The sequence below is a fragment of the Mustela nivalis genome, assembly GCF_964662115.1.
Source record: "Mustela nivalis genome assembly, chromosome: 7".
Lineage (NCBI taxonomy): Eukaryota > Metazoa > Chordata > Mammalia > Carnivora > Mustelidae > Mustela > Mustela nivalis.
The window spans coordinates 90,179,527-90,248,504 of NC_139026.1; the positions used below are offsets into that span (position 1 = coordinate 90,179,527).

The 68,978-nt window shown below is 48.4% G+C and overlaps 3 protein-coding genes and 1 long non-coding RNA gene across 4 annotated transcripts; 1 reads left to right on the plus strand and 3 right to left on the minus strand.

The window, feature by feature from the left end:
* Positions 1-15,922: 15,922 nt before the first annotated feature.
* Positions 15,923-21,490, minus strand: KRT1 (keratin 1). The gene is made up of 9 exons (XM_082741378.1): positions 20,860-21,490; positions 19,622-19,836; positions 19,257-19,317; positions 18,747-18,842; positions 18,412-18,576; positions 18,154-18,279; positions 17,400-17,620; positions 16,868-16,902; positions 15,923-16,776 (listed from the first exon to the last, which is right to left on the minus strand). The coding sequence occupies exons 1-9, from the start codon at positions 21,454-21,456 to the stop codon at positions 16,418-16,420; spliced, it is 1,875 nt and encodes a 624-aa protein (XP_082597504.1). The 5' UTR covers positions 21,457-21,490; the 3' UTR covers positions 15,923-16,417.
* A 9,208-nt stretch (positions 21,491-30,698) lies between these two features.
* Positions 30,699-42,142, minus strand: KRT77 (keratin 77). The gene is made up of 9 exons (XM_082741380.1): positions 41,549-42,142; positions 36,866-37,080; positions 35,702-35,762; positions 35,095-35,190; positions 33,990-34,154; positions 32,475-32,600; positions 32,135-32,355; positions 31,684-31,718; positions 30,699-31,094 (listed from the first exon to the last, which is right to left on the minus strand). Exons 1-9 carry the CDS (start codon positions 42,119-42,121, stop codon positions 30,781-30,783), a joined length of 1,806 nt encoding a protein of 601 aa, XP_082597506.1. The 5' UTR covers positions 42,122-42,142; the 3' UTR covers positions 30,699-30,780.
* On the plus strand, positions 32,310-36,958 carry LOC309869793. The gene is made up of 3 exons (XR_014314347.1): positions 32,310-32,394; positions 32,508-32,661; positions 36,878-36,958. It is a non-coding gene; the product is annotated as an uncharacterized lncRNA (long non-coding RNA).
* Positions 42,143-51,169: 9,027 nt separating the features above from the next.
* On the minus strand, positions 51,170-59,809 carry LOC309869764 (keratin, type II cytoskeletal 2 oral-like; the record flags this gene model as incomplete). The annotated part of the gene is made up of 9 exons (XM_082741385.1): positions 51,170-51,450; positions 51,762-51,796; positions 52,478-52,698; positions 53,312-53,437; positions 54,943-55,107; positions 55,345-55,440; positions 56,089-56,149; positions 57,199-57,419; positions 59,180-59,809. The coding sequence occupies 9 exons, from the start codon at positions 59,807-59,809 to the stop codon at positions 51,170-51,172; spliced, it is 1,836 nt and encodes a 611-aa protein (XP_082597511.1).
* Between the last annotated feature and the right edge of the window lie 9,169 nt (positions 59,810-68,978).

A 68,978-nucleotide genomic window follows, 5' to 3' on the forward strand; every position in this document is an offset into this window, starting at 1 on the left:
GCCCCAGGTGCTGATTTCAGGGTGCTCTAAGGACTAACAGCCAGGCAGAACCCAATAGTGTCAAAATGTTCAGAAAGCACACAAGCTGGAAATAAGGCATCCACAGGCCAGCTTACAGCAGAGATCTGTAAAGGCAGCAGATGTCCTATCCCATCCTCACACTGGTTGCTAAGTGGGGAGTACTCGTCACCAGAGGGTCTAGATGATGTTCCAAAGCCTGGTGGCTCTGGGACCAAAGGAATTTAGGACAGGAGGCTTGGAGGCTCCTAGCGGGAGCCACCCACTCAGTATCTCCTCGGGGACAAGTCATTGTCAATGATTATCTTAACTCTGCTCGCTCATTTCCCTAGTCCCAGGGTCATCCATTCAGCCTTAACTGCTCCTTTCCTATCTGATGTGTCCTTTTTGGTTGTTGTTGTTTTTTAATTTGACTCTTTTTTTTTGGCCATGAACCCCATGACTGTTGATTTGAAGGTTTGAAGGTGTCCCAGTCAAACTGATTGTAAGAATCCAGGCTTGTGGACAGCCAGGCTCCCACACCATGAAATGCCCAACACTCTACATTGTGGACCCATTTTGGAAAGCAACAGAAAGAGAAAGGATAAGGGCAGGGACACTGCCCAGGACACAGCAGGGCCTCACAGCATGCTGCTTGAACTCCAGCACTCCAACAATCACGAAATGAAACTTCCAGCCTAGTGCCTGGCACACAGTGGACACTCAACAATGTCACTTCCTTTCCCACTGCTGTGGCCATAGAGGTCACATGTAATTCTCATTTTCTATTTGGGAACTTCCTAATTCCCAGGAGACCTGCACCAGACAGTGGGAAGTTACCCCCTCCCTGCTCCATTCTCCACAGGGTCAGAGCCTGGGGCAGGGCACACGGTCAGTGCCCAGGGCAGTGCACGGGGGTCGGTGCCCAGCTGCATGAACTCAGTGCTGTTGTGGCCACCTACACCTCATGGGGGCCAGTGTCTGGATGCTTCCAAGCTGTCTGGTTAGTGATACCACTCTGGCACTTCTGCCTGTGTGTTCTCACCTGCAACATGTCTTCAATCACAACACAGAGAGCGGGAAAATGGGTCTTCATGGAAAGCTCTTGCTGTTCCCAGCCCCACCTCCCGTTCGGGACTGTTTCCCAGGCCACGTTTTCCTCCCACGCTGGCACCAATGCTCTTACTCTTGCCAGTTAACCATATAGCCACCCCAGTATGGAAGGACAGACAGCCATCAGATAGTCCATCCCACCCTGGTTGTGATTTCAGGAATGTGGGGGCGTCACAGATACACCACTCAGGCCTTCCTCACAGTCCAGAGTCCTCCAGGCTTCCCCAGACTTAATGCTGTCTCCCTCTTCCCTACCCTTCACTCTCTGGGTGCCTTCCCACTAATCTGGTATTACCCTGCTGCCATCCGCCCTCAGCGCCTCTACCTAGACATCTGCCAGTTCTTCAGCAGTGCCCTTGCACGGAGCTGTCAGCCCACACCTGTCCTCCCACCTCCAGCCCCCGCCTCACCCCTCCCCATTATTAAAGCTGCCCCCTCCCGCATGTGACCCCTTTTATTTCTTTCAAGGCTTCCCATGTTGGCCTGTCTGGGGATAATGGCAGGAGGAGGCAGGTGAAGAAATCCTCCTCCTCAAAAAATGAGAGAGAGAAATGCATGAAAACAAATGGAATTGTGGAAGACCAAACAAATCACCTCTTATTTCAAGAGATTCCTGCTCCTCAGTGTAGCAACAAAACTCTTCAAGATGCCTCAAACCTATGGCTCTGGGATGCCTCATTTGGAAGGAATGGCCAAAGGGCTTGCTTCTGGATGACCTTCTTGACACAGGAATTTTTATTAAGGAAAAAAAAAAAAAAGATAACTGTTCAAAATTCTTAGGCCACCTTTTTTTTTCCACAGCAGAAACCATGGGTCTTCCAAACTCTTCTTTAAGAACCTTTTCGGTTAAAGCCTCTGCCTTCAGCTCAGGTCAGGGTCCTGGGATCGAGCCCCACATCAGGGTCTCTGCTCAGCGGGGAGTGTGCCTCCTCCTCTCTCTCTCTATGCCTGCCTCTCTGCCTACTTGTGATCTCTGTCTGTCAAATAAATAAATAAAAATCTTTAAAAAAAAAAAAGAACCTTTTAAAACTTAAGAAAAGCAAGTGAAATCATTGCTAATTCAACTGTAAATGTCTAATAGGATGAATAAAGCCATTCTTTTATTTTAAGACTTTTACTTATTTATTTTTTTGAGAGAGAGAGCGAGCATGAAAAGGGGTGGCAGAGGGCAAGATAGGAAAGGGAGAAGCAGACTCTGCTGATCAGGGAGCCCGATACGGGGTTTGGACCCAGGATCCCAGGATCACGACCTGAACTGAAGGCAGATGCTTAACCAACCGAACCACCCAGGCGCCCTAATATAACCATTCTTTCTAGATGTGTTACACTCGTGACGCGAGCTATAGTTGTATGAGCCATGGGTGCTCTTCAAAGCCGGTCAGGTAGTCAAAGCAGTATATTTGTTTCTATTTAGCAGTACTTTTATGAGGGAAGCTTTGTGACAAACTGGAAAGAGCCTGTTGGGTTGTACATGTTAAGTTCCTCTGCCTAAAAGTGACTGTGACCATGGCATCTGACCCCTCTTGCCAGGCTTCCCCTTCCTCACCTGCAGACTGAGTGGTGGAAACCAAGAGGACTGGGAAGAACGTTGGAAGTGGAGCCAGAGGATCTGTATTCTCTTTGCAGTCCTGTGACCGACTGACTCTAGAACCTAGAGGCAGCCCTTGACTCTGTGAGCCTTGATCTTCTCATCTGCAAAATAGAGACATTGAAAAACAGACCTGGAAGGATCCTTTCAGTTCAGAAGTCAGCCCGTGCTTCAAATGGACATGGAGAGGTAAAGCCCTGTGAGTTGAGGCAAAACTCTGGGAGAACCTGGAGAACAAAATGTGCAGACCCAGACCTTTCATTGATCTTCTCACTGAAAATAGGGCAATGGCAGGAGGGGAGGAGGAGAGGGAAGCTGGAGAGGAAGGAGAAGGTCAAACAGGTATGGCTTCAGCTGGTGAAGGAGAGCTTTGTCAGCAGGCAGGAGCAGAGCTGCCCCTGTAGGCTTGGGGAGTTGGGATCTGAGAGATGCGATTTCGTTCTGTCTTGAGCATCACCCCTTCCCAGAAGCTCCTCCAGAGTTTATATCTCTGTTTTTCAAAGATGCCTAGAGATAGAGTTGCTAACAAATAGTTGTGTCTTTGAAGTAGCATTTCACCACCTCCAGATGCCGAGCACAGCAGCTAAAGCCTAGGTCTGCTGCTTCTCCTTCCATTCCCTGTCCTGGGCATCAGAGTTCACCAGCAGCCCCGGGAGCAGCAGAGAATTTAGCCTCTCCTTCCAGGACCCCCCATTAGCTAGTCACAAATAAGAGAAGTCCATCTGTCTGAGATTTGGAGCCCTTGGAATGTGAAAGCTCCAGGGTCTCTCTCCTCCCTTGGGTGGAAATACCTTTGCCGTTTCCAGCATTTGTCTAACTGCCGTCTGGGTTTGCAGGCTTCAGTGTTGTATCTCTTCCACACACAGCAAGAGCCAGAAATGGGAATGTCACAGGACCTGTCAACAAAGATGCCAGGGGGCAGAGGTGGCAGTGGAGAATCTATATGGACCCCACCTTCCTGGACACCAGGCCCCCAAATCAGCATTTCAGCTGCCCCCTAGACACCAGAGGGTAATACACTGACTGTTTCCCAGGCCCCGTCTTGCAGGGAAGCTCTCAGACAGCCATGCCCTCTGGTCAAGTCCTGTCCTCCAACGACCCATTACTCTGTTCATGGGTTTGGCTCACTGTCTATACAACTGAAGTCCCCATGGGGCCAGGATAATGCCCATACTTCTCTATGTGGGCTTAGCTCCATGCTGTTCACTATTAAGCAGAAGCAATGCTCTGGCAAGAATGAAAGATGAAAATGACATTGTGGTAGGGCTGTCTAGGTGAGCCTATGACACTTCCCGTTGCCATATGCCATGTGGGTGCTCACCAAGCACACATCCTCCCATCCGTAGACAGTAGAAAGGAGGGTAGGAGCCACCAGGAGAGGCTTCCTTGGGAGCAGGAGACACAGTAGCTGGAGGCACTGACCCTCGGAGGGGAAGGGGATGGGGTGTCTGCCTGGTTTGGCCTCTTGGCAGGACCTCAATGTCTGCCATCTGCACTTTGTTTGGGAGATGCTTTCTCATTCCTCACTCTATTCCCCAGGGTATAGTACCAGACAAGGAAACTGAGGCATGGAAGGGTTTGCTGTAAGGACACAGGCTTTGTGCCCAGAACACATGCTGTTGTTCATCACAGGGATTCCCAATGTCACTCCAGACACCATAGGGCCAATAGTCTGGAATGAACATCCTCCTGGCTCCTCTCCACCCATCCCACTTCCCCAAGGAAAGGCTGCTCTGAATCCCTCTTTGCTGGAAAGCTTTTCAGATTGACCCCAGGAGTGCCCCCCCACCCCCACAGCACTGCATTCCCATGCCCTGTTGCACCTGTGCCTTGTTCCCCTCACTTATTTATGGCACCCTTTCTCAAGTGGTAGCCTCTCTCAGCACAGACTCCCAAGCTGGGTTCTTAAGCATGGGTCTGTGGTGCTATCCATACAGAGACCATGACGGGGGTCTGGGCAGTTCTTACAAAGCTGTGTTCTTACAAGATGCTTGTATGGGGTTGTGCCGTTTCACTGAGGAGACAAGGTAAAGCTCTTCCTGAGTCTCTGCAGGGCCCATGACCCAAATATGTTGGCACACCACTGTCCTCAATTGATCTAACTTCTTGTGTCTCTGTGCCAGGCCTTGACTCCCAGAACTGGACTCGGCACCATGTTGTCTCAAATGTGCTGACTAACTCGTCTCTCTCAGACCACTGCTTCACAGTGGCACAGGGGAGGGGAGAGAAGAGGACTTTTCCAGGCTTTCTGTCCACACTCAAGGGGGTTGAGACAGTGGGCAGGGAGCAAGGAGGAGGATCGGATGTGCATGTGGGCCGAGGAGTTGGGGGGGGAGAGAAGACGTATGATAGATCATCAGACAGAGTGCGAGAAAGAGGAGTGGTCTCCTCCCTCCTCCCAGAGAATGGGTGAGTCACCAGCTAGAAGGGACAGGACAAATATTAGCCTCCTTCTCCTCCCTTCTCAAGAGTGTGAATTCAGCTCACAGCCCCTGTGGTGTGTTACTGCAGGGGACAGCAGGGAAGGGCCAAGGGTCTCGCTGAGAACAAGTTTCAGAGGCCCCTCGAGCTGCTGTCTTTGGGCACAGAGGTGCTGACAGAGCAGTGCTCCGGGGGCAGTGCTCCGGGGCGAGTGGGAAATAGGAGTAAATGAAGCACACAGGTGGGGAAGTTGCCACCTGTGCTGTATCGGGGCCACCAAACCCCCCAGAAGAATGGGTCTCAGCACTTGTGGGGAGGCTGGGAATTAGAGAGTGTCCTGAGGGCTGGAGGGCCATTTGGGGGCAGACAGTGGGGTGGCCGTGACTTCATGGGTGAGTCCCCCTGGGAGGAGTGGCAGGGCAGCAAAAAAACAGGCACTGAGGAGCCTGTCCTGCTGCTAATCTCAATGCTGTTGAAAGAAGTGCCTGGCTGTCTACACAGTATTTTAATAGCTCCCACACCCTTGGGGTTTGATGTCTTACTCACCAACTGTCCTCCTCCCGTATTTTCCACTTCTCTGCTTCCCTAGAGCAGCAGCTGGGAGATTGAGTTGAGCATGACCCCCAGAATACCCTGAATCTTCCTAACCCTTGCTCCTGAAGAAAGTTCCCTCAGCCCCAGTCCCCAAACAGACCCCAGCTTGGGTCCGGTGTCCTGGCTCTCCTAGGAGCAAACTGCTTCCCAGACAGCAACCTGGAGAACCTCACAGTCCAGCACTCAGGCTACTTAGATGGCCCTGGAAAAGCAGGCTTTCACTTTGCCTTAAAGTTCAGACAACCACCTGCCAGTGGGGAGCAGTCTCCATCAGCTTCTCCCAAGAGCCAGGGACAGGAGTAATGCTAGGCAGTGAAGGGGAGGGATTTAAGTTATACTACTGCTGAGGCTGGGAGGTGTCCTCACTGGGGTTTTAGCAACAGCACTTGGCTCTCTGCTTGACACTGGGGAAAGCAGCCTCCTCTGTGCCCAGGCAGACCAGGGGCCCTTCAAAGAGCATAAGGAACAATGCTCCTTTTCAACCACTGTGAGGCTCCTGGTAGGGAAACAGCATGAGAGGGAACTTCTGAGACTGGGTCCAAGGTCAAGCTGCCCTGTTCTAACTGGGTCATAGAAACTTAGGCTTCCAAAATGGGGCCTTTGGGAGCCCCTCCTATCCCTTCGGTCTTCTCCTCTCTCTCTGACTCCATGGAAAAAGTGACCACAGTCTCCGAACAAAAAAGATTCTGAGCAGGGTGCCTGGGTGGCTCAGTAAGTTAAGCGTCTGTCTTCAGCTTGGATCATGATCCTGGGGTCCTGGGATGGAGCACCATGTTGGGCTCCCTGCTCAGTGGGGAGTCTGCTTTTCTCCCTCCCCGTCTCCCCCTGCTTGTGCTCTCTGTCAAATAAATAAAAACCCTAAAAAAAAAAAAAAAAAAAAAAAAAGGAAGGAAGAAAGAAAGAGAGAGAGAGAGAGGAAGGAAGGAAGGAAAGAGGGAGGGAAAAGAAAGGATTCTGAGGGACTCTGTGTTCAGGGGGAGAAAAGCCATGGTGATAAGTGACCCCCATGGAGTGCTGTGTAACACATAAAGGCTACATCACATGCTGGTTATGGACATGGATGTGTGTCACACACCTTCAGTGAATCCCAGCCCCACCACTTATCAGCTCTGTGACTTTAAGAGGGTTACCTTCCCTTTAGTGGCCCCTATTTCCTCATCTGTAAAGAGGGCAAGATGGTGGTCTTTACTTCAGAGAGTTGACATGAAAATAAATGGAATAATGTATGTGGCACTTAGCACAATTTCCAGCAGGAAGCACATGTTTCTGCTTGCCCACAGCAGTTCACAGATGTCTAGAAATGTCAACACTGTGGTGAAATAAAATAAATAAAATAAAAGTAACATCACCACCCAACCCTGCTCTCAAGACCACCACCCAGTCCCCTGCTCCTTATGCTCCTGTCCCTTCTCCAGCTGGATCCCCACTGGCAGTCAGCTCAGCCCCACTCAGGTATTAACCAGCCACTCATTGCAGAGCTAGAGGTATCAGTCCTAGGAAATGAAACCACCCCGTGGATGAGTACTTCTTTTAAAGGAAGATTCTTGAATGCTCCAAGACCCATAAGAACAAAACCATAGGGAAGAATGAGAGACAAGACTACACCGTGGTCCCCAAGGAAGCAGCCTTCTCCAGGCACTCCAGGCTGCCCACTGGCCCCACTTCTCACTCAAGAGCTTTCTCCAGGACGAAGGACGGTAGTAGTGATGCGCCCTCCCTGTAGCAGATCAGATTGCCCTCACAGATGTCACTTCACTTTCATAATCTCCTGAAGTAAGCAGGGCAAGTACTGTTATGCCCACTTCACACGTAAGCAAACTGGGCCTTTAAGGTAGTAAGAGAGTTGCCTGCGGTCACCAGGTGAGTAATGTGGCAGACTTGGGACTTGTACCAAGTCCAAGCAGGCTCCACATCCCTCTGTGAGCCCCACATCTGCTCACTGCACCCTCTTCTGCCTAATGCCTGCTCCCCACACAGAGACTGGAGGAGAGTTCTCTGCCCCTCTGAAAGGCTCTCCACTCTGCTCCAGTATCTGGATTAACAGCTCAGAAACAGGTTAAAAACCACCCCAACTGATACCTTCATTTGTGAGAAGAAGCAAGCTCAGTGACTTGTCAAGGTCCCGTGACAGAGGAAGAACCCACCCCACAAGCCCTGCCTCAGACCCACCTACCCCTGACAGCACGGAATTTCCAGCCAGAAAACGCCTCAGGTAAACCAGCTGTGAGGGCTCAATAGATACCACAATCAATGCTCAATTACCCACAATGAAGGAAAATAGGAAGTAAATAGGAGTTTCATCCTTTCCAGGATGTTAAATCTTTCATGGTAACACTTCCCCCAGGCTGTTAAGGCATCAAACCACCTCCTCCTTCCTATCCACACCTCTATGGATGGCCCAGGACGAGGCTAATCGGTTGGGTCCAGGGGCAAGATCGTCCAACCCTCACTCCATCAGACATTCAATAAAAACAAGCTGGTGATCGTCCTGCCACAGGATGCACTGCATTTCTCGCCCTGGTCCTGCCAGGGACAGTCCTCCCTGTGGTAGCACGTGGTAGGTCACAAGTACCAATGAGGAGGCATGAGGCTCCTACTACAGAGCCTTGCCTCAAAGGCTGATGTCCTCACCATGGAAACCTTGTTTATGCATTATCAAGCCAAGAGAGAGGATTACAGAGGAGAAGGCAACCAAAACTTGGCACTTCCCCTGGAGCCCAGAGGAGTTTCTCCAATCCCAAGCACACCCCAGCAGTGAGCACACTGTGAGTGAAGACACTCAAATGTTAACCTGCTGGTGTTGATCAGGAATGCTTTCAACAGCAGGAATGTCTCGAGCTTTCTTCAGGGACACTGAGGGAGCACACTGTCTTCTGCTTGCCTAGAATGTTCTTCCAGTTCCACCAGGTATAGAACAAAAGGGAATCAACTGTGCTGACAACAGGAAAAATGTTAAGGTTGGTAATAAAAGGGACTAATCAACTACCCTGTTGCATACAGAGCAGGAATGAGGAGAGTAGAAATGCATAGGTTGTTGGTCCAGAAAGCTAAGCCAGAGACCCGCCCATCCCCACACCCCTTCTCGTCTTCCAAATAACTGAGGTTAATTAAGGACACCTGGATGTACCTAGAGGAAGGGCAAGATGGCCTCACTGCAGTCCTTACCTATGCACACCCCACCATGAACAACCCATGCCCAAGGATGGAATTCTGGCATTTTCTCAACTAAACAAACAAAAATATTCCCCAAATCACCTAACTGATCAGTTCAAACCAAGATCTCACTTTTATACTTTCTTAAATAACGAGTCAAAATATTCTGGAAGTTGAATCTGAGACTTGGGGAAAAGAAGAGAGGAAGAAGAATATGGAGGATTTGGGGAAATTATGGGGGAAGGAAGAAGGAGGTCTCAAGGTTAGAAGTGGTTCCATTCATAGCTGACTCTCTCTTGAAGTACCCCTGCCTCAGGAAAGGCCAGTCTACTCATGTATCTCTAGCAGAAATTAACTTGTCATCTCATCTTTCACAGGGTGTCACTGCCAAGTGAGAGCAGGCCTCAATCTCTCCCTTCAACAATGGCTTGGTCCATCTTCAGTGAAAGTGACCGTCATGCCCACCCTCGGTCATCTTTGATCTCCTTTCAAGTCCTTCCTTTGCCTCAGCTCTTGCCCCTGAGTTCACACTAGCTTTTCAGGGAGTCCCTCAAACTTTTCCAAATGCTCAGGATTGAATGCCACACTGTGGCGGCAGGGCGGGGGGGTGGGGTGGGGGGTTGGAGTTCGCTCAAATTACATGATCTTCACCTTCACTACCCCTTGAGAACGACTACCTTGCCATAACTGATCTAGGTCCCATCAATGTGTGTAAACGAGCCTTTACACCAGCAGAGGACACTCTATACTGCTTAGACAGAACTAACAGAGCCTATTGACAGATCGGAAACTGGGCGTGGTGATGAGGGAAGGGTGGGAATAACCCAAGGTGAACCTGGGAAGGTCATAAGTTGACTAAGACGGCTCCATTTTTCTTATAATGGGTGACAGGGAGTGCCACCTTCCCTCCAGCAGATATGGGAGGGGCAACACAGTGACACAGAGCATCCCAGAGCAGCTCGGGTATCCATCCTTCCAACAAACACCAAAACTTGCTGGTGCCACCCAAATGTCTTGTGGGCATCTTTACCCTCCCTTTCATCTGGCACAAGATGCCTGCAAACTACGACTCCAGCAACTTTATAGACCATTTCTCTGGCCTCCTGCTCTAGCCAGCCTATTAGCCATGTCCTCTTCCCAAGGGATGGGGCCAGTAGTGTCCACTTCAACCCTTTCACCTGCCTGAGTCCTGCTCATGTCTAGGCTCTTCTCAATGTGTCGCTCCTTCAGGAACCTTCTGCTCACACTTGACCTCTCTTCCTGGCTGTTTCTTGGACTGCGCTCCTTCTCTCTTGGTTTCCATGACATCACACTCTCATTTCTACTATCCTCCCCAACTGCTCTTGTACACTGTACTGATTTCTCTTTCTTTTCTGTCCTTAGGAAAATGGTCTCAGGAATTTGTTCTTGATTCTTCTCGTTCTCTTCCTTTTTCTTTTAAGGGAGTAAGTTTCTTTAATTGTAAATGAAACAAACTAATGGAAATAGTCACACAAATCAGGATCTATCTCTGAGATGGAGATATAGCTTTTCCACAACGTCTCCCACTCCATGGGTGCATCACACACACACACACACACACACACAGAACAACTGAAAATATATACCTCATATTCTCCAATGGGTGTTCTAAAAATGTCCCAGTTTCCAAGTGTCCTAAAGCAACAGTAATGGCAGCAGCTCTTTCTGCCCACTGGTCCTGTCCTTGTGCTTTAATAAAACTACCTTTTAGCACCAAAAAAAAAAGAAAGAAAGAAAGCAACAGTATTGCCCTAGAAATCTTTCGGAAATATGCTGAGTCATTTTTATGCTGATCGCTGTGATTGGGGGTGGGGTGCAGCTATTGACACTTAGTGAGCATGACCCGGATTATGCTAGACTTCCTGAACAACTTTTGAATGCCCCACCATTTATAATGGCCCAGCCCAGAACCCAGCTCCATGTCACATACTGGTTTTACTGTTTTCTATTCTCAACAACAGAGTTGTTGGAAAATGCAACAGCTGTGTAAATCAAAAGAAGACTATATTTCCTTTTCATGAGAAAGCTTACAGGAATTTTCACCTTTTAGGAAAATTGTGTTGGTCAATGACAAAGTTGCTCACAGTATTTAGATTGCGAGCACAGCAGACCTGCGTCAACCTGCGTTTATAGCTGACTGCACAAATAGAGATTCCATCTGTCGGTGCAAACATCTAATGCTTCATTATGTGTTCTAACACAGTCCTGTCTGAGAAGTTACGGAGTGAAATATAGATGATATGATTACCAGTATTTTCCCTTTTGTGTATCCTTTATATTGCAGTTAAGGCACTGTGTTGATTTGTTTTAATTATATGTGATTGCAAGATTTACCATCTATTCTTTTCTTTTCCTGACAGTAAAAGCATATTGTTTTAATCTTTGTTATAAAACAGAGACTGATACCTTTAGAATAACTGACCTAAAGAAAGAATTTTCCTTTGCAAAGTAAACTCTTATCAATGTCCATAAAGCCCCTGTTAAAATATCCACAGACGTGTTTGATAGAGCCAAGTAGTTGAATGAGACTTCCTCATAGTCCCTCCTAGGGACCGACATTCTAATGAAGACTGTCCTGGAAGGTTATGGTTCCTAAAATTCCATGCAAAGCCATAAGCTCTGGCTCAAGATCATCTTTAGAATTTTCTCTCCCAAGGGCTAAGGCTAGTGAAGACCTTCCCCCAAGGGAGGGAGTGAAGATGGCAGAACTGAGCTAAGCTAAAGTAGGAGCTGAGAGCTTGCAGGCAGAGCTGCTGGGTTCTGCTTTTTCTCCCCCACAGGCACTAAATGATTGTCTGAGGCCTGGAATTGTAGGAGAAGAGGCACTCAGTGTGGGAGAAAGGGAGAAGGTGGGATGGTCATTCTTCTTCAGAGTTGGATGAATCTCAGAATTCTATTAGAGATATGGCCATGTTAAAGCCAAACAGTTATAAAAAGAAACTTTGGCCAGTTTAGAACTTTGGAAGAGTGACCTTCCACAGTGAACTGATGTCTGTGACACTGTGACCATTCAAGGAAGAAGAATGACCCAAAAGGAATTCCAAGGGTCGATGGAATGATTCTGTCCCTCCAGCTGAAATATTAGGAGTGAGACACATGGATCCAGACCCAGAGAAAGGAGCTGGGTGCAGGCAACTTAAGGTAAGGGCAAAAGGCTAAAACTGGCTCATAGACTGTGGCATGTGGGCAGAAGCCACAGCCAAATTCCAAAAGGTTCATCTGTTGAAGAATGTGCGGTTCTGGTGAGGGTTGGGGGAAGGCCGGGGTGGTAGTACCTCTGAGAAAAGAGAATAAATATTTAAGTATATTTTTACTCGCATGTGCATATGCACATACCTTTGGAAGGATTTACAAGAAACTACAGTAGCTCCAGACAAAGGGAACTCGGTGGTAGGGGATAGAAGAATTTTTATCATATGGTTTTACTTATAGATTTCCATCCTTCTGAATACTTCAATAAGTACCTAGCATCAAATTTGCACTGGACTTACCCAAGGATGAAATATGGGGGTCTAAGGGAAGCCTGGGTGGCTCAGTAGGTTAAGTGTCTGCCTTTGGCTCAGGTCACGATCTCAGGCTCTTGGGATCCAGTCCTTCCTTGATACTGCTTCTCCCTCTGCCTGATGCTTCCCCTCTTTGTGTACCTCTTTGTGTACTCTCTCTCTCTGAGAAGGAAGGAAGGAAGGAAGGGAGGGAGGAAGGAAGGAAGGAAGGAAGGTGAAATATAGGAGTCTAAGATTTTGAGAGGTCATCACTAGATCTGGGGGAACTCCACTGTCTTGGCTGGAGAGCCCCTGAAGAATTACATCTAGCCTCATGGACTTTAAATTTTCTCCTTTTTAGCAAGTTCCTCCCATATCTGTTTTTCTTTCCCACTGTGTTTTCTTGGCAATTCTCCCTGTACCCCTTCTTCCTGAGTTATCTCATAGTTTAACTTTCAGATTTTGATGAAGTTTAGTTTATACTGCTAGCCCCAACAATTACATGGAAAGAGTAGAGGCACCTCAAAAAACCTACTCATCATTTCTCCACACTAGCCCTCTTGCTACATTATGTTATTGCCCAAACCAGAGAATTCCTCAACTCTACCCTTTGTGTCACCCATTCCCAACCCACATACCAATCCATTACCAAGTCCTAATAATTTGAATCCTAAATACCTGTGGAATGCAGATCCACATGCTCATTTCAGGCCACCCACCCACCTCTAAGGACCTGAACTTAAGGTGTGAGATTTTGCTGTCTTTTGCCTATACCTTTGCGATCATTCCCTATCAAGTCTTCCTACTCCATTATGGCCCCTTCCAATCTGGTCTGAGTGATTCCTTTAAAACACCCATCTGACCATGCCAGTCTCCTATTAAATTCCTTCACTGGCTCCTTCTCACCTATAATAGCTGTTTCAGCCCCTAAACACTTGGGGGAAAAAAGTGTTTCCATAAGCAGATCTCTCATAAGCAGACCAGATTTCTTATAGGATATTCAGGTACAAGACAAACTGTGGTTCATGCTCAACTTTTACTCCACCAGCAAAACAACCCTTTTGTCCTCTACTATCCCAGTATATAGTAGGTTGCAATAAACCTATAGATCCAAAACCCCACCTGAGAACTTCTGACCCACAAACTAGAGTCCAGAATCCTTTGATGCCTACAAGGAAGGTCCTTTCTGAGTGGATCTAATGAATTCTTCACCCGTATTTCTTGTCACTAACTTCATGCTCCTTCAGATGATCAAACACTTCATGTAATTTCATTCTTCCATGTCATTACCCATATTATTTCTTCTGTCTGGAGTGTCCTTCTCTGCCTTGTCTGCCCAACAAACTCCTGTTTATCTACTAAAACCCTGTTGTGCATCCCTTCAGTATGTACCATTTCTAGATCTTCTATGTGTTTTTATCATCGCATGTTTTGGGTGCATTGTAACAGCACATTTGCATACAACCCATCACCCAAGCCCTCTGAGATCTTTAACAGCAAGAGCTGTGTCTTGCTCATCATAGTATCCCTGAACTTATGAACTTGTCCCTGATACATAGTATGAGTGCAGAACTGTATGTTGCACAGAATGGAAGCCCAGATATTTCCTCTGCTATCTTTCTAGTACTAATGCATTTTCACACATATTATTCAATTTAGTTTTTCATTATATACTGACCTACACATGGTTTTCATTTAGTCCTGTGACCTGACAGGTTTTATTAAGTCTTGCTGTAAATTGTAGGATCTGTGTTTCATGTCTGAACTTACTAAGAAAATCCAAGTCCAAACAAGGTCAACAAGGGTTTCTCTGATGTGAAATGTAACTGAGGAAAGTTATAATGTAAGAAAGAAGTGAGAAAATGCGTGCCCGAGTACTAGAACATTCTCATTGGTTCGTTCACACAGTAGTATTCTAAGCAGCAGTATTCTAGTATCTAGTGCCCCAGAATTCTTCTCTCCCATGGAGGAAAGTAAGCCATCTACTTCAAGTCCACTCAAATCCCATTGTTCTAAATCAACAAGCACCAAGCCACCTATTCTGACTAACTCAGTTTCCTAAGTGTCTTGTTAACAGGATGGGGAGCTCTGGTATTTCAGTCACTGAATATATCACTAACTAGTACATGGACATTATGGTTTACACATCCATTGCTTATGTGTTTGGTTCACAAATATTAGTCCACTAGGAGGAAACTCAAATTGGGTATATTAACAAAATCAATTCAACATCCCTACCAAGCTGTCACTGGGTCACAGTGACCCTGCCAAGGCACTTATTTCCTTAGTGCCCTCAGCAGCCAGCTGTCCTCTACTTCTCTGTCACTCTCTTTTCATTCCATTTAACCACTTCTATATAACATATTCACAATTCACAAAACATTTCACATTATGTATCCTATCCTCTTGATGTCCAGAAACAAATTGTCTCATCCTCATTTAACCTACAAGACAAGGGAAGTTCAGAATGGCCAACTGATTTGTTCAAGGAGCCACACATCCAGTGAGCTGTGGATTATTTTCTTTAGCCCACCCCTTAAATACCACAGTAGCTTAAACACAGTTTCTCTGAATTGAAGACTGTTCTTTTTCACATCAGTTCAGACAGGACTGGAGACGAGAGATATAGCTCACCAGGTTGTATTTACATTATACTCTTGTTGACATATACTCTCTTTATTCCCCTCAATTCTGCTTGACACTGGAGCTAGGAAGACTTTTGTTAACTGGAAGTTAATAGAATTGATCTCTAGGAAAGTTGACTTTTTCATGATCATAGAACCCCTTAGAAGCTGATGTTCATTGGTCTTTAGAGCAAGCATCTACTGAGCTATCTAGAGAGCAACAAGATATGTTATGGTAGCCAGATCAGCAGCAGCAACATTACAATCAAAATGGCACTCGCTGTGTGCTTATAGCTTGTAAATGGGGTAGTAAGATCCAAACCCAAGCAAATCTGAGTCCAAATGCCCATGCTTCTGATCACTATGCCTTCCTGTTGAATTACTTCACAAGTACGAGCTATATGTGTACAACTGAACTTCTTAAATTGAACAGATCTTTAGGTAGGTATCTGAAAGAGAAGAAATTGATATCTAGCTATTCATTACCACTTTTGGTTCTTGAACTCCCTAGCGAAAGTCTGCATTCTAGCTGTAGCAGCTGTTGATCCTGTGTTATCCACACCCCTCTCATCACCAACTATTCCACATAACAATTACTCTTTCACACTATACTTTCCTTTCTTCTCAATACCAAACTCCTCCTTCCCAAACTGCCTGTTCACTGTCCTTTCCAAGAAACACTTCTCAGATTAATACCTCGGTCTCTCCATTTCTCTATGACATCTGCACACTCTGGGAAAGAGTGTGTTGTATTTAACTATCAAATGCTTAAAGATGAATGGTATCTGACCAGCGTCCCCATCTTGCCCATCATTTTCATATGTTCCAACTCCCCCATATGCCATATGGCTCTAAGGTCTTCTTTCCCTTCCACAAAGCACCACACAGGACAGAGAGTGCCATCAACAAAGGAGATTGAGACTCGTAGAGAATTTCAAAATGCAGTTTATTGCAGCAATACAAGGAAGGGGGGAGTTTAAGACCTCTCCACAAAAGACAATCAACTTGCTCACACCTTATATACAAAACCAAAGCAGCACAGAGCTTGCTCCAAGAACTAGGATACTAAGGAGTGTCTAGGGCATGTGCTCCATGTACAACAAAGAAGCCATGGTTCTAACCATCCCTCATCTGGCTGACTTAAGGAGATGCTTTGAAATGTAATGTGTGTAGTGGTCATTGCTAGACTGTTTCTTGGGTAAAGCACAAAGCAGGGTCACAGCCAGAGGGACTGAGATTGCCACTGATCTAAAAACTTATTTGGGAAGCAGAGAAGAAAGGAAAGAGCTGGGGAACTAGGGTGAACTAGGGTGTAACTAATGATAGCTCTTTTCTCCAGTGAGGTTGGGGCAACTGCCCTTGGTCTTGCCAAGCATATTTGGTAGTGATGGAGAGGGAGAGCTAACATGTTAGAGGACACCTCTTTATCTGACAGCTCTGGAATAGCTGGTGGAAACAAACTTCACGCTGGAACTGCCACTAGAGGTCTTGGTACCCCCAGAGCTGGATCCCCGACCTCCGGAGCTCCCGCCGCCAGAACCCCAGCTGCCGCCTCTGTGGCCTCCACTGCTGCTACCGGAGCCGTAGCCTCCGCCGCCGCCGCCTCCAGAACCATAGCTGCCGCCGCCACCACCTCCAGAGCCGTAACTGCTACCTCCGGAGCCGTAACTGCCACCTCCAGAACCATAGCCGCCACCGCTGCCGCCGCCGCCGCCGCCGGAGCCGAAGCCACCGCCTCCTCGGCTGCTACCTCCACTGATGGTGGTGTGGCTGGTGTTCACAGCTGCAAGGGGACAGTCAGTTATCGTCAGCCCCACTCCCTCTCCAGCCCAGCAAAACCTTCACATGCCCCTGAGAAAGCAGCTGGTACTTACACACGCTCACGTTCGGGGTACACTCTCCGGACATCCTGTAGGAGGAAAAAGCAAGTCTCGCATGATTCCTTAGCCGCACAAACCCTCTCAGCAGGGGCAGAGACTCTCCCCATTTGGGACTCCTCCTACCCACTTGATCTGAAACCCAATCCAGTGCCCTCGGGATCCCAAACTGCTGCCATTTTCTCAGCGTGAACACAAACAGGAAGAAATCACCATAGAAAATAGACAAGAGTCTTGCAGAGAGTGCAAATTAACAGTGCCATTGACCTTCAGGCCAGATGACGTCTGAACCCTCCTAGATGGAGAATAAATTATTCCTTCTCAAAGCACTTCATACAGATGCTCTAGCCCTCCAAACAAGGTTGGGGTCCCAAAATGAGGCCTCATCTTTCCTCCTGAACCCAGTATCTTTCCTCTCCCCACACCCAAGACAAGCTGCAGTCCCTCGGCTGCATGCTGGATGGCAGTCAGCCTACAAGGGAAGAAGCACCATAAGAAATGGCCAAAGTGCCCAGGGTTCTGTCCTCACCTGCTTTCCTCTCCCTCCAGAAGGGTTCTGTAGGTGGCGATCTCCATATCCAAGGCCAGTTTGGTGTTCATCAGCTCTTGGTAGTCACGCAGCAGGCGGGCCATGTCCTCCTTGGCCTTCTGCAGGGCGTCCTCCAGCTCGGCCAGCTTACCCTGGGCATCTTTAAGGGCATTCTCACCACGCTGCTCGGCATCGCTGATGGACTGCTGCAGCGCAGAGATCTGAGAGAGGAGAAGCTCACATGTCACTCACTCTCTTATCACCTAATCCCACCCTGGGCGCCTCAGTGAGGCTGGTACTCTCAGTCCAACAGAATCACAACAGTTTTAAGTCCACTTATGGCTCTAGTTAACACATCACTGCCTCTGGATAGCTAGTCACTGAGTTGACTTCCATAAAAGTCCTTAAAGGGAATACAGAGCAGCCTCTCCTGGCCCTGACTTGAGGCTTCTCCACCCTTTCTCCCTTTTCCTAAATGTCTACCCCGAAACCTCCTGACCACCTTTCCTCTCATTCACCAAGTCTTTGCCTCATGGGCTAGATCACTCATGACCATCACATCCATTTCTCTGCTAGGTCATTTTCACAAGTTTCCCTAAAGAGAACTCAGCATGAAGACTGAATTGTGAAGACCAGAATAATCACCAAAGGCTTGGAATGGACTATAAGATTCTACACTAGAAAAGTGTCCTCCAGTTACCTGAGCCTCCCTCCCCAATGCCATATAGATATAGCTGAAGGAGGGAACAAATACCTGCTTCTTGACACTATCAATTTCAGATCGCAGTCTCTGGGCCACCCGATTCAGCTCTGAAATCTCCATCTTTGTACTCTTCAGATTGTCCCCATGTTTGCCAGCAGTTATCTGGAGCTCTTCATACTAAAGATGGTAGATCAAGTCAATTAGATGTGGCAGCACATACCATGGCTCACACAGAGAAATATAAGAGAAGACACAGGACAGCAAGACAAGACATTTCAGGAAAACTGGCTAGACATTCGGCTCATTCACCTTGGTCTGGTACAGGGCCTCAGCCTCAGCCTTGCTCTTCTGGGCAATCTCCTCATACTGCGCTTTGACCTCAGCGATGATACTGTCCAGGTCCAGGCTGCGGTTGTTGTCCATGGACAGGATGACATTTGTTTCACTGATTTGAGTCTGCATCTGGGACAACTCCTGCAAGACACAACAGCTCAATGACTTAGAACGTTAAAACAAAACACAGCTTAGACAGAGGGAGGAGGAGTCAGGAAATGGAAGATATATCTTTGTTCTTCTGGATAGTGATGGGCACAGGTTCAGAGGCTCTACATTTGGGTAAATGTGGTCAAAAACAAAGGACTTACTGCCTGGTAGAGTGCAGTGAGGAAATCAATTTCCTGCTGCAAGTTGTCAACTTTGGCCTGAAGGTCCACCTTAGTCATATAAGCAGCATCCACATCCTAGAGGAACAATGGACATCACAAAATCATGTTTTTCCCAGGATGAGTCCCTCTCACCAGCTGTGAGGGGCTTTTCCAGTAGAACAAACATTTGGAGTCTCCTCCACATCTTTCTACACTAGGCAGATCACAATCCCTAGACTGCCCCACCCCTTGGAATCACAATCACAGGACAGCTCATCTGAGCTGCTAAGAACTTGCCTCCCCACCTTCTCTGTGAAGGGCTGAGAGAACTAGAGAAGCAAAGGGCCTGGAAAAGCCTAGGTCCATGATAATATGGGGGGGGGGCTCTATTCATCTATTCATCAGGCCCCCACCAGGTTCTCCACATCATGACCTCCTTCTACTTAGTAATTGGAGACTCTTTTCTCTTCTTTATTTCAGATGTGAGGTCCATCCCACAGATTTGCTCACCTTCTTGATGGTCACAAATTCATTTTCTGCATTTGTCCGCTTGTTGATCTCATCCTCATACCTGCAAGGAAATCAGAGGGATTTGGATATTTGGAGAAGGTGAGATCTGAAGTTCAGCCTCCCCAACTGAGATTGGCATCACCTGTCATTGCCTCCTGTAGCCTAGGACAGCTTGGTCACCCTGTCCTTTGGAGCAACCAAACTTCTAAGCTATTTCCAACTTCTGAGAAGAGGAAGAATTCTAAAAATGCTAAATTAATTGGTCTCTAACCTAAGAAAATATATCACTGCATACTCTCTTAGCTTAAGACTCGTAGTCTTAACTTGCCACTTTCTGGAAGGATTGCTTGGTCAGTCTTCCTTACTTGTTCCGGTAATCTTCCACCAGGTCTTGCATGTTCTTCAATTCTGAATCCATCCGAGATTGGTCACTCTTCAGTTGGTCCACTCTCCTTCTAAGATTGTTGATGTAGGACTCAAAGTAGGGCTCTAAGTTGTGGGTCCGAGTGGAGGTGTCTACCTGCTGCAGCAGCTCCCATTTTGTTTGCAGCACCTGGTTCTGCTGCTCCAGGAACCGCACCTGAGAACACGAGCCCCCGTTACCAACTGGTGTAGAAATGGAGTCCGCCGGCCACTGAGAGCCATAGGCAACCACAGTGAGACCCATGCCTTGTTTGAAAAGAACTTGTTTTTTCAAGTCCTGTTTTCCTGGCCACAGCAGTGAAATAGGAAGAAAATCAAGTTCGCATCATTTTTTGGTACAACATCTAACTCGCTGTGAATTCACAGAAGCTTTAATTTCCCTGAGAAGGGTAATTACTATACTGTCACAGCTGGAACTTTTGAAAGGAGTAACTAGACAGATACCAGACAGCAAACCCCTGTATAAAATTACTGCAATTATACTTGAAATAGATACATGATATTTAAGAGATTTGCCTTTCCACTTTTTTTAGGTAGATTGCCACAAACATTGGTACGCATTCCATAAATATTCGCACTTTCAGAGGGATGATGGGGAAATCCAAAATGGAATTTGAAATCTATTGTGGATAACTTTGAGTTGACATGATTGATGATTAAGCAAAAAATAAGAAATGGTTTACATATTTTTCCAGAGGTATACTCAGAATATCAGTATTTTGAAAAACTGCTACGAATGTAACATTTTTAGAGGGCAGAGCTCCCTGCCTAAAAGCAAAAGATGTTTGGTGCTACTTACTACATCCTTTCTACTACAATATCACAGTGCACTCTATTCACCCTCAACTCCCTTTAGGAAGACTTTTCCAGAGCTCCCATTTGCCCCCTAGAAAGCTGAGTTAGCCCCATTTCTATTTCCTTCATTCACCATATGTTAAGTAAGCCCCAATTCAGCTCAAGAACTGAATAAGAAGACACTTCAAGGTGATGTCATATTGACCCACAGACTTCTTTGTTCAAGAGAGAGTTTAGTCATTAGAATCATTCACAAGAATACTTCTAACGTATCTCCTAGAAGACAATTCTACGAAATCCCCAAACAGAAACTTGAGGCTAAACCCCAAGGGATCTGAAATGGACCAAGAGCAGTCCTCCCCATGCACTGAGGAGATAAACTCACCTTGTCAATGAAGGAGGCAAACTGGTTGTTGAGCGACTTGATTTGCTCCCTTTCTCGAGTCTTTACTTTTTGGATCTCGGGGTCAATCTCCACATTAAGGGGTTGCAGAAGGCTCTGGTTGATGGTGACTTCCTGTATGCCACCAGGGGGGCAGACAGGCCCAAAACTACCTCCACCAAAACCACCTCCACCAAAACCACCTCCACCAAAGCCACCACCCCCAAAGCCACTACCCCCAAAGCCACCACCCCCAAAGCCACCACCACCATAACCACCACCAAAGCCACCACCTCCGAAGCCACCACCACCAAAGCCACCACCACCATAACCACTCCCAAAGCCACCACGTCCACCTCCTCTGGCCACACTTATGGAGATACTTTTACTGCCACCAAGGTTGACAAGGCTGCGACTTCCAAAACCACCACCGCCACCACCGCCTCCACATCTTCCCCCTGAAAATCTCCCGCCACCTCCCCCACTGTGGCGCACAGAGCTGCTAGTGCTCCTGCGTTGGAAGCTGACCACTCCGGCAGAGCCAGAGCTAAAGCCCCCTCCGCTCCGGAACCCGGACCTAGAACTGAAGTGTCGACTCATGCTGCCTTGGAGAGAGTTGGAGCAAAGTCGGGAAAGGAAAGGAGCTCACACTCCTCTACCCCAAGCACAGAAACTGTCCCTTATATACCAGGAGCACATCTGGGCTTGGTCCTCGAGTCAGCGGGACGCAGAGCCTGTCAAGGGTTTGGCTTGCCTGCAGCCATACAAGATTTTTACGAGCCTCAACAATACGATAAACACTACACACCTAGCTCCCAGGATAGCTCTCAAAATTGCTGTGCGTGCAAGATCAATCGTGTGGTAATCATTTTATCAGACAAAATCTCCCTTCAAGTGCTGTGACCTTGGGAAAACAGGACCCTGCATCTGCCACCTGGTGCTTCTTGGTAGGATTTCATAACCTCCTGTCACAGAGATATGTATATTCCTGCTCTTGCCTTTGCCCTTGTAAGCTGCGAAGTGCACTGTCCCCTCAAGCCTGGCAGGTGCAACTCCTCACGCTCAAATCGGCAGAGGAACTCTCTGGCCCATATCTATGATGACTCTCTAGAGCCCAGAGCTCACCAAGTCATATGTCTGGACCCCAAATAAGAGCTTTAATAAGTGAAAAACTCAAACAACTTATTTCTATTACATAGGCTTTAGTATTATAGGAAGAGACACTAGCAGAGAACAGGATGGATGGGCAGGTGTTCTAGAAGGGCCAGACGGAAAGACATGCTCTTTCTGAGTTTGCCAGTTGTTCTTTTTCCTCAGACACAAGCTGGGGCAGGAGACAGAGACACCAGCAAAGGAAATTGGTGCAAACAGAGGGCACAAAGATGCCCATGGAAAAGCTTAGAGAGCTGGGAGGTAACCAGTAGAACCTATTCCATACATTTTGTAAAGCCAAGGGGTAGAGGTGAGGCTTCACAGGGGCTTAGGGAACAACAATGGGTAATGTGGAGAGATGACTGTAGACTTGGAAGAGAGGACAACGATGTGCGTCTGGAAAGCCTGATCCGAGAAGTGAACACTATTTCTGGACAATTGTAATGGCCATAGTAACAGGCACGATACTAGCTAAGATGTGTGAAAAAACAAGCACAGTACCAGACCCTGTTCTACAGCTTTTACATGTATTCACCTATTTCATTTTTACAACTCTGAGACAGATGCTATTATGCTGCCCGGTTTTAACATGGGGAAACTGAGGCACTGAAGCTCAAGTTTACAAAGGCAGTAAAAGGGCATGGAGGGGACTTGAACTGAGGATGTTGAGTGACAGTGTGCAGAATCTTCTAACCAGCAGTGTTGTATGACACCACGTGATGATTTTGGGGTGTGCTGGCTGCTGCATGTAAAGCCAGACGACACAGCCAGCTTCCCACCTCAGAGAGCTTCAAAGGCAAGAGGCCCGTACCATCCCTTCAAGTCCTTAGTCCCAGGCATATGCAAGCACTTGCAAAGCACCTCAACTCACTCACAGAAGGGGAGATCACAGGCACAGAGTTCAGTGGGGAGGTTTCACTTCTATCCAAGTGCAAGAGTGTCCAACTGCATACTCCCGGAGGAGTACCCCTTGATCAATCTTAATGAACAGAAGTGAGTGGGGTTGAGACGGGGAACGACCTGAACCCCACATAGACTTCCATTCTGCGAGTCTTTAGAAGTCCAGCCTACTGCCCACCCTTCCACATGAACACAGAACTGAAGAGTCGGTGAGAAGCCAGCGCTAAGTCCAGCCAGCTCTGCGCAGCTCTGAGTGGTAAATCACAGGCCTGTGCAGAAAGTCCTCACTGTGGAATATAAACTATGGGGAGAAGGGGGGGGGGGTGTCCTGTGAAGACCCTCCAGCCAGGGCCCTGTGTTCCTAAAGCAACACAGCTACATGTCAGTCCTCCCCAGCCTGTACCTCACTGCTGAGTCTTGTCCCTCCTCTTTTCCCAGTTTTTGCGCACACTGGTCTCCAGAAGGTGCCCTTCACTTCTCCACTGATCTCCCTCTTGCGCCCCATCTTTGTGACTCTGTAGTCTGGGACTCGGTCCTAACACTAACATCCGTGGGCTGCTAAACCAGCCATTTGTCTGAAGAATGAGTAATTCAGATCCTGTTCCCAACTAGGAGTAATGGGACCTGGGACGGTCTTGGCATGGTAATGACTGTTGCCTAACCATCTCCTGACAGGCAATCAAAATTCTTTTTGTTAAGCATACTCCCCTGGGAGACACGTCGCCCTACACATTGATTCCTTCCAGCAGTTTGGAGGGGTGTGCGCCTGGGTATGCAAGCGTGTGTGTGAGTGTGTGTGTGTGTGTGTGCATGTGTGTGTTTATTCTCTCAACTTTGCCAGCCAACAAAAGATCTCTCAGGGGCCCGTGCTCCCATCCCCAAACTGAGAAACTGACACTGGAAGAAAAGAGGTGGACAGGCATTTGCTAGACAATTGACAGAGCTGCAAAACTGACTGTAGGGGGTACCATGAGGAGGGAAAGTTGGAGGGAAAAGAAGAAATGAGAAGGCATAAACATCACCATCAGCAGACACTTGTGCACTTCGCCTGACCGAGGAAATACACCAACACCACCCCACGGGAGCGGCGAGAATGAAGCAGTCAAACTGTTTGGACCCATTTTACAAAGTGGAGAACCGAGGTGCAGGGAGGTGAGGGGACTTGCTTAGACACTCCAGCCCAGAAAACACACATCTGGGACTAGAACCCTAGTTCCCTGGTTTTAGTTCAAGTGTTCTTCTAAACCTGAGAAGGGGCGCAAGGACGGGCAAGTGGAACGGTGTCCAGCAATCACAGCATGTTCCCATCTTCAGGGACTCAAAGACCACACCATCTAAGCCACCAATCAAACAAGGTTCCTTGCCCTCCCTTTTCCCTGAGAAGGCCGACTCAAAGAGGTCAAAAAATGTGTCTAAGTCGTGTAGTTCGTTCCTGGGAATTGTCCAGTTTCTGAATTAAACTTCTATTCTGTTCCCACCGCTCACTTTTTTGGGACCCCAGCAGGACTGGAAGCCGCCATGTCACCAGCCGTTCCAGCTCGTCCTTCCCTGCCATGTCCCCAGGACTGTGGTGAACATGTGGAGATATTAAAAAGTAGACATGGGAGAAAGGTGTGAGCCACTCACCCTTCTTCTGGCTTTCTTTCAGGCCCTGCACTTAAAGAGAGCATGAAAAAGGAGAGAGGCACCCACACCCACAGACACCGACTACATGCTAGGAGCCATACATATCTCATCTAAAGATCACCCAAGGTCCTCACAGTGGTCACTAAGATTAGCTTCATTTTAAAGAAGAGGCAGCTTAGGTCCATGGAGGCTTAAAGACATGCACCCAAGCTGACAAGCCAAGCCTGTCAAAGTGTGAGAACATGCCTGCCGCCATCCCAAAGACCTCCTCATGTCATGCCCCCCCCCACAGCCTACAGCTTTCTTGCCACCCCCTCGCAGAGCCTCACACCTTGACCTTTCCACTCCTGTGCTTTGTCCAAACCAATCAACTCTCTTCCCTCTTCCTTTGCTCCTCTCCATCTGCCAAACCCACTCACACTCTTCTCCCCCCAGTGGGCCATGCAGCCTGTCAGTGACCCACTTCAAACTTCTACTCGTAGGCAAGCTCTGGGGCACCCACAATCGCAATTCCTAAGCATTTGGACCTGAATCAGAATTTGTCCATCAGGCCTTGAGAGCAAATGTCTCCATCTCCCCTGCTCTGCCAGGCAGTGGACAAAGCCCACTGTTCCAGGAGTTTTCCTTGATTAAAAGCACTCGGCTTCTCCATTGGTTTCTTTTTCTCAGCTCAGTTGCTGCCAGATTCAAGTGCATAGTCACATGTGTATGTATGTGTGTTTGCTAGTCCCTCCATTGTTCTGGAAGGCTTTGAAAGCAAAACTTTCAAGTCCTCTGGGTTTTTGGGTGCCCTCCTTACACCCCCACTTGCTCCAGCCTCCCACGCAATCCCCTCACTTGAAAGGTACCCCATCCATGCTGGATATCAGAGTGCCAGAGCACCTCCAATCTCGAGGACACACACACACCCTGGAACTGATCACTGGGATGAAGCTGCCACAGGTAGGCTGTGGCCATGGGCAGGGTCAGGGGTGGTGATGTTTTGATAGCTTTTTGCAGGGACTAAGAAAAAAGTTGAAGAAAGACATGCAATGACAAGTCACCCAGCCCCACGGGACTCCACCAGGGACGTAAGAGAAGGAAATTTCAGGGGAGTGGGGAAAGCTGAAGGCTGGGGGGCATGAAGGAGAGCCACAGACAATGGGGAGGCGGGGTGAGATGTGGAAAGCTGGCAGCCAGCAGAGGAGGGGCCGAGGCTTTTTAGGCAGGAAGGAGAGGTGCTCAACTGGGGCAGCCTGCTCAGGACAGACAGCAGGGAAGGAGGCCCCCAGTGGCTTGCTAGCAGTGCTGGAGCAGAATAAAGACCAGAAAGGAGGAAGCCAAGATGGGCACATAGGAGAGGAGAGGTGGAGGTTGTCTGAGCCAAGGAGTTAGCCAGAGACCTGCTCCTGACTGCACATCTCTAGCTGTGTGACTCTGGGTAGGTCCCTTGCCCTCTCTGAGCCTGAGTTTCCTCATCTAAAAGAGGGACTGCATCTACCTTAGAGGGAAACCGAAGTGTAGGAGATGCTAGATAGAGAGAACAGGAAGGATTCTCTCTCACTATTGCATTTGGAAGGCTCCAGAGATGATATAACTATCAGGAAAAGCTTTGAAACAAGCCCCTGTTTCACTGGAAACTCAAAAGACCCAGAAAGGCAGCTTAAGTTCTTGCGATGAAGTCATCTTGTGGGTGAAAGCCTTGGGGGAGGAGGCTGTTAAGTCTATAACAGGGAAGCTAAGGGCCCAACACACACAGGATGGAATGCTGAGTGCACCTGCACCCGAAGGGGGCTAGGCAGCTGGGAATTACTGTCACTGTGGAATACTTGCTCTGCAGGGTGGGGACAAATCCCATGGCTGAGCATGCCCGAACAGGTGTGGAAGCCAGAACACACCCTGGGAGCCCCCAGAAGCCTTTCCAGCCCGGCACTGGGACATTCAGAACCAGTCTTCCATGCTCAAGTACCTCCCAGCATCCCAAGTTCCCAGCTCAGTCTTCAACAGAGTGTTGACCAACCTGAAGACACAGTTTCCTGGACTGATTGGAAAGCTGATAAAACCAGGGCAGCAGGTCCAACCAAATGATGGGAGTTACACTGAGCTTGAAGAGGGCCTATTGGAGCACATGGCTCATAATTGGAAGATGCATTCTGGGCCAAAGGTCCAGCAATGGAGGGAGAAGCAACGTTCTTCACAGGCTTCCTGATATCGAGGACTCTCTCAGCCCAGAAACGTACACCTTGTCCAAGGTCAGACAGAGTTAGAATTTTATTGAGCCAATGCTTGCTCCTCCTGTCATCGGTTCCTAGACTATAATCTATGTAGATGAGAAGCTGGTGGAATTAAATTTAGATTCTCAGAGTGCCCTGCCCTGTTCCAGACTCTCAGCGTGAGAAGCAGCTGGCAAACTCTCCCTGGGAGTGGCCTCCTGCCCTCTTCTGTGTTCCCTCTGGCCCGCCCCTCTGGTTCTTAGTGGTTAGGCTTGCTTGACTCTCCCTCTGAGTATCAGCGCTGTGGGAATAGCACTACCCAGGAGCAGGGATGGAATGCTTCCTGGTCCCTGGAAGGACCACAGGTGTTCCCCCCAGACCTCCCCCAGGGCCCATGAGAATCAGAGATACCACATGTGGATGCATTTTGTACATGGTTAGAGGGCTATGGAATGGCTGCTTGTTGTACTGGGGTGAGCTACAGTGAGAGGTATTTGCTCCTAATGGGATCTCATTGCCTTTAACAAGAATATTGTTTATACCAGGAAGCCTCCTCTGGCATCTTTTAGTGCTAGCCCCCTTGCTCAGGCCCAGAACATGACACTGAGGCTCTCCTTGGAGTCTCCTTGGACTTCCTTGGCTATCTCCTCTCTCCTTGCCCTACATTTCTCATGCCCTGACCCTATGGAATCTCTGTTCAAATATTCTAGGATTCAGGCACATGGTTCCCTCCATCTGTCCCATAGTTCTCCATCATTGAGAAGGTCAAAGTTTCTGAAGAGAAAGACCAGGGCCATGTGTTTTGGAACAATCCCAGTTACTGCCCAGAAGGAGAAAGGTGGGTGAGAAGACCTCTGATCCACCTTGCTGTGTGTTTTGATCCAGAGCTAGCTTGGATTCCTTAAGCACATCATATGCACATGCATGTTCCCAGGGAGCATCAATCCACACCCTGGACTAGGTCTGGTAGTGTCAGAAGACTTGGGTTCATTTCACAATCCTTGGCCCTGGGGCCTCTCCATGACTTGATCCTTCCTTGGCATCTGAGCTTAATTTCCCCCAATGTGAAATTCCTTTTTTTTTTTTTTTTTTTCAGGATCCATCACATGAACTCTTAGGGCAGCAGAGGGATGAATGGCCACTGCACACATCTTCCCACATGTCCTTCAGTCCCTCCCTCAACCTCCTGCCAGTTAGTTAGTTAACCTCTGCTGGAAATGTGCCAATTCCTCATGCCTCTCCCATCTCAGGATCAATAAAAGTTGCTTCTTATCCTGGGCCAAATCTGCTGCGGTTCCTACCTATCCATCTGGGTCATCAGCTGGGGTCAACCCTTCTTTGCAGGGAAGCTCATCATATCTTTGCAATTAACTGTCACATCTCTTCCCAAAGACATCCAGGGCCTTCCACCATCCCCCTTTGGCCAGGGTTTTGGTCACCCACTGTCACCACAATGGCCACTGGCATCTGAATGGACTCCTCTTAAGTAATGTCCTCAGAGTGATCAGACTACAGAAGAGCTAAAGTGGATTCGGAACACTACAATCTTCCTGATCCCCACACCCATCCCCAGTGGCCACCAACAGCTGTTGGTTCATGTGCTGTCACTGTTGGCGGCTGAACACTCTACATCAAATCATGTTTACGCCCACTGCTGTTTTCTCTTGTGGCATGGCTTCTCTCTAAGTCCTCTCTCCTTCCCTTCAGACAGCTCGTGGCATGGCTTCTCTCTAAGTCCTCTCTCCTTCCCTTCAGACAGCTCGTCTGCCCATCTCTCCTTTCCCAGCCTATTCCCCCACAGGGCCATGGCCAAGGTGCGACGAGGAGAAACCTCTCAGAGAGCAGGTAGGGGTGTGCGTGGGAACACACTGTCTTATCAGTATGGGCTGCAGCCATATTTGAATGAATCCCATATCCAAACTGCCATCTGTACTCCTTCAGGGAAGGAGAAAGTAGGTCACGTCTTTTATGTGACTTCTTTACACAGACTCAAAATATCACATAGGATAAAGTGGTAGCTTAATTTGCTCCATTCTTGAATATTGGCATCTGTGTTTTTCCCAGAGGCATGGATTCCAGAAACCCTGCCCAGGACCCCCACTGGGTGAATGGGTTCAGTCTTTTATCTTCTGAACTCATGTCTCCTGGAAAGCCACCCTCTCTCATTCACACACATTCACTCTCTCTTACCTTTGAGTCTCTAGAACACTAATCCCCTGTCTGAAGGGCCCTTCCCTCAGTCCCTGCCCACACCTACTTCTGCTCTGTTCCCCAGTCCCATTCCACATTCTAGCCTAGGAGAGCCAAGTTCGGGGGCCAACTTCTCTTCCCCAGCATTGGCACCTATGGCAGGTCCCACCACTCCTGCAATGAAGGCTCTGCCTGTGACCACAGGACAGACCTTGCTTCCACCTTCAGACTAAAAGGTCCACAGGGACACATTGCTCTGATTTCTCCTCTTTCTGAACTCTCCCCTTTTCCATATCCTAACGTTTAGATTGTGAGTACCTGAAGATTCAGAAACATGTTTAGTCAATACTGCACTCCCAGGGCTAAGGCCACCGCCTGGCACACAGCAGGAGCTGAATAAATGTGTAAGTGACTTTGGAATGAACAGCCACTTTAAGCACTAGTAAGATTATGTCTGCGAGGTCTTTTAAGATCATGTGTTACTCATTTAATAAAAAATAATAAAAATAATAATTTCCAGATATGAATAATTGCAGAGGCCTGCAGAAACTTAAGAAGAAATCACTTATCTCTGACTCAACAGTAGTTTGAGGTCACAGAAAATTTTATTGTAGAAACACCAAAAATGTCAAGCCCTTCAAGGTACAACCTTCAACCAGGAAATGATGAAGGGACCCCCACTGAGCCCGTCTGAGGTCCCAACAGAATCACGGACTTGGAGGCTGCGTTAGGACTCAGCAAGGAAGCGAAGGTGACTCCAGATCTCAGAAGCAACACTGCCCTCCTCCTCCCCCTCTCCAGGCCCGCTCATTGGCTGATAGTTTCCCCTTCCTGTCCCCTCCAGCCATTGCAAACACCTGTGAAGGCCTGAAGGAAAGGGTCAAATTCTCGCGAAGTGCTCAGTCACAGAGAAGAGGAAAACAGAGGGGCTTTGAGACCCCAGGAAAGGACACCAGGCCAGCAGCTTCCGGACTGGTCAGGATAGAACCCTCCTGAGACCCATGCTTGATCCTCCAACTCCTCAGGGCCTGGCACATGGACACAACAGTGCTAGGCTGCATGTGCCCAGCCTCCTGGACAATTCTCAGGAAGGCCATTATGGAGCAGAATTCAGGAAGGGCCAGACTGACAGAGAATGGAACTGGCAAGGGGGTAGGACAGAGCAGAGCTCCACTGCTTGCCCACTGACTCCTCTATTCACCAGTAATTAGTCCTCCCAGGGGACAAGGACACATGCCCTCTGAAATGCTCCCACCTTGGGTTGTTAACCCAGAGAACAATGCTTAAGACAGAGATGCAGAATCAGGACCAGACATGACTTTGTGGTGTCTGATGAGGACAGCAAATCCATACTCTCCACCGACGTGAAAGCATGAGGCTAACAGACCAACGGACAGGAATGCATCCGTGGCACAGAGGTTCGCCTTGCCAAGCGACTGGCCCAAAGTCCTCATTCTGCAGGTCCCCTAAGGGATGGATTACTGTTCACAGGGCATCTCAGGTACAGGAAAGATGCAGGAAACCTGATATCCTTGACATTAACTCTCCATCATCCGCTTGGTGGAGAGTCTACAGGCTGTCTTTCTCCAGTGCTAAACTGGGGCCCTGGGTGTCCCCAGGGGCAGGAGCAGGGCCAGCTGAGTGGAGTCTGAGCTGAGAGCCGTCTGGCTGTGATTCTGACCGCCAACCAGCGCCCTCCAAAGCCAGATCTGCAGTTTGGGGTTATCCACCTGCTGCCCCCTCTAGCGTGGAATGTGTTAGCAAAGCTGCTGAGACCCAGGAGAGAAAGGTAAGTGAAAAGGGTTCAGGAGGGGACAGGGGACAGGATAGCGCCTTGCCGGCGGGGGTGTGTGTGAGCCTCCCTCTACTCCAAGATCCGCTTGTGGGAGGTGTTGGTGGAGGTCTGGATGATCTGCACGCGGGAGGAGCCGCCGCCGCCTCTGCCCGCGTACTTGCTGCTGCTCCGGCTGCTTGCTCCGTAGCTCCCGCCGCCGCCGCCGCCACCCGCGTAACCACCTCCGCTGGCCCCTCGGGAGCCCCCGCCGTAGCTGCCTCGGCTCCCACGGGAGCCGCCGCCGCCGGAGCCCCCATAGCCGCCGCCACCGTAGCCTCCAGAGCCACGGCTGCCGCCGCCCCCGCCGCCCCCGCCGCTGACGGTCGTCTGGCTGCTCTGCACAGCTGTAGGGAGAGGATATCCCCAGTATGGGTCAGAAGGGCTGGCCAGGGCACCAGCCTGGACCTCCCCCCTGCACCTCTCTGCACCCTCCTTCCGGCAGCCTCCTGCATCCTTAGTGGCTGGCCGCATCTGACTTGCAAAAAGTTACCTCGGATGAAAGGCTTTCCCTTTTCAAAGTATTCTTCATAGGAGAAAGCACTGGGTATTTTAGGGAACTAATGAATGGTTGAATACTACATCAAAAATCAATGATGTACTATATGTTGGCTAATTGAACATGATCATAATAAAAATAAAAAAAGACAAAGCACGTCAGGACCTGCTTTCATTATCCATACACCCCGACAAGTTCTAAGCTGCTACTGATTATTAGGTCTCGTGAACACTAAAATACATTAAAAACTAAAATCGTAACAATTTAGTTCAGGGAATTTTTCCAGGCTTTGCAATTTGTTGGCTCACTGGTTTTTTTCACCGTGCAGGACTGGAAACTAGAATGCTGAGCGTGGTCCTTGGCTGGTCAGCCATCCGGGGCCCTCCCTTTGCCCTGCCCTGCCCCAAACAGCCCACCCCCTGGGCCCTGTGACTTACAGATGCTCACATGGCTCTGCAGCTCCCCGGACATCCTGTAAAACCAAAGCACACACATCAGCCAGACCAGCAAAGCCCAGGGGAATGCAGGTGACAGCCTGGAAACATCCGGAGCAGAGACATTCCCCTGAAGTGAAAACTGTCCCCGAGCTTTAGGGAAAGGTGGTTGCACAGGCTAGGGAGTCAGGGAGTGAGGGGCTAGAGAGGGGTTTAAGCAGTTTCTGGAAGCCATTTAGCACTGGCTGCATGGCTTAGACTGGGGTATAGGGGCATTCTGCTGGGAGGCAGGGGACTGAAGACAATGACATATCTTCTGCTTCTGATTTTAATGCTTCTACTCAGCCAGATCTACTCATCTTCCCAGAAAGCAAGGACTGTTTTCTCTCCAAATAGTCAGTTTCAACCACCCCATGGAGGCAGCCTGCACGCTGGCCCCAGAAGCAGGGCCCACCTGCTCTCCTCGCCCTCCAGCAGCTTGCGATAGGTGGCGATCTCCACGTCCAGGGACAGCTTGGCCCCTAGTAGAGCCTGGTAGTCACGCAGTAGCCGCGCCAACTCCTCCTTGGACTGCTGCAGGGCGTCCTCCAGGTCCCCAAGCTTCTGCCGTGCATCCTGAAGGGCCTGCTCTCCTCTCTCCTCTGCATCCGAAATGGCCACATGCATCTGCTCAAGCTGCCCAGGGGACGGTTGCAGAGAAGAACCGAATGAGAGGTGAGTTTCAGGAGCCCCATCTGACAGGGCCCTGTGGGAGGTGGCGTGTCCGGACAGCCTACCCTGAGCATTTTTCTCACCTGCTTCTTGACATTGCCGATCTCTGCCTGTAGCCTCTGGATGGTGCGGTTGAGCTCAGCGATCTCCATCTTGCTGTTCTTCAGCTCGTCTCCGTGTCTTCCCGCCGAGATCTGGAGCTCCTGGTACTGAGGACAAAGACGGCATCATGGTCAGCCTGCTGCACTGCAGGAGGCCCTCCTTGAGGGAGTGAGTCTACCTTCTCAGGCCCCACCCAATCTGCTCTCCTGGGACAGTTCCCAGCTATGCCCCATCCCCAGAGCTGTGATACCCTGATAACACACTCACTCCTGTGCCAAATGTCCCTCATCTGAGCCATGACACCCCCCCTACACACACACACACACACACACACACACAGTCTTGTTCAAGCCGCCCTCTTTCTCACCAGTCTCTGGCCAGACCCAAATCCTAGACAAAGCTGCTCCTAGATGCCCTTTTCCACTTACTTATTCCTCCATATAGGCCTTACTGCTGGCCTTTACCAACACCGGGACCTCTTCCCTTTCGCCAGCACACCACATTCCTTCCTAGCCTTTTCCAGGATGGTTTCCCTAGCAGCCAAGACCTGATTTCCTCAGAGGCCTTCAGCATGCCCCTTGTTTATTCCCATTCTCCTCTCTATGTCATTTCTGTATCTATGTGGCCCCTTCAGTAAGCTCCCACAGGGCTCGGGAGGAGGTAAGGTGGCAGGGAGTGGGGAGAGTTGCTGGTTCAAGGGAAGCTCTGCATTCTGATGCTTTCCCTGTTGACCATCTACCTCCCTGGTCTGACACTGAAATCCACCCTGCTCGGAATGCCTGCCTATAGGGCAGGGGGACAGAGGCCCTCTAGGATTGGTGTTGAGAAAGTAGATCTCAAGTGCCAGAAGTTCAGAATGAAGGAACCAGCCTTTGATCCTTAACTACAGTTTTCACCCTCCAAAAAGGTCTGAGTTCACTGATAATAAATAAGTAATCAGAAATGTGCCCGAAAACTTAGCCACAGAGATGTTTATGCCATAAATGAGGGTATATTCTTACCATGGACACCATGCTGCTATTAAAATGATGTATAATATTTAATGTCACAGAACAGCATTCACAAATAATAAGTGAAAGACAAAAGTACAAAACTACAGTTTAGAAGATATCATTATGAAAAAAAGCAAGAATAAAAAACATCATAAGTGGTTTAGGGAATGGGTTTGTAGACAGGACACCTAAGTTTAAGTCCTGCTTCTGTCCGTTACCTGCCATAAGACCCTATAGAAACTAGGGAAGGTCATACTCCACTATCTTCAAAATAAGGGTAGCCAAATCTTTACCTTGCAGTCTTGTCATAAAGAGCAAATGAGATTAGATATTTTATATATACACATATATATGTGTGTGTATATATATATATAATGTATAGAGATACATATATGTATATGTGTGTATATATATAACTTCCAAAATAAGAGGAAGATGGTAGAAATTCTGAGGCTATGTCTGGTTTGGGGTACCAAGTCTGGGTAGAAAATCAGCAGTGCTCACCTTGGTCTGGTACAGCGCCTCAGCTTCATCCTTGCTCTTCTGTGCAATTAGCTCATACTGGGTCCTCACTGCATCAATGATGCTATCCAGGTCCAGGAAGCGGTTATTGTCCATAGACAAGATGACATTGGTGTCACTGATATGGGTTTGCATCTGGGACAGCTCCTGCAAGGCATGGAACCCAGGATGACTCTTCCACTTTCCTCCTGGGGCCTCAGTTTCCCTCTCCTGTCCCCTCAAGTCTCTTTGGGGAAAACAGAAGCCTGGGCCAGATGGGAGTCTTGGGGAAAGATCTTTGAATAGGTGTTCACCCCAAGAGGTACCTTAACTAAAGGTAAAGGCCCCCAGACTTAGTCTCTAGGGAGAAGAAAGGAGCATGAATCCAGAGCCCTTGTAGGCACCCCCTGCACAAAATGCCTCTCCTGTACCCTCTCTCCCTGCCTTAGTTGGCTTGGCTGCCATTTTTGGTTGGGCTCTCTGAAAGGCAGACTTGTTCCTTAAGAAATACATGCAGCCATTCCCTCACTTTTGAGCCTGGGCTCTACTGCCAACTAGCTAGTGACTAGCTGAGGGACTGAGCTAGTGACTGAGTCTCTGAGTGCCTCAGCTCTCTTATCAGCAGAATGAAGACCAAGACATGGCAAAGCTCCTCACACGACATCTGGCCCAAGGTAGACATGGCAACAGTTAAGGTCAGGGGTAGGAGCATATTATCCCTCACCACTGCAGGCTTCATCCTCATTCCCTTTAGGATCCACATTGTCCTCTCCTACAGAATTCCCCAATAGCCCTATTGGCTTCCCAGCACTGATGAAGATTTCTGGTCGGTTTTCTTCCTGTATGTGCTGGGTATTAACCTCATGTCTAGGTAGAAAAAAGGGCTATTCCATCTTCTCCCTCAGGACCCTCCCTGCCTCCCATCTCCAGCACCTGCACCCAGGAATCTGAGCACTGGGGATTGGGAGATTAACTCCAGTCCCACAGAGCTGAGGTGACTAGGGAGAGAAGTCCCTAGTGGGTCATGTTGGGTTTCAGGCTTCCACCTCCAATAGCCCTTTGTGACATGTGAGGAAAGAGAAGAGTTTCTCATGAGGACTGAACTTACCATATCAAATAAACACTTCAGGAAACTGATCTCTCCAAAGAGGACATTCACCTTGGACTCCAGGTCTACCTTGCTCATGTAAGCAGCATCCACATCCTGATCAGCAAGCAGAAATAGTCTGACTTTATTGTCCAGGTGTTGCCTGGACGCTCACAGGATGACCCAGGCAAGTGGCTAAACCTCTCTTGGTTTATTTCCTTGACTGCAAATTTCCTCACCTCACTCAGGTGAGGGACCTGCAAAATCTCTGGCTCTCCTGGCCAGAAGGAAATGTGACACTAAGCCCTTCATCCCAGTCATTCACACACAGCGCCTCAGGTCCCTCCCCAGGTCTCAAGGCTGCACATGACTGACAGGTGTCAATTGATTAAACTTTACCTTCAGGACTGTAGAGATAAAAGTACTCCAGGAAGCCTCAAGATTGATATCAACATCACTTTCAGACTTAACCCCTTCAGTGCAGGGGCCTTCATTCAGGCCACACCCTCAACAAGCTGTCCCCAGTGGTCACCATTCCCCTCTTGGTCACATAGTATCCCACAGTAGTTCCTCACTCTGCTCAGCCCCCTGGGCCCACTGTCCCCCTGGGATCACCCCCATCCTTCACCTTCTTCAGGACGACAAAGTCATTTTCAGTGTTGGCCCTCCGGTTGATCTCTTCCTCGTATCTGTAGCGGGGAGTAAGAGACACAGATAGGCTGCTGAGGCTGACCTTGGCTCCTTGAGATTTTTCCTCACATCAGGCAGCTTGGAATATTCAAACATTTAGTGCTAGACTTTCACTATCCCCTGCCACTCTCACAGACAAGCAGCTGAAACCAGTTCTGGGCCTTCCAGGTCAGTACAGAGGACAACAATCCAAAGTGGAAAATGCAGAGCCACATAGAACCACCCTGAAATGTCCCTCTTTCTTTTGATGTTTTACCTTTGTAAATTTGTTGCACTCACTCATTTTTTGCAGTTGAGAACATAAATAGCCACTTTTGCTAAATTGTTTTAAAGAGAAAAAAATGTCACCTACCATGTTGCCCCCCAACACCTTCAGTGTGAATTTCATCTTGCCCTTTTGGAGCCACAACCTCTTGACTTTCTGATTGGCATGTCAGGGTGGCGTCAAGAGTAACACCCTGCACTGTCACATGGGGAGGGAGAAGCCATTCGGTTGCCTACAGGATGCAGGAGCAGCTGATCTGGCATTAGACAAGTCCTGCCATCCCTACAATTCTGACTAATAAAAACTAGTGCTTAGTATGTGCAGACACAGTCTAGGAACTCATCAAGCATAATGTCATCTAAATAGGTGGTTTTCAAAGTGTGGTCCCCAGTGCACCAGCATCACGTGGAAGCATACCAGAAATGCAAACCCTCTGGTGCTTTTCCAGGCCTACTCAACCAGCCTGCTGCACACTGAAGCCTGAGAACCCAGATCTGCCTGTCAGAGCAACCCAATAGGGAGGGTGCTTACCATCCCTACTTTACTAAGATAAAAACTAAAGGCTTAGAAAGACAGAGTTGCAAGCAGTCAGAAAGTGGCAAAACCCACTAGAACTTGGCTCATCTGGGTGCAGCACCCTGAGGATAGTCTGCCCTTCCCACCCAATACAACTGAGAACTATCCTACCCGAGCTGCCATAGGCAAGATGGTGCCCTCTGTGGTTGTACAGTACAGAGCTAGGTAGGGACCCTGGTCCCCCCTGACATAGTAACACGAAAGCAGAACATCTTGCCCCTGAATCAGTTCTTGGCCCATTTACCCTTCCTGAGGTCTCACTTGTTCTTGTAGTCCTCCACGACATCCTGCATGTTCCTAACTTCACTGTTCTGGCGCATCTGCTCGGTGTTGAGGAAATCCACCTGCCTCCGCAGCTCACTGATGTAGTTCTCCAAGATGGGCTCCAGGTTGTTGGTCCGAGTAGAGGTGTTTACCTGCTGCAGCAGCTCCCACTTCGTTTGCAGCACCTGATTCTGCTGCTCCAGGAATCGCACCTAACAGCAAGAGACTTCCAAGTTCATCCTGGGCTGTGGGTCCAAGAAACACCCCCACAGGTAGCAAGTCTGGCAACCAGACAGCATATCTGACCTCAGAGAATCAAGATGGTCCCCCTTGGGATCAGAGAGCTTCCCTTTCTGTGGGATCAGGACACACAGAACACAATGTGGTTTCTGATGGTTGATCAAGGGCTATAAGGTCAACTTGCCTAAAATTAACTCTGAGTTACTAAGCTAACTCTGGGGGCACCTGGCACCTGGGTGGCTCAGTCATTAAACGTCTGCCTTCAGCTCAGGTCATGATCCCAGGGTCCTGGGATGGAGCCCTGAATTGGGCTCCCTGCTCAGCGGGAAGCCTGCTTCTCCCACTCCCACTCACCTCTGCTTGTGTTCCCTCTCTCGCTGTGTCTCTCCCTATCAAATAAATAAACAAAATCTTAAAAAAAAAAAAACTAAGCTAACTCTGATTTTGATGGTCAACCACCTCCAGTGGAGTGCCTTCTTTTCTTCACCTACAGCCACGTATACCACAGAGCTGTCACTCCCACACACCACACCCCCAGCGTAAAGAAATGCAGCGTAAAGAATGCAGAGCGTCTGAAACATTAATATCCAAGGCTCATTTCTCTTTGTGGCTGAAATGTTGTCTGTGATTGAGAAGAGGAGACAATAAGAGGGAGGAAACAATTTGACTAAGAATATGATACTGATTTCTGACCAAACCAGCCTGGGTGCCCCCATCCTGCGGGGTCCACCATGTCCATTTCCTGCCAGTGTATGTTTCAGAAGGTCACCTCACATAAATGCTAACTCAGAATTTTAAAAACAAGTTGCCCCACTTCTTTTATAACGTTTTATCTACTCGTTTGGGAGACAGAGAGCATGACGGGGGCGGGGGAGACAAAGGGAGTGGGTAGGCAGACTCCCCGCAGAGCAGGAAGCCTGAAGTGGGACTCAGTTCCGTGACCCTGAGATCATGACCTGAACCGAAGTCAGATGCTTAACCAACTGAGCCACCCAGGTGCCCCGTTCCCACTTTTTAGAAATGTTATATAATGCATAAGCATGCCCTAAAGTAAGGACTTTGGGGTTATCTAATGTCTGGGAAATACTCATGTTGCGATTCCCTTCATTAATATTCACTGACATGGAAAATGGAGAGTGGACATCATCCTATATTCTCACTACCTCTTCTTCCAAAACTGGGCACAGAGGTCAGGTACAGGGTCCAGAGAGCTGACTGGCTGTGCAGACCACGTGCATGGATTGTGCTCCGCAAGATTGTGATCAACCTTCACCTTACCCCCACAGGTGGCCCTTAGATGGAGCCTCCCTTCCCACGCCTTAGGTGAAGATAGGGGATGCCTCTATACTTCGCTCGGGTGCAGAAACACACACACACGTGTACACACACACAACACACACACACACACACACACACAAACATTCCAGAATCCTCCTGGGAGTTGTGTATGAGGACAAACCCACTGCTTTGTGTGGTCAGGACAGAACCCTGAAGACGCTCCCCTACAATGCCACCCAGCCCTTAGGACTGCCCTTCCGAGGGGCCAGCCTTGTTAACTCCCTTTGAATTTTTACTCTAGGCTGGGAGACAGTGAACACTATTCCCCATGGCTCATCTTTTTAGCTTCATTAAAGCAAGAGTTAAGGCAAGCAGATCTCACAGGTTGTCTCAGCTTGAATGCCCTCCCAACCCCCGCCATGGGAAATTCCTGCCACCTGGCCTAGTTTTGTTCTAGCAGCATTGCAAGGAGGTAGACAAATCAAACAGACATGGGGTCTCAGCCCTGTGCTCAGTATTGCAGGAACTGAAGGAAAAAATTTCATGGACCCACAAGGAATCTCCACATCAAACAATGAGGGGCAGGTTAGGCAGAGGATCTTCTCCCCGTGCACATACACGATAACTCAGAGCACATCAGCAAAGGAACCCATGGTTTCGTCAGGCCACCCAAACTGCAAAGGCAGAGACTGGGTGCAAAGAGTGCCAGGCAATTTTAGTAGGATTTAATAGCTAGAAAAATCACTGAAAGTCATTGTGTTTTTTCCCAGGCCCCCCAAAACATACCTGGGCTATGTCCCATCTGTACAGATGAAACTAGCATAATGCTGAGCTCACCTTCATTCTGGAAAAAGCATACCCCTCTTGACTTGTCATGCTCCTCTCCCTCCTGTTTATGACAGTCCAGCCCCAGGGACCTCCTGCTGCCTCCAGCAACTCTTTGCCTGACTAAGCATTTACCCTCTTGATCTCAACTAAAGTGGCATTCTCCTGGTATCTCACCTTTATAGCCCTCAATCCCTTCCCTGGAGCATCTAGTGTGACTTGCCGTCGCTTAGTGCTGTTTGAACATAACCCTCCTTGGCTGGGGGAGCCTCAGGAAGGCAGGCCCATGTTGGCTTTGATCTCCTGTGGACACAAGGTGCTCAGACCCATAGACACACAATGCCCAACACAGAGAAGACAGTTCATAAGTATCATGGACTAGTGAAATGCTAAGGGCTTTGGAATTGCCTCCAAGTGTAGACAACTGTCCCTCTGAATAGACTAGAAACTCCTAGAAAGCAGAGACTTTGTCTGTTTTGTTTATAATTGAATCTCCAACACCCAGAATAGGCTGGCATATGATAATTACTCAATAAATACATGTTGAATGACAAGTCTAGTCAGCCCTTCAGGTGTCAGGCTTGGACACTCAGAGAGTAGAAATAGACACAAAGGCTTTTATAGAACCAAAGGCAAGGATAAAGGACCTCTGGAAAGAAAGGGGGGGTGTCCATCTATTCCCATGGGGATACCGGCCTGATCTTGTTCAGCTGAGCTTGAATCCTCTATGCCAGGGTGGTAATTGCCCTGGATAGTCTACACCCAGAGGCATTTGAAATATACAGTGTGTCAAATGGCCTTAGGGACAACGGAGAAAAGTAACACAGGGATAAGGATGGATAAGGATGCTGGTATGTAGGTGCTACTTCGAAAGGGAAATCAGGAAAGGTTCTGCTAAGATAGTGGCATCTGAGAAAAGATCTGAAGGAGGTGAGGGATCAAGCCCGACCACTCTCAGGAAGGAGCAGTTCAAAGCAGAGGGAATGGCAGGAGCAAAGGTCCTGAGGCAGGCATGGGGTACTAGAAGGGTCAGGAACACAATAGTGTCCTGGTAAGTAAGAAAGAAATAGGAAAGGAACACAGAGGGAGTGAAGGGTCACTGCAAGCAATGAGTTTGTACCTTGGGGAGCTAAAGTCCAGTCCTCACTCTGTTCACCAAAATTTGCAGCTTGAGAGATGTTCTACCCAGTGGTGGCAATGTTGCCTCATTCTCACAAATGCAATCTGGGAGTGAGCAGCAGCTGTGGGGCGGAGGCTAGATCACACAGGGCCTTATAGGATCTTGGCTTTTATTCCAAATGAGACAAACAGCCAATGGAGTATTCAAAAATAGAAGTGATACAATGATACAATGTTCTTAAATGGTGGCTCTTGTGTGACTCTGAGAATGGACTATATGAGGGTAAGGGTGAAAGAAGAAAGACCAGATGAGAAAGTAGAGTCAGAATCCACTGCGGTAGCCATGGGTAATCTGCAGTCAGACCACAGGTCAAGCGCTGGCCTTAACACTGAATTCCTATGGGACTGAGGGAAAGTCACTGAGCATCCAGGGGTCTTTGTGCCCCAGAGGGCTTCCCATTACATCACCAAGAACAAAGACATTTCTGGGGAGCCTACAGGGTCTACTGTGCCTCCAACTCTGGACAAAAGGAAACGCTGGAGGAAAGTCCTTATAGGCCTCTACCAGCCTCTACTTGCTGATCTGGGTCTGGACCAGCCCTAATATGAAGTTTAATTAAGGAACTAGAGAAAGGGGCTATGATGGCTCCATCTGGCCCATTCTTGGAACAGTGATAGAATCCTATGAAGGATATCCTATCCAATGAAGGATAGTATGCTATTCACTTTAGCCCCTAGTAATACCCTCAGAGCATTCGTCTAGACTGTGCCATGGTTCCTTGAGGCCGGGACCTGAGTTCTTGTCACTCTGTAGCACCTGGCACGGTATCTGACATATAATAGATGCTTAGTAAATGTTTGTGGGATGGATGTGTGGATGGATGTGTGGATGGATGGATGGATGGATGGGTGAGTGGGTAGTTGGAAAGTAAATAATGATGAATGAGAATAAAGTCACTACACCATGTATTTTTTCTGTGGGACATTTTCACACTTCTTACCTCCTTTCAGGCCAAAAGGAAAAGACAAATCCCCTCAGCAAGTCAAATTGAGGCCTAATGAAATAAATGCTTTCTTAAGGTCTCAGAACATACACTTCTGGAAGTGACTGTCACCACCAAACTGAGATAATACAAGGTGGTAAGAGGTGGCAGGGCACAAGGCCCTCTCAATGATTTGATCAGGGGCCAGAGATCCCCCTGCCCTTGAGGTACTCACCTTGTCAATGAAGGAAGCAAACTTGTTGTTGAGGACCATAATCTGCTCCCTCTCCTGGGTCTTGACTCTCTGAATTTCAGGGTCCACCTCCAAGTGAAGTGGCTGAAGGAGGCTCTGGTTAATAGTCACCTCTTGGATGCCCCCTGGGGGACAGGAAGGACCAAAGCCCCCAAGCCCAAAATTGCTACCCCCAAAACCACCTCCTCCATAGCCACCACCTCCAAAGCCACCACCCCCAAAGCCACCACCTCCAAAACCACCTCCCCCAAAACTTCTGCCCCCTCCTCCAAATCTCCCTCCTGCACCCCCACCCTGGCAGAAACCACTAGCACTTCTTCCCACTAAGCTAATAGAGATGCTTTTACTGCCTCCCAGGTTGTAGAGGCTCCTAGAGCCAAACCCCCTGGCATGGCTCCCATACCCGCCACCACCACCACCACCACACCTGCCTCGGACCTGACACACAGACCCCACAGCCCGACTCCCACCGCCAGAGCCTGCAGAAGAGCCTGTGCTATAGAACCGCCTGCTCCTAGAGCTAAATGCTGACTGAGAGCTGAATTGGCGGCTCATGGTTACTAGAACATCCAGAGAAGCAGCCAAAAGAAAAGTCCCGGCTGGAAGGAGGCAGAGACCCAGGAGGAAAAGAGCTATGACTCCTTTGACAAGACAGCTGGCTTAGTCCCTATATATACATGCATTCGCTGGGCTGGGCACCTTCCGAATCCTGGGAGGGGAATATTTATGTTTAGTTTGCCTGCCAGCAACATCTGTTTAAAACCTCACACCTATGAGTTGCAGAAATTGTACTGTAGATAAACTTCCCCAACTTGATCATTTATCATTCATCTCTTGCCATTTAGAGATCAGAATGCAATAATCTCTCAGGACCGAGTTGCTGGAAACTCCTATACAGTTTCCCCCAAATCATTAGCTGATACCTTCCTGAGAAACGCCACCGTTGAATTGTTTGTCTTGGGGTGTGACCAGGGAGATCTGGGGCAAAGCTAGGGGTTGTCTAAGCTGCCTTTGATCACAGCTGGGACAGGGGTAGAACAGGTAATACCATAGCATTACCCTGATCAGGTGAAAGTTTTGTTCTCCCCTCCCCTCCCCCTGCTTTTGCTCCCTATTGTGACTGATCACCACCATGCACATCCCAAATTTTAATCACATGAGAACAGAGTATTGTGGTCATTGAGTGCAAGTGAAAGCCAGGAGACTCTGCCCAAGACTGTTCTCATTTTGCTGGGTGCATCATGTGCTGTTCTGTGTGCCTCAGGCTCCTCCTCTGCAAAGAAGATAAGCTCCTATAGCACTGAAGGTCTGTGGTTGCAGATGCATTGAGCATCTCTCAGGACTGAACATGGTCTTCTAGACCAGAAGACAAACTACCATGAAATCTCTTTTTTTATGTCCAATGTATTTTAGACCAATGCTTTTGTAAAATAAAATTTTAAAAATTTCCCTTAAGAGGAGAATTTTTTAAAGATATACAACATATGGGCCCCAATTTTTTATTTTTAAGTTCAATAGACATAAAATTGTTCTACTGTAAATGGGAAAAAATAATAAGTTTCTAAATGGTTATTCTCAAGTTCTGTATTTATCTCTTCTCAAAGTTGTAACAAAGTGCCCCTGGACCAGCACTAGTGTATGGGCCCAAATTCTGGAAAGCACTGCCAGCAAGCCTGGAATGAAGCTCTTTTATTGAGCATCAGTGTCATCCAACAAAAATGTGTGTTTCCCCTCTGAACTCAAACGGATGGTGGCTTTCAGCTGAAACTTAATAAAAATAAAGCAATAATATTAATAATAATAATAAATGTGGGAGAAATAGCCTTAAATGTCCAGAGTCTAAAAAATGGCTAAACGTTTGCTTGTCCATTTAGATACAACTATTTAAAATTATCTGCAAGGAGACTGAGTAGCAGCATTGTTGAAAACGCTTATGATACAAGGTTAAATGAAGAAAGCTAAATATACACCAGTGTGTCTGCACCATGAACTCATAAAAATTAAGAATGCACAGAAGGGAGGCTTAAAAAGTAACCAAAAAAGTACATCAACTTATTGAGAATTATAGGAGGGTTTTTTCCTAATATTTTAAATGTCCTTTTCCTTTGTATTTATGCAATAAGTAAATATTTTCGCAAAAGTTGGAACTGAAACCACAGCGGCCAACAACTACAGAGGTGGGAAAGGCGGGTGGTGGGAAAAAACAAGACAGGTGTCGCGGAGCCACAGTGTGGAGAAGGCACCTTAGGCTGGGAGGGGCTCTGTGGGTAGCTTCAAGTGTCCCCACCTTATCTGCTCAGTAACTGCTTTAGTGGACTGTCTCCAGGAGACACTGTGGGATAGACAGAAAGTGAACCTGAAATTTATAGTCACAAAAACTGGTTTCAGCTCCCAGCCCTGCTTCTACCAGCCTGTGATCTTAGGCAAGTCACTTACGCCAGAGTCTCAGTTATGTAAAGGACTCAGAGAAGATATTTCTCAAGGAAACTTCTCAATGCTATAAGGCACGTGAAAAGGCATGGAACATTATAACACACTAAACAAGCATAGATATAGATAACTCTCAGATCCTGGTAAGATGACCAAGGGTCCCACTTTGCCTGGACTTTTAGTGCCTAAACCGGCATAGTCCTAGGCAAGTCAGTTGCCACCCTAGTTCTGGCATATAAGAACTAGGGCCACACAGCCCTAGTTCTGACCCTAACCACTTTGGGGAGCTCTTGGTAGGAGAGGGAATCCATGGCTCAGCCTCCAGTCTTGGGAGACATAAGGAGAAAACCAGCGAAAGGGAAGTGAAGCTATGGCGTGGGATGGGTCATGTAAGGGAGATATCTGAAGGCGAGGATTCTGAGTCAGGAGAGGCAGAGAGAAGAAGCAGAGAAAACAGAGGGGATATGGAGAAGGGATGGTAGGTCCCAGACAGGAAGTAGCAGCAGTGTGGGGGAAAGATCCTTGGGTTCAGCTTCAAATCCTGGCTCTACCCTTCCCGGCCCCATGGCTTAGACAAACTCTTACCTCCTTGAACCTCACTTTCTTGGTTTATTAAAAAGGAGGATAATAAGGCCAGATTCACAGGGTGATTATAATGAGTAGCTGACATCAAACAGGGAAGAGCACATTAGAAATTCCAAAGAGTCATAAAAGGGGGGTTCCTCAGGCCGCCTTCCATGAATACCCCAGAACATGTGAGCTCACCCCACGTTCACCTGATACAGTGCTCTCTTGTGCCACTCACTTTCAACCCCTGCCATGAGGAATGCGCATCATTAACCCCTTCTCATGCGTCTCTCCTGCCAACTAAATAAATAGGAAGCTCACCAAGGATTATATTTACCCCTATGCTGAATATAGGGAATTACTAAATTATGATAAAATAAAAGAGGAAGTTCCAGACAGAGTTTAGAAAGGTTCTTTGGTCTCTGGCTGTGACCAGTTACCAACATTCAATGCCAACACCCCAGTCTATCTCTTGTCAGCTGGATGGTCCCCGTAGGCTGCTGTCACCCCCTCAAAGGCTTAGGGGTGGGGGACCCAGCAAATACTACTCCCTGAGCCTTTGCTATAGGGTGATGGTTATTCGCTACTCCCTCAAAGTAAGAGAAAATTGAGTCAAGGTGATGCATGAGAGATTTTTAATAGTCCCAAAGGAGATACTTGACCTCAAATAATATTAAATGCTGGATGAGGTTTCTGGAACAAACTGCTATCCCTAAAGGAAACCCCTCCACTGGTTGGATGACAAAGAATAGTGATTGCTAAACTCGCTACAGGTTGGGATCCCCTGGAGATCTTCAGCAACAACTGATGCCTGTACCTCCTCCAGCTCTCCTCACCCCAGACCAGGATTTTACCAGTCTGGAGTGTAGTCTAGGCTCTGGAATTTTTTAAAGGTCCCAGAGGGTCTTAATGGGCAGCCAAGTTTGGGAATCACTGGCTTGAAGGAAGAAGAACCAATGAAATGGCCTCTTGAGATTCTATTCAGGCTGAGGACAAAAGAATAATAATGAGCATCATAATAATAGTTAACCTCTTACGGAGTACTTTTTCAGTGGGCCATGCACAGTACTAGGTCTAAAACATGGAAAGTCTCAAACTAAAAATCAACATAAGAAAGTCATTCTTTTTTTTTAATTAGCATATAATATATTGGGGCGCCTGGGTGGCTCAGTGGGTTAAGCCTCTGTGTTTGACTCAGGTCATGATCTCAGGGTCCTGGGATCAAGCCCCGCATCGGGCTCTCTGCTTAGCAGGGAGCCTGCTCCCCCTCCACCCCCCACCACCTGCTTCCCCGCCCCTACCTGCCTCTCTGCCTACTTGTGATCTCTGTCTGTCAAATAAATAAATAAAATCTTAAAAAATAAATATTTAATGTATTATTTGTTTCAGGGGTTCAAGTCTGTGATTTCATCAGGCTTACACACTTCACAGCACTCACCATAGCACATACCCTCCTCAATGTCCATAACCCCACCACCCTATTCCTATCCCCCACCCTCTAGCCCCCCTAGCAACCCCCGTCAGTTTGTTTCCTGAGATTAAGAATCTCTTATGGTTTGTCTCCCTTCCGATCCCATCTTGTTTCGTTTTTTTCCCTCCCTACCCCCCACGACCCTCCGCCCTGCCTCTCAAATTCCTCATATCAGAGAGATCATATTGATAATTGTCTTTTTCTGATTGACTTATTTTTCTCAGCCTAATACCCTCTAGTTCCATACAAGCCTTTCTCAAGAAACAAGAGCGGTCTCAAGTACACAACCTAACCCTACACCTAAAGGAGCTGGAGAAAGGACAGAAGTCGGAAGTCGTTCTGACAATCGCACTCATTTTACAGGTGGGGAAAAGAGACTTGGAGAGATCAAGAAACTTGTTCAAGAATGCAGGAGTTGGAGGAAATTGGAAGGGGAGGTGAATCATAAGAGACTATGGACTCTGAAAAACAATCTGAGGGGTTTGAAGTGGCGGGGGTGGGTGGGAGGTTGGGGTACCAGGTGGTGGGTATTATAGAGGGCACGGATTGCATGGAGCATTGGGTGTGGTGAAAAAATAATGAATACTGTTTTTCTGAAAATAAATAAATTAATTTAATTTTTTTTAAAAAAGAATTTTCAATAAAACACTTGTAAACCAATTCCAACAGTACATTAAAAGAATCATTTTCCATTATTTAAAAAAAAAAAAAAGAAGAATGCACAGATGAGAACGGTGGTGCGGAGATTTGAACCACTCCGATACCCACATGTATTGCAGAAGAGGTGAGCTCTCTGGTGAAAGAGATGTCCCCTTCCTTCCCTTCATACTCTGCCCACCAGCTCTCTCCTTAAAGGAAAGGGGCGAGTCAATGGAAGGCTTGAACTGGCCCTGCTGGTCTCCCAGGTACTGAAACCGAGGGCTGCCAAGAGGGTGAGGCCCAGGGCACTTATCAGGCACCGAATCACAGTCTCGGGCAGCAGCGGGAGGCAGGGTTCAAGAGGAGTTGCTGGCATGACCGGCAGGGACAGCCCCTGCAGATCTGCTCCCCATCTCAGCCTGCATCTCCCAGGTCTGGAGGTGGATATCACTGAGCAGCACCCACGTGCGGCAGGGGTGTGGGGACAGAGAAAGGGAGGGTGGAAGAATTTCAGTTACCAGCCCGCCTAGGAAGGAGGGGACAGCTGCAGTACTAGTGTAGGTATGGATGCTTTTAATCTCCCTCAAATGGGAGTTTTTAGACCTCTGGGCAACAGAGGAAGGCAATGATGTGACAGGGATCAGAGAAAGCAGTGTCCTGGGACTGAATCAAAGCTCCTGGTCTTGGCCTCCACACCCTGAGACTATTATTCTCCCTACAGAAGAATGTCAAACCTGGATGGGTGACAGAGACCACCAGCCCAGAGCCTTCCTTTTACAAAAGAGAATAGCTACAAAGAGAGAAAGGACTTAGTCAAGGTGACAGGGAACGTGGTTGGTGCAGAGAACTGGAGCTTGGGTGCCCTACCTCCAAAACCAAAAAGAACATGAGCCTTTGAAGAATTCCCACAGCCTCCGTGCTCCTGCGGCCTGGGGGAGATGGACATGGGGGAGCCCCACTTCCCACCTCTAATAGGCCCTGCCTAGTAGGGTCAGAAGGCGGTGCCAGGCACACAGGAACACCCCTGGGGAGTCTTTCTCCTGACTTCTGGGTTATGGTAGATGTTTTTAGTAACAACGAAGCCTTCAAGCTTCTCCTCAGGCTCCAAACCAGCCAGGACCCCCACTTCTGATATCCTTTTGACGAGTATCCCAGGACCTACCCAGAAACTATTAGGCAATGTCTCTCTTTCTCCTAAAACTTAACAGGTGCTCTGGGCCCTCAAGCCCTCCCAAAGTCTCAGGGCAGACCTGCACATTCTCATGGCCAAGGTCCAGAGATAATGTTGTTCCAGGCATATTGTGCTCCTCCATCCAAAATGCTTGAAGTCATGACTATTTATACACCCGTTTATAAAGCTGGCAACTCTCTTGTCTCTGAGGCAAAAGGAGCAGCTACCCAGGTGTGGGCCCAAAGGAAAATAAGGGTTAGACCAGGATCGACTTCCAAGAGAAACTTCAAGGCCCTGGTAGGGGACTGGGATTGTCTGGCAGAGGATGTTTCTATATGCTGAGTCAAAGAGGAAAATGGGAGAGACTCAAGGTTACAGGGCTAGTTAGTGCTGCAGTGGGGACCAAAACCACAAATCCGTTGTGAGTGGGGGGCAGAATATGAGAGCTGTGGGGAAACTCCCAGGTCATGTCTCACTTTGCCGGTGATGGGAGAGACACAAATGAAAGGAATTAACAGTTTGTCACCCTTCCCTCCTTTAAAGAATAGGTGGGTTCCTGAAATGTTTTCCAGGGGCGCCTGGGTGGCTCAATGGGTTAAGCCTCTGCCTTCGGCTCAGGTCATGATCTCAGGATCCTGGGATCCAGCCCCACATTGGGCTCTCTGCTCAGCGGGGAGCCTGCTTTCTCCTCTCTCTCTGCCTGCCTCTCTGCCTACTTGTGATCTCTCTCTCTCTGTGTCAAACAAATAAATAAAATCTTTAAAAAAAAAAATGTTTTCCATAAAAAGTAATGACACTTTACTGAGCTTTCACAGTGTGCCAGGAGTTAAACAGATGACATCATTCAACCCCAACAACCTCATTTTATTGCTGAGATTTAGCACGGGGCCAGGTATCAAGCAGCCTGCCTGCAGTGACACAGCTTGCAAGGAGGAGGCCCAGATCACACCAGGCCGGCCTGCCTCTAAAGCCTGAGAACTTCCCGCCGCGCTGTATTACTTCCTGCTTTACGAGACAGTTTCAGGATGCTTTGGAGTTTGGCTGTTAGAGCTTGAATCTTGGCTCCACCACTTAAAAAAAAAAATCTCTCTGTGCCTCAGTTTCCTCATTTGTAAAGTAGAGATAATAACGCTGCCTGCCTCTGTGAAGATTGAAGGAGTTAATTCATTAAAAACAACAACAAAAAAAAAGCTACTAGCAGAGTGCCAGGCAAATCACAAGAGGGCATCGGTTTTAACAAAGGTTATATATATTGCTGCACAATATATGCAAATTTCAATGAGCCAAACTGTATTTTCCATCCAGATTCCCTTAACAAATCAGAATGGCATCATGAGCCAGAAAACACGGTGCTGTGTTGTTTTTTTTTTTTTTTTCAGCTCAGAATGAATTTATTAATGGCACACTTATCATAAGTTACCAAGGGAAAGTAGGAATGGTACAGCTTAAAATCTACACTTATGTCAAGAGTTATCACTTAGTTCATTTCTAACCTGCCCTCTCTGTGCCATTTTCTGAGACAGCATTCCAGGTTGTGTAGCCCAGGCCTGACCCAGGATGATATTTTTAAATCATATGAAAGATGCGGAAAGCTTTCTTCTTTAACCATTCTGCTTAAAGGAATGTGGCGATTTCTTGTACATATGAAATGAGTCATGAGGCTAAAGGTACCTCTCTCCGAGCTACATTTACCGGCCAGGGCGGGGGTATAGCCAACAGTGGGTTTGCTTTTGAGAGGTGAGGCTACAATCCCGGTGAGGACCAGCTGCGGTGGGACAGTCCCCACCCTTCTCTCTCTCTGACTGTTCTGGCTGTTCCAGGTAAACTTTCCACTCTAGAGTCAGAATGTTCTCAGTCAAAGCTGCACTTGTGTGCTGTGTTTCTGTAGCCTGGTGAGCACCTGGCCCTCCTGCAAGTGTGTGTTTACTTAGATAAGAATGTCTGTGATCACTATAAGGTGTGTCTCCTCTTTCTGCTTATCTGACATCCTTTGTCAGTCCTTTATGCTAATGAGGACCATGATTTATAAGGAAGGTACTCCTGCACGTACTCATATGTTTGTTCACCTTTTATTTTGCTTCTCCCACCTACGCATCCCTGATTTGAGAGGGGCTCCCTGGCCCTGCACTGAGCTTCTATTCTGTCCAAGTGCCTCCAGATCCGCCTTGATGGTGTGCTGTGTCTGGTGTAGGAGTAGGGGGAGACCGGCCATGAGGCTATTCTACGTTCTTTGTCAGCTCTCATAACTCTTCATATTGGAAGGCTTCACCCCAAAATAAATCAAACATAAAATATACCCTTGGCATATGTAATTTTTTATATAAAACATTTGAATATTTATCACTGCTTTTTGAAAATATTTGTCTACCAGCAACTCATTCGATTACAATGAGTTACAATTAACGGACAATTTCAGACCTACCTGGAATTACTGAAAAGCAAGGAAATCTAACCTACAACTTTTTTCAAATGTAATGAAATTTTTAAGAAATCAAAATCTTATTAATTAAAAAAGTTGATCTGGGGACGCCTGGCTGGCTCAGTGGGTTAAAGCCTCTGCCTTCAGCTCAGGTCATAATCTCAGGGTCCTGGGATCGAGCCCCACATCGGGCTCTCTGCTCAGCAGGGAGCCTGTTTCCCCTCCTTCTCTCTCTGCCTGCCTCTCTGCCTGCTTGTGATCTCTGTCTGACAAATAAATAAATAAAATCTTTTAAAAAAGAAAAAAAGGAGAAGAAGAAGTCGATCTGTATCCTGGCTAGTATCTGATAGCTGAAAAGCATGCCTCTCCTGCCTGAGAACTCTAGAACTTCCTCCCTAGAGTCTTCCTCCAGGCTCACGCCAGAACTCCCTGTGTGAATAGTACTGCTCCATTAAAGCCAGTGACCCTCTAATCCAAAATGAAAATTCTACCACCGTGTCTGAAACACAATGCAGTTTATTGAAGATACAGAATAGAGAGTTCTTTTCTGGGAGTCAAAAAGGGACAAGTATCACTCTGGGAAATCAAAGCACCAGCAGGAGGTGGGGCGGTGGGGTGGACAACTGGCTGCAAGATGGGGAAAGAGGTGCATGCAGGGGTTGGCTGAGGCTTTTCCATAAGGCAATGGGATGTGGGGCTGGAGTGGGGGGCACCTGTGAGGCATAGGAGATGTATCCATCCACCTCCCGGGCCCAGCCCCTCAGCCTGGCTTTGTGCAGATCAACCTTCCCAGCAAATTCTGGACTACAATGCCAGTCGTCTGGAAAAGTGAGGCTCCAGGGCACAGGTCAGAAGATGCAGATGTTTGGGCAGGTGAAGGGGTCCGGGGACATCTTGGACCCCCATTCAGAATTTGTGGTGGGACCGCTGGCTCTGGGAGGAGCTTTGCGAGTTGCGGCTTGAGCTGTGGCTGCCGCCCCCGCTGACAGCACAAGAGCCGCCAGAACCGCCAGAACCAGAGAAGCCGCCCCCTCGCACCACAGAGCCCCCCACTGAGCCCAGGCCCCCACGGCCCCGGCCCCCACGGGTCGAAGCTCCGCCTCCCAGAGCGCCGCCTTCCAGGGCACCGGCTCCCAGGGATCCCCCGCTGCCATTGCCACCGCTGCTGCTGCTGTTGTGCACCATCTCTGCAAAGAGCATCTGGGATCAGGGAGTCTGTGGAGCGTGCTTTAGTCCCGGAGGCACCCCCTCTGCCCTCTGGGTTCCCCGAGGTCCGACCGACTGAAACTCTGCACAGGGTGGCGATGGCCAGCGGCCGGCAGAGGTAGGAGGTTGGCCCCAGAGACTGAGACTCAGAGCCCCGGGGTTACTCAAGCCACCACCAGAAATCTCTTCCAGCCTGCAGCTAGGTTGCTCTCTCACGGGCTCTGGCCCCGGATTGGAGAAGCATTATTCCCAGCCATCCAACCCCTTCCCAGAGAAAACCCTGGGTCCTCACCGATGGACACGGAACTCTGGCACTCTCCAGACATCCTGTAGGAAGACCAAACCCCAGTGTCAGTGACCTGTGCAGCATCTCCCTTCCCCAGATGCACCTTACCTAGGTCAACAATTGATGCTAACAGTAAGAAATAGGATGGTAGTTACTTGAAAAATCATGGCATGCGTTCCTTTTTTCTATTGGGTCAAGTTGAACTTCAGTTCTTGCCCTTTCCACTAACATTCCACAGAGTCACAGCTGAGGAGCACTCCCTGGCCCAGGCCTCCTCTTCCCACTCCTCAGGATCCTCTTTATTCAGTGAATATTATTTGAATCCACATAGGCCAGGGTCCTTACTTAAGGGCTAGGCTACAGGAACCTACTCTACAGAAACCTACAATTAAGGCAATAATAAAGAAATTGCCTAGAAATAATCTTTCTGCCTATGACTGTTGTTTGCAGACATGTATTCTACAACCAAAACATAAGACGAGAAGGAGGGGAAAGCCCATGCAACATAAGACTCTGGGGTGTCACTATTGCGTGGGGACATAGCTCTCCTGGAGGTCTGGTAGCATCTTGCAGCCCTGAAGAGGAGGAGGCTGGGCCTGCCAAGGGCTTGGTGCCACCTCTAGTGATGAGCACACGCACCCACAGGGTACCTGGCAGCAGGCTCAGGCAGCAAAGCCACCAGGTCCCTCGGCCTCTTGGGAACCAGAGGGACTCCCACTAACCTGCACTCCTCGCCCTCCAGGAGGGTCCGGTAGGTAGCGATCTCCACGTCCAGGGCCAGCTTGACATTCATCAGCTCCTGGTACTCACGCAGCAGTCGGGCCAGGTCCTCCTTGGCCTGCTGCAGGGCGGCCTGGAGGTCCTGAAGCTTGACATTGGCATCCTTGAGGGCCAGCTCCCCACGCTGCTCTGCATCAGCGATGGCCGTCTGCAGGTTGGCATTCTGGGTACAGGGTGCCAGGAGTCCAATTTAGATTCATATACTGAGGGCCTGCACTGTGTGCTTGGTGCCTGCATATGGGTCCCCTCATGTAGGGCAGATGAGGAAGCCACAGCCCATAGAGGTAAAGCCTGGGCCTCCATCTAGGCCCTAGCCCATCAAGGAGTGGGATTAGCGACACCTGGACTCAAGAACCTAGCCCAGCTCAGAAGGAGTCAGACTCTTCCTTTACCTTCTCCCCTTTCATGGTAAGAGACAGAATCTTCTGAGGACCTCCCTCCTCCAAGTCTTCCCGAATCATCAAAGAAACTTTCTCTCAGCCCTAGCACAAGTAGCCTTCCCAGGCTACTTTCCCATTTCAGTGTTCACACAATCAGCTTCTTTTCCCAACCTCCCTAGTCCTGCCGGTGTTCAGTATTTCTGACCCCCATCAACCACCAGACTCCAGAGGGATGACGGGACCTTTGTTCAGGACCCAGCCCAGAACTGCACCTGGTCCACCTTAGCACGTGCAAGTCTAGGACAAGATTTCACTGGAGTAAGTGCTGAGCCCTGAGTGTTACGGTGCAAGCATGAGCCCGCAATCTCAGACATATGCTCTTCCTCCTCTTCTCACCTGCTTCTTGACACTCTCCATCTCCACCCGCAGCTTCTGGATCATCCTGTTGAGCTCCATGATCTCACTCTTGGTGCTCTTCAGATCATCCCCGTGTCTGCCGGCTGTGGTCTGCAGCTCCCCTAGCTGTGGCCAGGAAAGAGTTCCCCTTTCAGAAAGCCAGCAGAGTCCTTACAGATCCCCTAACCCAACCAGGAAAACCAAAACACAGACACGTGACTGTGCAAGGTCAGTCAGCTGGAGGAACCAGGTACTCTCCTCTGCACCTGGGGACCTGGCTTTTAGCACCGTGACTGTGTTCGTGGAACAGACACTTTGCACCCAGCCCTGTGCTTTATCTCCTTATACTGCACAACTACTTGATGAGAAAGGTATGATTATCTCCATTTTATGCATGGAAAAACTGAGACACAGATTGCTTAAGTTCCATGACTGAACTCATCTAGCTATCAAGTGAAAGTGCTAGAACTTGAATGCAAACATTTCAGATGCTAGAACCATTTTCTTCACCAGCAGTCTGTCCCTCCTTGGGCAGAAAAGCCAGAAGAGGGGGCGCCTGGGTGGCTCAGTGGGTTAAAGCCTCTGCCTTTGGCTCAGGTCATGATTTCAGGGTCCTGGGATCAAGCCCCACATAGGGCTCTCTGCTCAGCAGGGGGCCTGCTTCCTCCTCTCTCTCTCTGCCTGTCTCTCTGCCTACTTGTGATCTCTGTCAAATAAATAAATAAACAAACCTTTAAAAAAAAAAAAAAGAAGAAGAAGAAGTAAAAGAAGAAGAAGAAAGAAAAGCCAGAAGAGTCAACAATATATGGACCTACTTATGCCCCATTCAGATTTGGGATGGAAGGAGGGGGACAGACACAAGTTCTGGGGTCCCTTTGCTCAGTCTCCTTCTCCTTCCCCCATCTTCTTTCCAGACACTAGCTTCAACCCCTCAGTGTGATCAAATCAGAGCACACAATGACAAGGTCCAGGAGGAGTAATGGAAGTGTCCCCAGCAATAAAGGGAATGCAGCCAGAGGGACTAACGATTTCTCCACCTTGGCACTACTAACATTTTAGGTAGGATAATTTTTTTTGTTGGGAGGTGGGGTCATGCATTGTAGGGTGTTTAACAGCATCCCTGGCCTCTAGGCTATCCACTAGACTCCTCTGGCAACCCCTGATCCCCACCCACAACCAAATCTGTCTGCAGACTTTTCCATATGGCTCCTGGGAGAAAAATCTTGCCTTCCCTTCCTGTTGAGAAGCACCAAGTTACAGCAAAGTCAGAGCTCTCTGATTAGGAAGGGAGATGCAGGGACACCTAGGTGACTCAGTCAGTTAAGCATCTGCCTTCAGCTCAAGTCATTATCCCAGAGGCCTGGGACCAGATCCCACATGGGGCTCCCTGCTCAGTGGGGAGCCTGCTTCTCCCTCTGCCTGTCACTCCTCTGCTTGTGTCCTCTGTCTCTTTCTCTTTATCAAATAAATAAATAAAATCTTTAAAAGAGGGGAGATGGATGTGGGGAACACCAGACCAGTGGGGAAGCACCCACTGGAGATATAGAAGAGAATGACTCAGAGGCAATGGCTGCCCAGGTAGCTTGATGGGGAAGTGAGAGTCCCCAGAGTTACAGGATGGTGTCGCCCACCTTGCTCTGGTACAGCGCCTCGGCCTCGGCCTTGCTTCTTTGGGCGATCGCCTCGTACTGGGCACGGACCTCAGAGATGATGCTGTCCAGGTCCAGGCAGCGGTTGTTGTCCATGGACAGCACCACGGACGTGTCACTGGTGTCTGACTGCATCTGGGACAGCTCCTGCAGAGCCAGATAGACATGCTTATTCCTGAGCAGACCCACACCAGGGATCCCCAAAAGACAGGGATCCATCAGCTCAGGAGGAGTTGAGTCTGAGGACCAGGTGGGAAGGTATCACTTTTATCAGAAGCACAGATGTGACTCAAGGGCCTCCTGCTAAAGCTCTGGTGAGAGCCCTCTTCTCCAGGAGGTGGAAAGCAGGTGGGTCAGAGACTTGCAGGTGAGGAGCAGACTTACGGCATCATAGAGAGCCTTCAGGAAGTTGATCTCATCTGTCACAGTCTCCACCTTGGCCTCCAGTTCCACTTTGGTCATGTAGGCAGCATCAACATCCTGAGGGACAGCTCAGTCACTGTCCCCGCCAATGTGTGGGCTGGCCCAGTCCTGAGCCCTGACGAAGGGGCCACAAGAGCCTGCCCCCTGAGAGCTCCCACTCAGAAATGAGGCCCAGGCAGACATATCATAACAGGACTAGACCACTGTCTGTCAGGCTGGCCTGGCAAATACCCAACAGAGAGGAGCAGAAGAGGCAAAAGGCTGAGAGGGGCAAGGTGAGCGGGCCCGAGGCCACCATACTGGGCCTAGGTGTGGAGGGTTTGTGAGGAAGGCCTGAGGGAGGATCTAAATTTGCAATACTCAAAACTTCTGTTTAAATAGCTCCTGAGAATGTGTTCTTGAAAAAAACAAAAACCTATTTCTAATCAAAACTCAAGGCCTACCCAAATTCATAAACCCCATGGGCCCATGAGGAGAAGGAGCATGGCCAAAGTCTGGTAGGCCTTTTATAGCCTGCTGCATAGAATCTTCAGGCCCTACCCCTGCCTGCCCTGCTCTACAGGCTCCCTCCCTAGCCCAAGCCCTCACCTACATGGCCTAAAGAAGACCCTTCGCTTAGCAAGACTAAACTCTGCTTCCCCTCAACCTTCAAACCACTCTGCTTTTGGAGCTTTGGGCTGGGAGGGAAGGGGAGAGATCCTTCACCTTCTTCAAGAGTACGAAGTCATTCTCCACAGCTGTACGTTTGTTGATCTCCTCTTCATACCTGTGAGATAAGAGTCCCCTTTGGATCTGCCTTCTCTGTCATGCCCCCATGGTCCCCGAGCAATTCTCAGAAGTAACATGGACGCAGGACCTCTGCCAGTTTAGCTCAAGACATGCGTCGGTGCAATGCAAAGCCTTCTGGATTCAGATGAGAGTTCATTCAACAGACTTTACTGAGCATCAACTATGTGCCAGGTACCATGTAGTAATGGTGATGGTAATTACTGGACACTACAGTAGGAGCCTCATCCTACTGGGGTCCTATTTTGATTAATCCCAGAAGGCTTCCTGGAGAACTTGGGAGTTTTTTTTTAAACCATTTATATAAGCAAAGGGAGATGACTGAGCTGTGAGGAGCTTTCAGGGGGAGATGTGTGGTGAAAACTCTGTGTATAGCAAGTATAGTAGCCCCATGGTCTCCCAGTAGATATTTTCTGAATTAATGAAAACCAAGAATGTGTCGCTAAGAATGTGCCAGGTCCTGCTTCATGAATTATGCTTGTATTAACTCATCCCATCTTCATTACAACAAATAGGGTCAATACTTCTACTATTTCCATTTTACAGTGAGGAAACTGCAACACAGAGAAGCTGAGGTACTTGCCCAAGCTCACAGAGTTCATTAGTGGCAGAATGGAGCTTGACCAAGGCACAGCAAGTTGCTACTCACTGAGAGGTTTATTGACAGGGGAAATAAAATTCCTATTTGAAGGGGAACTTGAAGAGAATCTAGCCCAGGGAGGACAGACAATGCTTTCTGAGTCTGTTAGGTTCATAAATGAGTTTCAGGGTGTGTTGGAACTCCCCAAATTATATGTCTGTGCCCTTTCATTAAAGTCTCCAAAGGACTTCGGCCTCAAGCAAGCCATGAGCCTCTTTTTTACAGACTGGGCTATCGAGAGTCAAAGAGGATGGGGTAATTCTTCCAAGCTTGCAGCCAACTGGAACAGAACTAAACTGGAGAATAGGCCTCCTGCCATCTGCCCCTCTCACCCTCCAGCTCCATCCCCCACCCCCCGCCACCATACCCTGGGACTGAGCAGCACACACCTCTTCTTGAAGTCTTCCACCGTCTCCTCCATGCCCCTCAGCTCACCCTGCAGCTTGTCCTTCTCCAACTGCAGCCCATCCAGGAAGGCCTTGAGGCTGCTGATGTAGTTCTCAAAAAAAGGCTCTAGGTTGTTGTTGTTGGTATTAGAACCAGAGCCCTGCTCCTGTAGGAGGCTCCACTTGGTCTCCAGGACCTTGTTCTGCTGCTCCAGGAAGCGCACCTGCAGCCCAATGAGAAGAGCATTGAGGAGCTGTCTGGAGCCAGCTCCAGTCATGCAGGCTCATGACTTCCCCAAACCAAGTCCCAGGGGTCTCCTTGTCTCTCCAGCAGGGCTGCATTTTGAATGCTGCCATAGCTTAGTGCTAAACCCATGTGGACAGCCCTTTGGTGTGATGTGGAGAGCCCGACTGAGCAGATACAAGGAAACTGAAGCCCAGAGATGACAATGGTCACACAGGTCAGTGACAAAACAGAACTGAGGTTTCATGATACATATACTTGATGATCTTCCTGCTATATCATTCATTCATTCATTCATTCATTCCTCCCTCCATCATTCATTCCTCAACCATTAAGTATTCAACAAAGAGCAGGAGATTCCAACATCCTAGAGCGGCCATAGTCCTCATGAGGAGGTTTGCAGTACAGGTGGGTACACTGCACAAAGGTGGGAAAGAACAAAAGCCATAGGGAAGTGGATTTCAGGCAGCCCTTGCCCCAGGAACAGGGTCCAAATGCACCTAGATTCAGCCCCCTCTGCCAAGCCTGGTTAAATACAAGGCTCAGCTGCATTTAAACTGCACCATTAGCTAAAGGTGTCTCAAACTTTCATTTGCTGCAAAACATTTCTGCACACAAGTTCAAGGCCAACTGCATAAACATGTGGAATAAATGCCAGTCAATTGGCCATTCAACAAACATTTGCAAAGCTCTTGCCAGGCCTCATGCTGGACACTCAGGACCCCAAGACACAGGAATCCCCCCTGAAGGGTGATGAGAGCTGCTGCTGAGAGCTGCTCTTGGGCCCAGCATTGAAGGAGCAGCATTGTCACATTGCCTTCCACATTTCTGTGAGTTCTTTATCAGGACACCCATGTATCTGCTGGCAATTAGCAGGCCACTTGACTTTGAAGAGTTTCACCTCTGCAAAGGTCTGGTATTCCAATGTTAAGATGCTTTTCCTCTTTTGGTTTTGCCCAGGACAGGTGTAGGGTGAGGGGACCCCAAAGGGTCCCTATGAATCCTCTCTTTTTAAGGCCTAATATTGTCCCAGGATCACAAAGAGATTTCGCCACATCATACTCAACAGTATGGATGAAATCCTCAGTTAGCAGCCACCCAATGCCCTCTGGTGACCATAACAATTAGCATTGTGGCCCTTGCATGGACTATCCAAAGCACAGAAATCCCTAGAAAACATCTCCCCAGCCTTGCTTGCACATGTACACAAGTACACAAATGCCAAATGACCTCAATATCCACAGCTCCCCACACCAAAGTCTTCCCATGAGAACCACCAAGGAGGAGGTACCTGTTACCCCTACCCATCCCACCTCCCAAAACCTCTCTGTATCCCTCTTCTTAGGCTGATGGCAGATGAACTCCTCTTTCAGACAAATCCAGCTTGGGCAGAGTCGGCCTCTCTTTCAAAGGGAAATAGCTCATAACTCCTCTGGCATAGAGAGGAAATTCTGAGCTTGGGTTTCAGAAGGCAATCGTGAGGAGATATCCATGATGGCAATGAACAATCCCAGCAGTGCCTCTGACAAACCACAGTGATGGGCCACGTGGAGAGGGCGGTAACTCCAGCCAATATTTCCATCATCTGCAGTAACATCACTTGCTGAAATGCCACAGAGGACGCAAGGTGTAGGATGAACCCACAAGTTTTTCCTCAGATTCACAATGAGAAGAAGAAAAAGAGACCATCCCAGTTAAGCCAGGCTTCCTCACTGTCCAGCTGTCCCAAGATGGGCTCACCTTGTCAATGAAGGAGGCAAACTTGTTGTTGAGGGTCTTAATCTGCTCTCGCTCCTGGGTCTTTACTTGTCCAATTTGGGGGTCAATCTCCACATTGAGGGGCTGCAGGAGGCTCTGGTTGACAGTCACTTCCTGGATTCCTCCGGGGAAGCCACCAGGACCAAAGCCACCAGGCCCACCAAAGCCACCAGGCCCACCAAAACCACCTGCTCCACCAAAGCCACCAGCTCCACCAAAGCCACCAGCTCCACCAAAGCCACCAGCTCCTCCACCAAAGCCACCAGCCCTTCCACCAAAGCCCCCACCCATCCCTCTTCCACCACCTCCAAAACCACTCCCTCTATGGGTCCCCCCAAACTCTCCAGCCCGGGAGCTGCCTCCAGCCACGCTGATGGAAATCTTCTTGTTGCCCCCAAGGTTGTAGAGACTCCTGCTGCCAAAACCTCCTCCCATCATAGCACAGGCAGCAGACCCACCACCGCCCCTGCCTGAACGGGATGTTGAGGAGGACCTGGTGGAGTTAACCCGGCTCTGGCCCGACACTACAGCTGACTGGCCACTGAAGCCCTGGCGGTGGCCCCCGCTGGAAGATCTGCAAGATTGTTGGCTGTGGCTGGCCTGGCGATTCATGGTGGACAGCAAGGTATTCCAAAGGAAGGACAGATGGAAAGGCTAGAGGAAACTCAGACACCTTCTGAAGTTCTGGGCTGGGGATGGCCCTTATATAGGGCCAGGGAGCTTGGTTGGCTTTGGGTGCCAGCCAACTAATTGAGGTATTATCAGCTTTGGCTTGCCTGGCAGCAAGAAGTTGAGTCCAAAATTCGTAACACACCTTGGTAATCACCCCAAATTTCCAGATTGCTTTATTTTCCCAGGGTTACTCACCTGAAATAAGCTCAAGTTGGGAGAGGGGCCATCCTGCAGGGCTGGACACAATCCCTAATCCCCAAGAGACTTAGAGTCTCCCCCCACCCTCACTCCCTGGGAGTGACAGGTCAGCATTTCTCCACCTGACCCATGTCTCCGAGGCCACTCTGCCAGCCCATCCAGCCTCAGAAGATTACAGGGATGGTGCAGAGTCCCAGCAAAGAAGTGGGTGAAGAGCAAGAAGAATGGATGGGCTGGGAGGGAAAAGACCAAGGAGGTGGAAGGAGAGGCAGAAGTCAGGTAAGGGGCAGCAGATGCCTCTTGGGTTCTTGCTGTCCAGGGAGGAGAAAGCCTGCATGTGAAACACACATGGAGTCAGTTCTTAGCCATGAGGGTTTGGGAGGGAGAGCTGGAGTGGGGTAGGAGAGAAGGGTCAGTCTGAGAAGGGTGGGCATGTGCAGTGGACCAGAAGGAAGTACTGACCATGGCCAAGACCCATGAGAGGGAGGGGGAAGGTGGGGAGAGGGGTCCAAGGAGAGGGGAAAGCTGGACGAAGGCCAGACCAGCCAGGAAGAGAGGTCTAGACCACTGGTCCAAGCCCAAGAAACCACCAGCCTTTCCTCTTCCAGGCTCACATTAAGAAAACAAATGCAGGATTCCCAAGGCCTTTCCTCTTTGACTCACCTGAAAGACACCACCTTCCCAATCTAGAAAGGTTGGGGTTCTCCCCAGGAAATTTAAGAAGAATGTAAGCTAAAAATTCACCTCTTTTCTGCAGCTGGGCAGTGGCCTCTGAACTTGACTCAGTGAAGCAAGTGAAGGCTCTTTTCCATCACAAGTTTTCTGAAGTATCTATTTATCATGGTGATGTACACTACAGGGCTGGTTACATTCAACACATCATGATCAAGGAGTAGATTTTTTTGTCCTAAAATTCTCTACATTGCTCTTTCTTCCATACAAGAGATAAAAGTTTCAGATATCTTCGAAACACTACGTCAGTATCTCCCAGTGGACTGTAGCACACTTGTCCTCATCTTTAATTCTTTTCCTAGTACACACTGCCTAAAATCTAGAAATTTTACAGAAACCCCATTGAATCTTCCAATTTCCCTTTTATTATTACCATTAAAGTTATTTTTTAAAAAGGAGAAGACAAATACTTTCTATTCCTCAGGTTGTGGAGAGGATCATGTATGAGAAAAGCTCTCTGTAAATTGTGTGTGGTGTGAAGGTAGGTCCCTTTTATAACACTTATCTCCTACTTCCTTTCAACAGCAAAGACCAGTCTTGATGACTCTGCTCCTGGCAGCAAAACCCAAGGCACTCTCTGGAAAATGAGTCTTTGCAGAGACCATCCACCTTTACAATGAGCCTCCCCTCTCCCATCACATCTGGCCTCCATGCTCAAACACACGTTCCTCCCAGAACCCTCTCTCATCTATCTCAGCCTTTCCCCCCATTCACCCACTCCACTTCTGGCCACTGGGCTCCTACACTTGGCACCAGAAGTGCAAGAAAACTGCTCCCTTACAAGCTCACTGGGGAGATGACCATTTTAAACCAGTGACCCACCAAATCTTAGAGCAGCTCCAAAACCCTTCAAACACGAAAAGTCACAAAGACCCTCAAGGAAGAAGGGCTAAGAAAGTTTGGGCAAGTGGAGGTTTTGCCTGATCCAGCTCTCCCTTCCTCAGAATTCTGAGTTCTCAGACTGCCAGACTTTCTACCTACAGAGAGAGAAGCAGAACACAATATGAACAGTGTGCATTCCCACTAACGCACGCATACTGATATACATACTCCCAAAACCACACACGCTATCATCACAGTGCCCTGTCCTGTGCTCTCTTTCCCTTTATGTCACAGATGGGAAATACCCTCCTTGCCCCCTTCAAAACACAGGTGTTTGCCCCACCCCTCCAAGACCCTGATTCTTGCTCAAAGCATCTCGCTAATCTGAGAAACCAAGACATGGCAACCATGTCGCTCCTGAATAGGAGCACAGACTGAGAGTTCACAACACAGGTGTGAGTCAGCCACACCTGAGCCTTCTCCTTATACCCAGCTTCCTCCTCTTAACCCAGGCCTTCAGACTTGAGCAGAGGGCTCACATTAGACCTCTCGAAGCCCAGGGTTCAAAGAAAGTATGGATGTGGGAGAAAGGGACCCCGTGTCCTAGCCTCATTGCCTCTACCACCTCAGCCTGCTGACATCTGTGATGCTGACTGAGGACAGAGTCAGCCTGGGGAAAGTGGATGGAGGGTGGATTGGTGGCCAGGGGTTGGGGGAAGGGGACTTTATTGCAATGCCTAAAGCCACTCTCTTCACAGGTATGCAAGTCTTGTCCTGACTCCAAAATCCAAAGGGTGCTTTTTCAATGTGGTCCATGGTCTTCCTCAAAAGAGACCTAGGGAGCAAAACGAGGAAATGTCGCACACTGTCTTCCTGCCCCGCTTACCTTTTTTTCCAATCCGTGCTATTCTGCAGGGAAACACTGCAGAACAATTCAGTGGTTTCCGCCCTTTGACCGTTGCCAATGAACTGACCCAGTTTGAATATGCTGAGAAGTCAGTTTGCATTTTAAACATCAAGAACAAATTCCAAAGAAATTGGAGTGGAAGTTTGAGGCTCTAATGAGGGCCCATCCCAAATCCTTCCTTCCTGGCAAAGCCCACTGCTAATCCCCTGCACCTGCAGACTATAAAACCCCATGTTCTTCTCAGCTGCCTCTTAAGAGAGGAACAGAGTATGCTGCTAACAGAATTAGTCCAGATGAGCCTTTCCAAAGGGGAGGGCACAGGGGCTTCCAGAGAGACATGGGGCCCTGCAGCCTCTCCTCTCCATGGTCATGGCTATGCCTCCTGGGCTGGTACCATGACGGAGGCCCCCTCTGCTCTGGGGAACCTGAGCCCTCCCTGGGGGAATTAGGGAGGTAGAGGAGAAACTGCTCCTGACTGCCGGGAGCCCAGCTTCTCTGGGGAAACAGGGCAGTGAGATGCAGGCACTCAGGGTTAAGGACCCGCTTAGCAACATATTGCACAGCAGATGGCAGGCAACATGGGCCAGGGACAGCATGGGATGGGTGGGGCTGAGAAGGAGTTGAGGAGGGAGAAACATGCAGGGCTGTGTCAGGATGGGGGGCACTGGGTCAGGGGGTGAGGGCCTGAGCTCTGGTGTCCTATGGTCTTCGATCGGAGAGAACACGACTCCATAAAGAATTCTTGTCCCATACCCAGGTGAGCTCTGAGCCAAGTCTCACTAAGGGGCCAGCCTCACTGCATCTAGCCCTCAGCAGCTGCAGCCTTGAGGGACAGGGCCCCTGATGGGTGGGTGGCCTCCTCAATGTACCCAGACCCTGCCACCCCAGGAGGCCATCAGAGCCATGGAAAGCAGCCTGGGGGCACCTGGGTGGCTCAGTCAGTTAAGCGTTTGCCTTTGGCTCAGATCCTGATCTCAGGGTCCCGGGATGGAGCCCCCTTCAGGCTCTCTGCTCAGCAGGGAGTCTACTTCTCCCTCTCATCCCCACTCACGATACCTCTCACTATCTCTGTCTCTCTCAAGTAAATAAATAAAATCTTTTTTTTAAAAAGCAGCCTGGACAGAAACAGGAAGCCCTTCTCCTCTGCTCCGGATCCTTCCAGGCCTCCATTTAGCCAGTCAGAATGGAGGTGAAAATCCCCTCCTCTGTCTGTGGAGCAGAGCGGCTAGGAGTTGGGAACGAGGACCGTGCAATAAAGGGCTTTATAAATGGGAGGACAGATGTACTGTGTTAACTGAGGTTGGTAATATTGGCAAGAAGGCAAGCCATGGCATGCCGGCCAAGTGGTGGACTCAGCAACTGAAATTCACAGACCTCTTCCCTTCCACCCTCCCCACAACCCTGTAGGGAAGGGCACAAAGCTCCATTTCACAGAAGAGGAAAACTGGAACTCAGAAGTTAAATCACTTGTCCAAGGGCCCACAGACAGGATGTGGCCTCCAATCCAGTTCTGCCCCAGTCTGGAGCCTGTGTTTAGGGAATAGCCATGCAGGGCTCAGGCCTCCGGAAAAGGCTCTCTATGTGGGTGCCCCATGGGGAGCTCTGTGTCCCCACCCAGAGTTTAGCTCTGACTTTGAACAGTTGACTCAGATTGGATGAAGTTTGGGAAACGGCAAAAGAAAACAGAGTCCTGAACAGGGACAAAAGACACAAACCGGACCCTACTCTTGTCTAATGGTCTCTAGCAAGGCCACTTTGCAAGTTCCCCAGCAGAGGGGACAGTCTGTGCTGTTCCATCTCACTTTTTCCTAGTCAGGGTCACAGTCCCAATTTTGCAAGCCGTGACCCACAGGCCAGAGCCTGGGCTGTCCTGACACGGAGCAATTCACAACCAGTAGCCCAGCCTCTACGTGAAGCTCTAGTGTGAGGCTCTTCTGCCTTCCCCCTCATCTGCTCCCCAGCCAACCCTTCCTGAGCGCCTTTCTGTGCTGGGCACTGTGTTGACCTCTTTTGACTGGTTCCTCGTCTGTCCTAGGGACCATGAAGGGTCCTCTCTCTTAAAGCCCCCTTCCCCTTTTCTTTACACCCAAACTGACCCATAATTTAGGAAAGAGCAAGCAGCCCAGCCCCACAGCAATGTCTTGTATGATTAGCCTGGCCCCTTGAGCTCTCCTGTCTAACAGCTCCTGGTACACAGTCATCCCTACCAGACCCAAAGTCAAATGAGAATGTCTTTCCTTCCCTCGTCCAGTGGGGAAGTCCTTGGAGGGCAGGCCCCATAGCTGGAACTGTCCGTATACCCTCAGTGGCAAGCCAGCCTTGTGCAACTTGAGAAGATCTTGTTTCCAAAAAATGCCAAGCCACACCCTTATAAGCATCTGTGCATATAAGTGTATGTGCATATAAGTGCATCTGTGCATATAAGTACACAGTAAGCATATGTGCACTTAATAGTGTCTGACATTTACAGAATATCTTCAACTTTTTAAAATCCTCTCATTTATCTAAACTGACAGACATATGGGCAAACATGCCACACACAGACACACACCCTTTGTGACTCACACTCACAGACTCAAACAACCAGCAACCCCAAATGAAAACGACAAGAGCATTAAGCATGAACTAGGTTTGAAGACTGATGCAGTCAGAAGTCAAATGCCATCCCAACCTACCCTCTAACTCTGCTTTCTCCCAAGAGGCTTGGAAACCAAAGCTGAGAGTGAGAGTCAGGCACAATGCTCAGAGAACCCAGGCAGGAGTATCCAGCCCTTGTTTCCCCCAGGACTTAATGCCCTCCAAGGGATACATCAAGGACCACCATCCCTTTACTCTTCTCTCCAAATATCCATTCATTCACTCAGCAATTGTTTGTTAAGCACCTACTTGTGTGAGGCACCAGGCTACCCAATGGGAACATGATGCTGCACAATACAGGGCCCATGGTCTGGAGAAGTTCACAGTTGTATTGAAGGAGGGGTCAGTCATATAAACAACTCCTTATATCATAACAGGGTCAGTGTTTTTGACAGCTACTATGGGCATAGGGAGAAGAAAGACTATGGAAGCCCTTTCATACTTCATAGAAGAAGTAATTTTGAATGGGTTATTGAGGCATGAGTAGGAGTGGGCCAAGTGGATGGACAATAAGAGAAGACATCCCTACTAGAGAGGAAAACATTTCACATACAGGTGAGGGGGAGTATTGGTGAGAGATCACACATGCTTGCAGGGAGTAAGGAACATGGAAGAGGAAGACAGGTCGTGCAGAAAGAGCAGAAGGTGTAGTTTGAAACTGATTATGATGGTCTCTCTGTGCCATGCTGCAGAATCGAGACTTCACTCTGTGGACAGTGGCCCTCAGTGCTGACTGCACATCAGGACTTCTGGGCAGCTTTTCAGAATCCAGGTCCTCAAGCCTTGTTCCTGACCTTCTGAATCAGAATCTTAGAGAATGCTGGCCCAAGTGCTGGTGTTCTTTTAGAGCTACAGTTTACTTTAATTCTAAAGTACTAATTCCTATAACATAAACCACTGTATTAAAGGAGGAAAAGTCCCACGTCTTTATGAAAAGCTGGGGAAGCAATAAGAGAGTCACCTGCCCTGTTTTCAGACTAGATAGAGATTGCTGATTAGTCTAAGAGGATGGGTAGAGCAGCCAGCCTTTATATGCAGGTGAATGCTGAAGAGTGAGAGATACCACCAGAGTGCTGGAAAGGAGGCAGGGAGCTTTGAAACCCATCGCTGAGAAAAGGCAAGTAAAGGCACACCAAGACCTGGAGCATAATGTATCTGATGGACCTCAAAAACATCACAATGATGGAAAGAAGCCACACACAGAAAGAATGCATTCTGTATGATTTCATTTACATGAAATTCTAGAAGAGGCCAACTAACCCGTAGTGACAGGAAGCAAGCCTCAGCCTGCACCTGAGGATTGGCAGGTGATTGACAACAAAGGAGCATGGGAGAAAATTTTGGAAGATGTCCTGTATTATAATTGTGGTTGTACTTACATGGGGATATACTTTTGTTAAAACTCACTGAAATGTATTCTGAAAATGGCTGCATTGTTATCATATGCAAATCATCCCTCAATGAAGTTGATTTTAATTTTTTTTTAGGGCGCCTGGGTGGCTCAGTGGGTTAAGCCGCTGCCTTCAGCTCAGGTCATGATCTCAGGGTCCTGGGATCAAGTCCCGCATTGGGCTCTCTGCTCAGCAGGGAGCCTGCTTCTCTCTCTCTCTCTGCCTGCCTCTCTGCTTACTTGTGATCTCTGTCTGTCAAATAAATAAATAAAATCTTTAAAAATGTAATAAAATAATGTATTAAATAAAATTTTAATTTTATATATAATTATAATAAAATAATTCATTAAAATAATTTTTAAGGATTTTATTTATTTATTTGACAGACAGAGATCACAGGGAGGTGGAGAGGCAGGCAGAGAGAGAGAGGGAGAGAGGTGGGGAAGCAGGCTCCCTGCTGAGCAGAGAGCCCAATGGGGGGCTCAATCCCTGAACCCCAGGATCATGACCTGAGCCAAAGGCATAGGCTTTAACCCACTGAACCACCCAGGTGCCCCAATGAAGTTGATTTTTAAAAGGGAACAAGAAGAGGAGGAAGGAAAATTGAACACTCATGTTGAAGAGAACATGAGCTCTGAGGTGTCCTTTGCAATAGCTATTCCAAGGAACTTTACTACAATTCTCTGTCACCATATATACCAAACTGTAAGTCCCTTAAAAGGATAGCCATGTTATATTCCTCTCTGTGGCCAGCAACTGCATGGTACATGGACAGAATTGGTGCTTGATGAAATTAAAATAAATATATGACTAGAAGGGAAGTAGGCAAACTCACCCAGGAAGATCATGTAACATGAAAAGAACTGTAGATCAAAGAGGGAACCCAGGGAAATATCAATGCTTAAATATTTTTTCATTTTATTTTTAATTGTAAAATGTTTCAATCATACAGAAAACAATATAGCAAACACCTGTGTACTTACCACCAAGATGGTAAGTACATCTTAAGAGAGATGGACATATCTCTCTTTTAATAATTAAATGTTATAGAATCTCCAATTTGATGTATGTGTGGGGGAAAAAATACATAAGAATCAACAGCAGATCTGAACATGAAAAGTGAAACAGTAAGCCTTTGGAAGACCCCAGAGAGTGTCTTCATGACCTTAGAGTATAGAGCAGAGTATGGGACACAAAAAGCACCACACTAAAGAAAAATATGATGAATTTATAAAATTAAGTAATTCTGTTGATCAAAAAAGCTCCATTAAAGAGTGAAAAGGCAACCCACAGAGTGGGTGAAAATATTCATATATCTAACAAAAAGACTCGTCCAGAACATATTAAGAACACTTGTAAATTCACAAGAAAAATAGAAAAATGGGTTGAAGATGTGCGTGAAAGAGGATACCCAAAATGGCCAGTGTATGTACAAAACATACATCCTTAACTACTAGAGGACGTGCAAATTTTTAAAAATCACAAAGATATATATAGTATCCCCTCCAAAAAGGCTAAACTACCAAAGAAAGGAAATATTAAGTGTTAAGAGTATCTGCTGTAGCTGAACATACCATACACTATGGACACAACAATTCTACTGTTAGATGTACACAAACCATTGAGTGCGTTCATGTATTAACCACAAGACGTGTACTAGAATACTCATTGCAGGTTTGTCCATAATAGCTGAAAATCTAACTCAGACACCATGTCCAACAGTAGTAGAGTATGTAAATAACTGGGTTTAGCCACACAGCAGCATACTTTTTTTTTTTAATTTTATTTATTTATTTGACAGAGAGAGAGACAACGAGAGAGGGAAGACAAGCAGAGGGAAGTGGGAGAGGGAGAAGCAGGCTTCCCACCGAGCAGGGAGCCCAATTTGGGGCTCCATTTCAGGACTCTGGGCAGCCACTTAACAACTGAGCCTCCCACGCACCCGGAACATAGCAGCATACTAATGAGAACAAATGATCTGCAATCACAGAGTTGGTTTTGGAAGAATTTTGCTATATTGTGTTAAACAAAAGAGCCCAGACACAAACTGTATGATGCTACTGAAAAATGTTCATGAAATATAAAAATATTTAACCCTAACCTATGCTGTTAGAAATCAGATTAGCCCTTTCAAGGGGGGGGGGGGATGGGTGGGAGACATAGCTGGAAGAGAGACCAGAGTGGGGACATCTGGGGCAATGGGAATGTTTGTTTCCTGCTCTAGGTGCTGGTTACATGGATGGATGGAGAAGGCAGAGGTGCTCGGGACTGAGGGGTGGGGAGGGAGGGGGCACAGAGGAGTATTAGAGGGTAGGTGGCCACAGCAGGTGGTGAGCTCAGCTGTGGCAGAGCCAGACATAAGGAATAACAGCAGATGCCTTCTTCTTTTCCTCCAGCTCCAAGAGGTCGGAATGTGGAAAAC

What these genes read in the sequence shown, in the direction of transcription:
- KRT77 (XM_082741380.1), bottom strand. Translation starts at nt 42,121, where the DNA reads ATGAGCCGCCAATTCAGCTCTCAGTCAGCATTTAGCTCTAGGAGCAGG. An exon ending in CTGGAGGGCGAGGAGAGCAG is followed by an intron (nt 31,719 to 32,134) that starts GTGGGCCCTGCT and finishes TTGGTTTTACAG; the next exon opens with GATGTCCGGGGAGCTGCAGA. An exon ending in GCAGAGCCATGTGAGCATCT is followed by an intron (nt 31,095 to 31,683) that starts GTAAGTCACAGG and finishes CTCTCCCTACAG; the next exon opens with CTGTGCAGAGCAGCCAGACG.
- KRT1 (XM_082741378.1), bottom strand. Translation starts at nt 21,456, where the DNA reads ATGAGTCGACACTTCAGTTCTAGGTCCGGGTTCCGGAGCGGAGGGGGC. An exon ending in GTGGAAGATTACCGGAACAA is followed by an intron (nt 19,318 to 19,621) that starts GTAAGGAAGACT and finishes ATTTCCTTGCAG; the next exon opens with GTATGAGGATGAGATCAACA. An exon ending in TCACTGCACTCTACCAGGCA is followed by an intron (nt 18,577 to 18,746) that starts GTAAGTCCTTTG and finishes TGTGTCTTGCAG; the next exon opens with GAGTTGTCCCAGATGCAGAC.